General features: G+C 42.7%; 6 protein-coding genes across 6 annotated transcripts in view; 2 read left to right on the top strand and 4 right to left on the bottom strand. All coding sequences in view use genetic code 11, as the record gives it.

The window, feature by feature from the left end:
• The window catches only part of EGR_05057 (Ras and EF-hand domain-containing protein), a gene marked incomplete at both ends in the record, with an annotated part of 10990 nt that extends 10825 nt beyond the window's left edge, over positions 1 to 165 (top strand). The window contains one exon of the mRNA XM_024494306.1: positions 78 to 165. Coding sequence (XP_024351255.1) covers positions 78 to 165 — 88 coding nt within the window. The remainder of the gene's footprint in view (positions 1 to 77) is intronic.
• A 225-nt stretch (positions 166 to 390) lies between these two features.
• Positions 391 to 12166, bottom strand: EGR_05056 (StAR-related lipid transfer protein 3; the record flags this gene model as incomplete). The annotated part of the gene is made up of 12 exons (XM_024494305.1): positions 391 to 573; positions 2951 to 3035; positions 3541 to 3645; positions 4699 to 4781; positions 4868 to 4963; positions 5386 to 5550; positions 5965 to 6044; positions 7461 to 7601; positions 8407 to 8533; positions 9708 to 9785; positions 11115 to 11192; positions 12035 to 12166. 12 exons carry the CDS (start codon positions 12164 to 12166, stop codon positions 391 to 393), a joined length of 1353 nt encoding a protein of 450 aa, XP_024351254.1.
• A 2323-nt stretch (positions 12167 to 14489) lies between these two features.
• EGR_05055 (hypothetical protein) lies at positions 14490 to 27445 on the bottom strand (the record flags this gene model as incomplete). The annotated part of the gene is made up of 8 exons (XM_024494304.1): positions 14490 to 14583; positions 17885 to 17917; positions 19483 to 19549; positions 21948 to 21987; positions 23487 to 23797; positions 25172 to 25343; positions 27226 to 27344; positions 27397 to 27445. The coding sequence occupies 8 exons, from the start codon at positions 27443 to 27445 to the stop codon at positions 14490 to 14492; spliced, it is 885 nt and encodes a 294-aa protein (XP_024351253.1).
• Positions 27446 to 32386: 4941 nt separating this feature from the next.
• EGR_05054 (Leucine-rich repeat transmembrane protein FLRT1) lies at positions 32387 to 34534 on the bottom strand (the record flags this gene model as incomplete). The annotated part of the gene is made up of 1 exon (XM_024494303.1): positions 32387 to 34534. The coding sequence occupies one exon, from the start codon at positions 34532 to 34534 to the stop codon at positions 32387 to 32389; it is 2148 nt and encodes a 715-aa protein (XP_024351252.1).
• Positions 34535 to 40386: 5852 nt separating this feature from the next.
• On the bottom strand, positions 40387 to 48689 carry EGR_05053 (hypothetical protein; the record flags this gene model as incomplete). The annotated part of the gene is made up of 5 exons (XM_024494302.1): positions 40387 to 40471; positions 42015 to 42166; positions 43033 to 43162; positions 44669 to 44909; positions 48527 to 48689. The coding sequence occupies 5 exons, from the start codon at positions 48687 to 48689 to the stop codon at positions 40387 to 40389; spliced, it is 771 nt and encodes a 256-aa protein (XP_024351251.1).
• A 122-nt stretch (positions 48690 to 48811) lies between these two features.
• On the top strand, positions 48812 to 50470 carry EGR_05052 (hypothetical protein; the record flags this gene model as incomplete). The annotated part of the gene is made up of 1 exon (XM_024494301.1): positions 48812 to 50470. The coding sequence occupies one exon, from the start codon at positions 48812 to 48814 to the stop codon at positions 50468 to 50470; it is 1659 nt and encodes a 552-aa protein (XP_024351250.1).
• Positions 50471 to 72089: the final 21619 nt, after the last annotated feature.

Genomic DNA, 72089 nt, shown 5'->3' with positions numbered 1-72089 from the left:
ACTCGCTCCAAACGAGTATACTCAAATAATCACACCAAATACGTAAACCTAATTTTGATTTTTTGCCCTTCTTTCAGAGCAATGAAGTACCGGAACGATTGCCAGAACAGTGGCATTCGCATCTCCAAAAAGAAGAAGATCAAAGTCCCCGAATGCTGCAGCTAAACATAGTCAGAGTCACGCCAGAGAAAAAAAACGCTTCACTATTCCTGCCTCATTGACACCTTCTCCCATTGTGTATAAAAGAATGATTTCATCAAAACCCTCTGAGCCTTTTCTTAAGCGATTTCGCGAAGTTTTAAAAAGCAAAAGATCACGTGTGCAATGTAAGAAAGTTAGAAGATCCAAAAAAGAATAACTATGTACAGAGAGGAGGGAGAGGAAGCGGCATTAGCAGGCCTCATCGAGTATTGGGCGCTGCCGGGGTGGCAAAGGGGATGGCCGGGGGACCAGAGGCTCATCAAAGTCCTCCACACCGGCACTCAACGAGATGGCGCGTTTTTGGAGGGCTTGATAGAGGGAGTTGAGGGAGACTTGTATTCCCCTTGCCACAACTTGGCTTGAAAACCAACCCTGGAAATGCAAAAATAGAAGTAGGGCAATTAGCACTACACTTATTTGATTTTTGATGGTCTAAAGATGGCAAGCCGGTCCTATTCCGAGCAATTGTGGATGGGGCATATCAACGACCAATCCAGGCTGGACGCCATCAATCAAGATGCCTGACAACAGTTGCTATGAATGTGTGTTCATGAGACAAGGTGTCATGATGTAGTTTTTGGTAAATAGGAAACCTCTTCAATCCCCGCGATGTCTAGAAGGTCAAAAGACTTCAAGCATGGCACGATAAAGCGACTCTTCAGATCGACCGCGTCTGTGGATCAGTAACGATCACGGTGGTGGTGCTTTCGTTGTCGGTCCGCAACACAGCAGTCAGCCCTGTTAGACATTCAATTCAGAGCGCGGAGCATCTGACTCCCGACAATCAGCATGGAAGTCTACAATTCTACAAAGTTAGCGCACACTGGACTTCAAGACGCCTTTCTATTTTTGTCCAGTGACGAAAATAAACAAAGCTAGTTGCCCTAGCGTGGTTCAGACGCACTGACAAAGCACTGCGAGTCAAAGTTCTCCAAGTGTTAGTTAAAAACTGGGATAGGTAACATAAGCATAGTCAGGGGTGACTCCACAAAGGAGTGAAGCCTTCACTCCTTCGCTTCGGATCAAATTTTAAGACAAACAAGAAGATGCGGTACAAAGCGTATTTACGATTGCGGAAGCAAGTACCATACCTGAAAAGTGGAAATGTTAAGCCCTGATACCAATTTATTGGTGAGTGGAAGTAGATGGGTTGGTACTACTTGAAGACTGCAAATAATCTGTGTTGAGGGAACTCTCCAGGCTTGTCACCACAGTTAATGTTGACTGTGTTTGTGTCAAATCGTGTTCTAAACAAATTAACAAAGGTTATAACAATAAAGCAGGCGTATAAGGTTCTTGGCTTGAGGATGCTTAATCTTAAGCTTTGTAAGAGCAGCTGAACCAGGGCGCCATATTAGATCGGTGTCCCCCTGAGACATTGATGGTGAAAATGATAAGAGTAGTCTGTTGGCACTGACGAGGAGGAAAATACTAAAACTTAATGCTGATCTACGAGCAATTTAGGAGAATACACCCCTAATTATTCCTACTTTTCATCCCACCAGTGAAATAGAGACTGGCTGATAAAAGCTGTTTAAAAAAAGTTTCGCACTTTTCTCAATCAGTGTTCCATGCCTACAAATGAGGAAGTCGCGAAATTGGTAATATCTGGAAACGCTTCCGCCCTTTAGAGTAGCTTAAAAAGACCCAAAGTAATAGGTCACTGTGTATGAAACCACCGACCCTGCTGAAAGGCTTGCATTAAGACATCTGAAACAACAAAATGAAATAAATTGCGCGCATAAGAGCGCGACAGCTAATAACCCCCTGCCAATACTGGTGGCAGAAACGCATTGATAGCCTGAAAACGTATTCGGGTCTGCCTCGCGTTTTATGCATGATCGAGATTAGGCTTGTTGGAATAGAACGCCTTAATCGAGTAGCGAACAAGTTGTAATATTTTAGGTTATATTAGAAGTGAGTGCAGACTCTTCGCTCGTCGGTGCTTTCCAGGAGCAAAGCTGCCTGGAAGACAAAGCAAGAAGTAATCACAAAACAAGGCGTAATAACCACAAAGAGTATAGCATAAATTGTTGGAGACAGTGTTTATGCTTACTTTTTGTAAATGCCAAATAAACAAACACATCTATTGCTCAAAAGAAGTTCCATTTATTTGGCCGGAGATTAGTCCAAACACTCTTTCGACAAAAACAAGTCACAACAAGGAATAATTTTTCTTCAGTAAAAAAAATCTTTATATAACGGGCTTAGAACTTTCCATTTTAATGTATGAAGCCAAACCTTTAGCAGAACACAATTAAAGCATGAAATTCCAGTCAATTTTATCGCCCACTCGTGAAGTATCACCGTGAACATGCATGCTACAAAATCTAGGAAATCGCATAGCTTGCTTTTTAGGAGTTGGGTGTTTTGGTTAGGACAAGAGTTCGACGTGTGCTCCGGTGAAAAGACAATACTTAGACGGAGGAAAAAGGAGTGGCCAAGAGTCAGAATGGAAATTACCACTACATACCCAACATCCAATCCGCTAACCCATTTTTGAAAAAAATTCCAGATTCAAATCGAAAGAAGGCATTACGTACAATGACTTGATTCGTTTAATCCCTTTTACAAGATCTCCAGTTATTTAGGTTGCTTTAGCTTCCATCAGGGATCGGTAAATAAAAATGCCCTGATGCGTGTGTAATGCAACCGAATGCTAAAATACCAATGCATTCAAATATATTACCATGAAACTAGATAAGACAGTGTAGAAAATGAAAGCAAATGAAGTAGGGAAGGCGGTTACCTTCAGATCGCAGCAGGTGATACAAACAAGGTGGCAAACGCTCCCAGTCGGCTGGAGGAACATCGCATTGATGAGCTGTTCAGCCCTGGAAAGCAAACAGGAAGCAGAAATGGGGAGGTCAAAAAGCCACTCCCAAATATGCATTTAAAGATATACACTTGAAAAGAGTGTTCCTAGGTCAAGTAACAAACATTTAATCCATTGCCTCCGACCGAAATCAGACCGCTAACAGTTTGGAGTCATCAAGCATGTAATGCCCCAGTTCCTAATGATCGCTTTGAGTTGAACCGATTGTGACTGCCAAATGATGAAGAACTGTACTTGGAGTGCTTGAGCACCTCCAAAATGTTGTCACCTTTATCCTCAAGGACATATATTTATCCTTTAGACTATAAATAGATTCCTTCATTTGGTTGAAAATAAAAAGGAGTGTAAAGACTAAGAAAACCATATCCTAAACGAATACGATATTGTCAGTGAAATAAAAATGAGCAAGCTAAGTCAACTCAATCCATCCAGGAAAACAGCCGAACCACACCATCACCATTCCAGCTGTATTTTGAAGAGGTGGGGGAAAAGGAGCTACCTACCGGACACACTCGTCAGAGGGCGGACACTTGGGAAAGGTAACGGAAGAGGAGGCGACGTAGCTGATGTCATCCTTGACACCCCACGCTCTCAGCACCACAAAGTCTCTAAAGAAGAGAGCAGCACTGAAGAATCACTATCATACTAAACGGAATCGTACAAGTTAAGTCTATTTGAGGCTTATTGTATAACAGGACAAAATTGGTAGATTTGTTTACGAGTCCAGAAACATTTCCACCTCCACTTTTCCATCATTTACATTCCTGGAAAATTTATAACCCCTCTTTCGCATTAGATCTGCTTTGTTTGAAAAAAACCTGGGGAAGGTGTTCTCATATGTCTGTCTCTGGCCAAATTTCGGTGATGATGTACTACATGTGCTGATACTCTCGTTTGAATCGAGGCTATTCAAAAGTTACTCAGAAAAGGGTTTTGGGAATTCTTCGTGCTCTGACTCGGGACGGTGAAATCCTCTGCACCAGGGTCCATTTTTTGGTGCCCAGTTGGGGTCGCAGCGGCCAAGAATCCGATCGACCTAGCGGAGGTGGCTGGTCAACGTTATACATCACTCTGTCCGTGCTATCATGGCATTTCTCGCGACAATCCACCGGTTCTTCTGTATCCTAAAGTCTCTTTCTAGACTCGTACATTTTAGCGGGGGAATGTCAGACACCACGCTGCCGACAGCGGTTAGCGGATCCAATCCAGAAGAACGCGAAATTTGATACCAGACACCAAATCTAAACATCGCTGAAGACGATTTCTGTCGTGGACGAATAACTATACGGATACTTACAGCAGAAGGGGCATTGAGGTCAAGTCAATTTTCGTGTTCTACGGAAAGTTAATCAGTACTTCCACTATTGGTCTCAAAGGAAAGCAGGCTGCTGCGTTTCAGGTTATTTATTATTCTCATGTAACATTTAATGTATTTTGCTTTGAGCTGTCTATAATCCACTGATTTTGCAACGGGAAGATAACTCGATGAGGAAACCTCTGGGAAGCAGGAAAATGCTTAGACTGTGGGAACGATACCGACATCCAAGCGTAGTACTTCAGAAAAATAAGCAATTCAACTAATAAAGTAAATCCGACGACCAGAATGTTTCAAATGGGTAGAAATTTGTGAAAGATAAGAGGGAAAAAAGGAGAGCACACACCTTGACTTTATGAGGCCTCCCAGAACTTCTTTGGTCACGAGGTGGACAATATCCAGATCCTCATGGGGAAACTTTTGCAGACACTGAGTGGAGATGGGAAAAAGGATAGATAATTCAAAAGGCCAAATGTCAAAAAGGGAGGAGGGTGGAAAATGCCTTAAACATGTACCCTTGCGGAGCAGACTGTTGAGTTCCAGAGCGGCGAAAACTCGATTCCATGAACGAGGTCGTTGAAAATGGTCTTGACCCGTGCATGAAGGATTGCCTTTGGAAAAAATAAGATGAGAAATTTTTAGTAAATGAATACACCTCAACCATTTGTATATATAAGTGGCTAACGCAGGCTAAAAGTTTAATAGACTCGTTTGTTTTTTTTCCTTACTTCTTTTGGCAATTAAGAAGCAGCTTGGTTGTGCAATCGGAACAAAAATCCTTCAAGCATTTTTAAATGAAATTACAGTGACAAAACTGTTACTGCTTAGTAATAAGTATCTAATTAATCATTTGTTAGTAAAAGTGTTCTATGAACTCAGTCACGGCAATCAAGCCGTTTGAGTTGATTGCCATTTGTTGTACATCAGTTATTCGGGGTAAATCCCTCACAATTCTACTGTTTGAGCTACGAAATCCTCAACTACCATTAAACTAATGCCTTAAGGACGTTGCTAAGGGATGTCCATAACTCACGTCCAAGCGGAAGACTCTCTGACTGAAGCCGTGGAGGTTAGCGGAAGTGATAAAATACCCAGATTTGATGAGGGAGGATGAAGAGACTTCGTTCCACGCCACGTCTTCAAAGACATCCCAGGCACTTCGGCGCAAATCCTCTGCCCTGGTCAAAAGAGCTGCTACCTAAAAAGAGGAGTAATAACAAAACCCCAACTCTCTATTGCAATGAGGCAGCAAAAGGAACACCATGCCGGTAACACTGGCACACCTTAGGAGAAGTCCCCTAGGTGGTAACGCCTTCTAACAATCAACCGATGTAATGAAGTACCAAAAACCGAGAGTCAGCAGTTGAATTTGACCATGCGAAGCAGTAACACACCCTTGGAATGCCTACGACAAAAAACCATCATTTCGCTCACAATGAACTGTAGCACTACTGTCTTCAGGGCTACTCGGCGCTGCTTAAACCTAAAGAAAGGATTTTTAGGATAGCGATGATCTCTAACTATAAACCTAGAGGTTTCCATGAATTTCATTAGTCAATTTGCTTATGATGCTGGCAATGAACATTATCCAAGAGGTAGATTACAAACCCACATCTACAGGTGCATCGTTGGTGCCTCCGGAATTGTATTTCGAGACACTAAGCAAGGACTCCACGTCATTAATCAGAGAGCCTACAAGAGGAAAAAACGGTAAATTCACTCAGGCTTTGGTTGATAAGAGCGCTACATTCTCCAATGACCGTGCTACTAATGTTCCATGTGTTTTTGTTTCGTGAACCAAAGAAATTGACGCCTATTGAAAGCATTTGTGAAGGCCAGAAAAGGGTCGAAAAGGAAAAAGTCCCAAATGTCATTTTGAATACGCTACGGTAGTCAACACTAACCACGTTCCCAAGGTCATCGGGATAAAATCTAATGCTATTTTATCTGTTTAGTGATAATTCTGATGAATGCTTCCCTACTAGCATTTTGCTACACACTTTCCCGTACAGTTTTCCCATTGCCGCTGTTATCGATAACTTTGTGCATGCTCCAAATACTACAGCTCCATAGAAACCATATTAATCTGCGTGAACTTCTCATATTTTTGTTTTAAACTAGAGTACCCACATCATGGTGACGAATTGTGGGCAGATAACGTTATGGAAGCGAATCCTAAGAGTGCTGCAGCATAATTTTATTTGCTTTAACTAGTTTCGTGGTGCCCATAACTCAGCCTATGTCACCTACCCTCCTCTTTTCAATCCTGGTAAATATTTGGAACGGCTGGACTTGTACGCGCTTTTTCTGATCAAGATTAACCCGTGTTACATTCCCAAAGATATTTTATGGAAACCATTTTAAAATAGACAAGTTTAATAAAGGCGAAGTGCCATCACCAAGATTAAAGTCCTACTTCCCATAGGAATGAATAAAATCCGCTAACGTGGCAGAGCTTAGCGAAACTAACTCAGCCTCCGTGTTCAAGAAAACAATTCCTACTCCTTTTTTGGTAGATAAGGCTTTGCTTTCAACTTCCAAATTACTAAATTTCTAGGACAAAGCCAAATAATTTGAAATCTGCTCATTTGAAGAAATTTTTGGCTCTTTTAGATCAGAACAATATACCATATGGGGTATCAGTTCCAATTCACAATTGAACTTGTGATACTCATTAAGCCGCTAGTGGAGGGAAGTGATTGCTGACTGCATGTTAAACTACCCAACTCCTGATAACTTTCCATTTACGCTGAAACCGAAGGCGTGAATCACAGTAAGACAGCCCAGTGAAGCTGAACCACCAGTGACACCAAATAAATCAAAGCCCTACGTTTATGTAATCAATTTCTGGTACTTGTCTACCACAACAGAGCCTTATTTCTACACATCAAGATAAAACTGCTTCCAGAAGAGATTGCCAAATTTAAGTGATTCACCATCAAGTTAGTAAACTATATTAGTTAATTGACATGGCGACTCAATCACCGGTGGTAGTAAAGCCGCTAGTTAGAGAGAATACGATTGCTAGTGCCTTTTTGTGCACTAGATAATTGCCAAATTTAAGCTCTCGCATCTCAATGAGTTTAACAGAAACAATTAGGCTCCTACCCTCAGGGGACTCGTAGATGCTGCCAACACCGCGTGAGGTGGCTGCCCTGGTAGCCCAATGACGAATGGAGGCAAAGTGTGCCGATTGCACCTCGATAGCAGAGAGGTAGTCCGGGTTCATCCGCTGGTAAGAGTTGACAACTAAAGTTTCACCAAAAGAGGTTTATTTCAAACGTAAACCTTTTCAATCTCTGGCGACTCGGCCCTCCCGATGGCAGCATGAAGCACTATTAATATCACCCCCCATGCTACCAATCTTCCACATCTTCATAGTTGACCTTCTGGACTTAAAACAACTTAGGTAATGTGACACAATGCCACTTCAGATAACACCAACATGTGTATGAATTGGGTGATCCTGAACATTCATGAAATTTGTGGTAAGGTTTCGCTGAAATGGCTTTCAATTTGTCCTTCTAAAATGAGCGCAATTGTTTATCAATATTACAAAGCATTAATGTGTTTCAGCCTATCAATACAGTAATCCTTACTGCATCCCGAGCTTGTCGCACAAATCGAGCTTAACTCAGTTGTGGAGCTGTAGAAGCTTCTGGCAAAACTCGTTATGCAGCATTTGCAGAAAGTTCGGTGACAAAAATAGTCACTTCATGCAAATGAACAGAATCTAGTTTCGAATTGAAAGAATGGGAAAGATTGGAAAAAAAACCGCCCCATCTAGCCCTAAGAACATGGATTTTCATATCAGGAAATTTTCAGCCTAATTAGTTGCGACCATCACAGAACAGCGTAAGGGTACCAAATTATATGCTACCATACTGCGTGAAAACAAGCAACGCAACAGTCTTCACCCACATTTCCATAGGTTTCACCCCCCCCCCCCCACTCAGGCAGGTGACATCAATTTCCAGGACCAAATGTGCGTGAATGGAAAAGGAAGTGCTGGCAAAGTAAGGTAGACATGACAAGGGAAACAAAGGGCACATACTTCGTTTAGCCATCCTCTCCTGGGGGAGAACACGACATTCCAGAAAAAGGGTGAACAGCCAGACCATAACGATGGGCAGAATGAGCTCCGCATAGCACAAGCCAATGTTATCGTGTTGAGACGAGAACTAGAGGCCGTTAAGGAATGTGTTAAGGCTAACACATGTTAAGAATAAAAAATAAGGAGATGAGAGGCTGCACATTTTCACAAAGAAAATCCAAATGACACAAGGAGACAAAGATTTCAAAAAAGTGAATTATCACTCACCACAAACATTATACACTTCGCAATCATATACGCTGTCGTAACAGCTGTGGATACCTAAAAACGCAAGACCTAACTTCAGGCTCTCAGAGAAAAATCGACCACCACAGTTCAGATGTTTTATTGCTCTAATGTAGAGGCAAGTAGTCCAGTTCCCATTCAGAGTGGGTACAAAATTGTCCAATTTTTTAAACGCTCCCTAACAGGGTCTATGTTAGAGGCCCCGCACAGAAGATGTTTTGTTCCCCTAATATGACGTTAATGCTTTCACTACCGAACCGATCAGTTCAACTGCTGCTCAGAAAAGGATGGTGGCATTACTTTTACACCAAAAACATCCTCCATCTATCCTAAGTAATTATCATAAACTGATAAGAAACCCACATCGTGTATTTGTGACACCGGACTCAAGCAAGATCGGAGCATTGGTTACATGTGACGCTGGCTTAAAATGTATTAAAGTTGAGACCTCGGGACTATGCAAGGATTTCACCATTCCCTTTGATAATCATGGCCATCCAAAAAGATGTTGGCCAAAAGTGCAGAAATAACTGATTTACCAAAAGTCCTAGTGGTGGTAGTGATGAAATTTCATCCATTGTGGTATCGTAAGGCCGGATAAGTCAATGCATTGCAGGGGATGAGGGTGAGTAAGCAGCCGAGATTAAGCCGATCATGACAGATCGGAAAACAAAAATACACTGGAAACACCTACGGTATCCATCCAGGGAAAGTTGTTTAATAATTAATAAGTCTCCCTGACATTGAACGTGCTACTTATTGAATTCACTTACTATCTATGAGAATGTGAAAAGCTCTTTCGTAATTCCGCTGCCGGGCAGTATAGGGAAGCTCCCGTTGTTGACGTGGTCAAATCGTTTCCATAATTTGTACTTAAAAGTGGTAGTGATTGATGAGAGCATATGTCGTAAAATTTCAATGTACCAGAAAATCTCGATTATAATTAAGGATCGTTTAATGAGGACAGACTTAAGATGCCGGTTTGAGAGAAAAAGACGTTGGAGAAAGCAACTCACCGCAGCGGGCCATCGATAGCTGGTCATGTACGCTCCGTAGGCCACTTCGAGAAAGAAGAAGCGGCTGGTACCTATAATCTAGAAGTAGAGAGGAATATCAGAGCGCAAGCTTGCGACCGTAGCGGTGTTAAACGCAGTAGTGAACGGCAAGTGTGTCCCATTGGAGTTAGCCGACGCATGTATCGTAGACTAGTCTAGGCCACACACTCTTAACCAAGAAGCCAGGCAACAGTTGTTATGACTGCACGTTCATAAAACAGTGCGCCATGATGAAGCTTTTAGTGAACGAAGAATTTTTGCAAGCCTTGCGATCTCTACAAGTGCAAAAGACTTCAAGCACGGTACGATAAAGTGATAAAACTCTCAGCTGCCCCATAGGAAGGCATTCAAATTGAGAGGTGTAAGCCCTTCAAACGACTGTCCGTACGCCTGTGAGTCAGTGACGATCACGGAGATGACGCTCTTGTGCCCAGCTCACAACACAACGCTAAGTCCTGTAGACATTCAACTCAGAACGTGGAGCATCTATTTCTCTACAATCAACGCATAACATGGTGCTGACTTACACAAGAAGTGAATCTTTCCGTGACAGCTATAAGCACAACACAGACGCTCGCAAAAACGAACGTTTACAAGATCGAAAATTTAGCGAGATTCAGATGCACTGACAAAGTGCTATGGCATTAGCCAAACGCCGGGACAAGCATATAAATGTTGCTAGAGCCAATGCCGAAAAAGATATGTGGTCTTCACTCTATGAAAATTTTTCCTCTTTTAACCTGAAATTTGCCTTGCGACTTAAACATCCCTCGTGCATCAGGGATTGCAAATACCAATGGGTAATGAGTTGGGCGATTTCGATGAAAAAGCCAATTTGCATGGCAAAACATTAGAACGAGTAATTCAAAAGTAACCCGAACCTGTAAACAAAGCGATGTTTATAAAAACCTTATTTTATAGACTGTACTGCAAATAAATTTGTTGAAAATTTAAATCATGTAAAAGAAGAGGATTTAAAATGGGAAACCCAATTTCTCCATAAACGTCACATTTGGGGAGCAAGGACTTCAAGGGATACAGTGTAATTTGGATTATGCTCTTCTCATGCTAATGCCCATGACATAAGTCATTTCTAATGTAAGCAGAGGTGCGGAATTTGAATGATTCTAATGAACGTTAGTTGGCAAAGTTTTGCAACGTAACGGCAATGACTACATCCATCTCCGGTAAAAAATGGGAGACCGAAACCCGCATTTACGATGGTCAAGTGGTGCAGATTGATATACTCATTAGTCACTTGGTGAGCTAAAGTAAAGATGTAAAGATGAGATGAGTAAAGATGTCCACAAACTGGCCACTCATTTATCCATCGTGATGCAGAGTAATAAGCCCTTTCAATAAACGTACCTGCACATCAAAGAGTGATGTGTTAAATCGCATGTTGACAACTTGATCCTTTATCTGTTCGGTAAAGTTACCGAGGGTCTAGAAGAAGGAGTTAAGCACGTGTTACTTAGGGTTTCAGTGTGTACTTTCGCAACTACTAAGCTACGAAGGCGTGCACGGGTGTCAAGAGGCCGTCCTGATCATGTTAATATGAAAAAACTCGCTTACAATGCTTTCCATAAATCGTGCAAGGAAGGTCTGGATCCCAAACTTTGGATCATTCCCAAACAGGCTGAATAAATTAAGCCCTGTAAACATGTAACCAAGAATGTGCGATTCTATAAATCTCCGAGTGATGTTTTAATAGCAATGGCGCATTTTCAAAGACCGTGAATCGAGTATGGGCGCGGTTTCAACCACACCATTTAGTCTAAACTATATCAATAGGAAGCCCTCAAGGCTCAAAAATGCACAGCTTAAACAATTTCCAACTATATAACTGCTCTTATGCTTGATCTAATAACCTCCGAGGATGCACCTCAAAACAGATCGAACGATTTCACAGAACATTTGAATCAGGAAAGCAGCTGCCACACTCCAGACGTTTCATTTTTCTGATATGACAAATCGTGATACGTTTAAACAACCCGACTACCGCCTAAAAGCCAAAGACCGGAAGTAATTTACACCTCGGTTGGTGTTTTAAAGCTAACCGATCTGCGATACGACTCACGTGAACCAGTCATCATAAATCACAAAGGAGCATTTCACGTAGAGGTGACGACGGAGACAAATGTGATTGGAGACAGTGTTATAAGAAAACATGACTGGTCTTCTTTGACAAATTGTAACAAGATTAAAACTCAAAAAAGACTTTTCGTCAGAATTATAGGGAACAAAAGCAGTTGAAGTAGACGAATAGATGCACCGAATTAGCGTACCCGAACGTAGACCAGCCACAGGGCCCAGCTGAGAACGAACTCGAAGAATATAAGAAGGAGAAAAGTTCTTCGGACGGGTGATGTATGTTGTTCATCGGGAAGACCCTCGATGGCAGGGGCTGCCACATTCATGCTGAAATGCGGCATGATGAACACAGCACTTTGAGCAAATAATGAGCAAACTCGAAGGGGGGACTTGGATACCGATAAGCGTTCACAAGTAGCGCCGTATTTACAAAAAGGAGGTGAAACATGGCACGTGCTTAAGCCCTCAAAGACTGAATAAAGAGCTACTTTTGATATACAAATAACATGTGGTTATTTGACAAACATTTACGCATATTAGCATAGGGGCGTATGAGTCCATAATTGCACGGCGATGAATAAACAACAGTTAACAAGAAATTAACTCCAGTTTCCAATGCAAGCGTTGAGCATATAAACAAAAACTTTTGCAAAAGCAGTTAAACGAGCATACTCAGATGTTCCAAATAGCCGACCTCCATAGTCAATTCTTGCCGGCCGATCTGTAAAAATTAATGGAATGATTGTATGACTCCTCATATGGGGAAGCAAAACCAAAAACGCATTTTAAGAGATTCACTACTAGTCTAGCCACGGCAGTGCATCTGGCCTGGAAGATCCTGAAGCCCTAGTTATTTATAAAACCCAAGAGCACCAACGGCACAAAAATTCCATTTAGAAAGAGACATGCAAAATTACTCAAATCGAATTCGTTGCAAAGCGTATCTAGGCGTTAGGAAATTAAAGCAGATTCTAGCTAGCAAATAGCTGCACCTTCGCTCATTCCTCAAAAACCCAACTATCCTCACTGGTCAAGGAGATACTCAAAAGAGGTCCATTGTCTTCGACATGAATAAACAAATATATCCGAAATGCAATTGAAACTTTTGAACAGCTTAGCGGTCCCATTTCAAACCAGCTTAAAGCATCTCACAAATAAAAAGGGATCGAATGCTTCATGTGTTTTGGGTAATTTGAACTAGTGAGGTACATTTGAGAGACGTTCGGATTTTAAACAGACTATAATTTCAATCATTAATTTTACCTGATTATAATGCTAGAACAGGAACGCAATTTTTCATTTTTCTAAAGTGGATGGTGAATTTGTTTGTTCTTGTAATCTAACCGAGATTAGGCTTAATGCTTCGATAAATATCAAGAGCACAGCTATGGGTCTTCATGCTCCCCACCTTTAACTCAATTCGCAATGTGCGCACTCTTACCCTCGTGATTAAGTCAACTTGTCTTTTTCTTCTGAATGCCTGTGACCCTCTACTTCAAGAACTAGCTCGTTTACATACACCATCATCCCAAGCGTCGCGAGACTTCCCTGAAGACGGAAGAAGACAACACTCGGACAGGACATGTATTCGATACACAGAAGGCAATTGGACTGCTGACAGCCAGAATACCAGCCCACCCGGCATGCTACAATGGACAAGCTAGAGGAGGCTCTTCACCAGTACCAAGAGTTAAACGATCGTCGAAATACATTGCCCCTCTTCCCTCTTGAGCGTCGTCCCCGGCCCTCCCCTTGGTCAACCTCCCGTGTCAGCTATCACAACATTGTTGGCACCAATCATCAAATTTCTATGCAACTGAGGAGATACTTGACCGCAACGTCACTGATCCCTCTTGGCAATTTAAGTGGAACTGGAGTTTCATTCGGTTTGGGAAATGGATTCAGGAACGGGGAATTATGCTGGCTATTATGTATGTCCATAGATAGACATAGGAACACTGGCCTAAAAGCAGATTTGTGCGAGGAAGGACGGGATTTAACACAGGTCCGTGGGGGAAAAGCTTCGTGTCTGTTCCTTCTTGTCACGTTGTTCCCACTTCGAAGGTGCCCAGTCATATCTATCTGGGCTCTATTCAGCTAGTAGGGAAACGGAGGATGTATTGCAAATTCACTTTATCAACAGCTTTATGCAAGTACGGTGGGGAAAGTCTGTAACGAATCTTCCAGATTGTTCACGGCTAGTGTTGCTTCAGTTGATAATAGCTTTGCTGCAGAACACGGAACTGAGATGAATACCGAAGGTAGGCGTCAATTTCATCGCCATTCTCCCATCCGTAGCTTATGTACTTCTCCCGCTCCGCTGTTTATCACGCAGCATTGAAAATCAGGATAGCTGTCCTCTAGGATCGGGCTCGCTTTCCGCTGCCACCAATGTGGCGTCCCGGGGCTTCCCTGGGACCGAAAGAAGACATAATGCTCGGGCAGGAAGCATGTATACTCAACATACAGAGGGTGTTTTGGCTACCGGCATGGCCCGAGGGCCAGCCCACCCGGTGTGCTGCAATAGCCAAGTCAGAGGTGGCTCTTCACCAGCACAAAGAGTTAAACAACCGTCGTACTACATTTGTACATGAAATCGTACGCTTGTGCCCACATGTTTGTAAATGGGTCACTCCGAAGAGTTGTTCTTTAATAGAAACATTTTTTTTCAGCTAAGTAAATATTATTACAAAAGTAAGCTACTATAATTCCCAGAATGTAATCTGATTTACATAAAAATATTCTTAAGAAATAGGGTTTCAAAAATTAGTAAATATGTGCTATTCCATATGATTATCTGGGACTAATTGCTGGTAAACTCATTTATTGCACTAGGCTTAATGTGCCTGGAAATGATTCACTCTGAATACGAAAGAAGGCACTGTACTCGGGCCTGGGGCTACTGGCTCGGCCTGGATCCAGCCCTCGGGCGAAGGTACAATGGTGGAGACCCAAGGCGACCCTTTATCAAAACCGAGAGTTAAACAACCAACGTACTACACTTTAACGATGCCTTAAATCTCATACATGCATTTATTTTTTTGATTTGTGAGCGTTGGTTTTTTTAGCATCAACTCAAACCCAGTCAATTAAAAGTTCGCGGAATCCTTTATGCCTGTCAAGGCGGCGATAATTGCTCTGGGATTTTAGTTGGTTCCACGTCATCCTTGGCTAGTATAGTCTTTTCATGATACACTGTATTTGTTGTTTTTGTTCACTTGAGTATTGCAGTCTCCTTGAAAAGTTGGGCGTTTAAGTCAGGGATCCCGTATTAGTTGTGATTACCGTGATTCTATTCAAATGGACACTTTACAGATGGAGTAATTTAATTAGCATTAGTGGGCGAATGGATTATTAAAATGACTCTACCTTACCTAACTTTTCATTTAAGGATAGGTAAAATCACATTTAGATGCAGCTTTGTTCCAAATCATGAATTGCACTTAGTCGTATGCCTCTAGTGTACGAGTCTCCAACGTTCATCCATTCCCATTAAATTAAATGACTAAAAGTCGATGAAACTGGTCATTCCTTACTCTCGCTTATGGAAACGGGCCACTTGGAGGCTCCGACATTGTACCTCAGCTGGGCGATCGGGCCTTCATGCTATGCCAGTAGCCCCCTACAAGCTCTTTCGTACTTTAAAAATGCATCTTCCACCCGAGTGTTATGCTCTCCCCCCCCCCTCGAATCTAAGGAAGCCTCGGAGTGCTACAATTCATTTTCTCGGGCTTTTAAAGCATAACTTTTATTGCATCTGATTTCATAAAATGTGCCCATGTGGATCCTATGAGATGGAATTTCTGTAAAGGCATCATACCTTCCAGTTTGAGTTTAGTGGTACATTCTGCAGCTAGGCTACATTTCAAAAGGCAAAAGAAAACAAATTTCAAGTTGGGTTAACGGGTGGGGGTTGGAATGGGTGGGTGCGGAGGAATGAGGTGTTAATGAGATGTAAATCAATGAATCTTCCGGTTCTCTCAATTAAAAGTGACCCTCTTAATCCGGTTCCATCAAAGCAAGTTGCACAGCTTGGATGGGAGCAAAAGTGGTCATTGGCAGACCACCGCCGACGGCATAAATAATGTTTGTATGCGAAACAGACACATTCAGAGGCTTCAGAAGTGCTGCTATCCTCTAACAAGGGTGGATGTGAGCCTCAGACACTAAATTATCAACATGCGGCGCTCCTTACTCCGCCTCCTCCCTTCAAGGTGCTGTGACGTCGGGAGGAGAAGCAGATGAGTTCTTCATCCCCCTACCTGTCTACTTGACTGTATGTGTCATCTCGAGAGACAGAAATCTGCTCCACTGCTTACTGGAAAAAGACAACCGTACTGATAGTCCGAACTGCTGATTTTTATCCACAGGTCTCTAGTCTTCTGCCTGAAGAGACTGTATCAGGAGACCCAAACGACATGCACTCTCTGCTTTAGATGAAAAATTTCTCTTTTTCGTAAAAATTAAAGGCAGCTCCTCCTGCGCTATCAATCACTACTAGTCAATTCAAAAGATCCACTGTCAATTTGCAAGATAGATATGAGGCACTTTGTTCTCTGATCTGGAAAGAAAAAGAGACTCCTCTAATTTAATACTGAGTCACCTTTAGAGATTTCTTCGGCAGCACAAGTTATTTGGCATTTAGTAGTTTGTTGACCATCAAAGTGTCGCGGTTATTCAGCTCCTCGGAACCGCCTATTCGCTTCTTGGTGATTGCAGCCTCATTTGTGCAGTGTTCTACACGAACAATTCGACAGTTTGGACTCAATTTAACGAGTGAATGAATTGTAATAATTTTAAGCAGTACTTAACATCCTGGTGACATGTATCAGTGAATTACCCTCCTGTCGGTTGACCTATGATCACAACAAAGGTGCTAGATTTGATGCTATGGTGGCCAGTTTTTGGATTAACATGTGCGTGCCATGCCAGACCTGGCTAGAATAATAAAAATGGGAATTACCAGTCGTCAAGCCGTTAATTTCATAATTCCCAAACTGTCACGTGTGGTGTTCCTTCAGTGATACGGACATTTTATACTTCGTGAGGGCTGTTAATAGCACACTTTCAAAATCGGCAGGTTGTGCCCTCTCCAGTACACAAACCACAATTACCCACACAATCCTCAACTTAAAGTTCACGCGGGCTCAACACTAGCACCTACAGTCGGTGGCGGTGGCAGTTGTGGTACTAGTTAGTCACGCTGCCGACATTCATGTGATGAGGACGCCTCTCTGTTGCCTACCGTTTAGCGACGCTCTCGTCACTGCATTTCGCACAAGCCGCACCAACAGCAGTAGCATGGAGACCTCCACTGACACCAAAAATCTCACCAGCCGTCTGCACTATGCCTTTGTAGGGCTAATCTTTTTAATTCTCGCCTCCCTCCTCTGTATCTTTGAAGTTACCACCCCAACGCCCTACTCCCTTGGCTATTGGAATGGAGCCCTCGCGTTTCTTTCGGGTGCCACTATCCTTAGTTTGGCAGTATTCACCAACCAATGGACTCTGGTACTCCTCCTCGGTGTCAACGCCTTCACCATCCTCGCATGCATCATAGCTGCTCTCACCTCCATGAAGGCTCGAGAGGAGCGCCACCTGCCTTCTTACTGGGTGTGTCTGGCGACACTTATGTGCTCCGTCTACTCCATGATCTTTGTCCTCGTTAAATATGGACTGGATGCTGAGGATGTGAGTAGGCAGAGCTCTGCTTTCATTCTGGCCCCGCAGGAAATGTCGTCGAGGCAGCAAACTATACAACCGCCCGAGGGATTCATACTGCCGAGTGAGGTACCCTACTTGCCGGATTATGACAATCTCTCGGATCCACCATCCTATCGTGAGGCTATCGGTGATAATGCTGAGAAAAGTACCCCAGAAAGAGGCTAGAGTTAGACATATACTTTTGGCTTTGTAAATAGGTTACTTTTGAACAATATCAGTCCCCCTCCTACCCCTTCATTAAAAGACTAGGGCTTATCATTACTTTTGATGAGGCTAACCCCTACAATAATCAGATTGTCCTCCCCTCTTGCCTGTCATACCTTTGAGCAGTTAATATTACATGATAATTATGCCTTTGCAAGATGAGTTGTTAAGATGGTGATTTTACGTGAGCATGAAACAGGGGTGGAGAAAAGGTCACACTTGCCTCAAGCGGGCCCAAACGATGGCCTCATTTTACGGCCCCTTGATAAGGCTGAATGCCGATTCCCAGCTCTTTTCATTAAGAATTCTGCAACGCAATTTTCCAGTTCTACAGAGCCTTTTTAGCAGAACCCCTGTGATTTCATCCTTTATTTAATGAAAACCTCGATCTCTCATCCCTGGACTGATGTCGTCGATTTACAATTCGAATCAATTGTAGACATGGAATTCGAAGTCCACTTCGATCAAACTAGTTTTTCTACAGTAAAATCACTTCGTTTAGCGGTTTTGGGTAAATTTCGGTAAAACAAAGGACTTGATTCTGGAGGGACTAAGATGGAGCTAGCCTATTGTAGGGTTGCACAATATAGAGGTGTGTTTAAAGCCCATAGATGTTCAATTTTTTGACTCATTCTTCTCCTTCGCAATCGCCTTCTACGTTTTAGTCCTTTTAAATCTGTGCCAGTGACCAGAATCAGGCTCTTTTGGGGGCATAGGTGATTAACTCGTCTCCTGCCTTGAGATGGCAGTAGCTATGAGCGTTTTGCTTGCCTGAAAGAATGCACATCCATTTATGGTGACTTTTCAAATTAATTTTCAAACACCATCTTAAAGTTGGCTTTTTTTGCCTCCCGATTGAGGTCCTCGATGTTTAGTGCCAGTCAAGAGTTGATTCTAGCATTCGTTGGTAATTTTGGCAGGGTGGACTGAGATAGTAACCAGATTCTCAACCTTAATCTCTTCATTTTTTAAACATGAAGATTGCCTCTTAAAAGTAATAGCTTTAATTGAAAACAAAATTGAGCCATAAAATGACAAGCCTAATTCTAATATTTTGGCATTTCAGTGAGGCAAGGTACGATGAAGAGTGGACTTACACCTCTTAGGAAAAAAACCACTGAATCTTTGATTTATAACAACAAAAAACGATGAAAATGACACTTTATATTTGCCTCATCCAGAAGGGCTGGTTTGACTATAACCTGTCAACGATTAATACGCTTGTGACCTAGTTCACAGATCCAGATGATGCAATATTCTCTTAAAGTTACATTGCACATGAGTCCGGAATCGCGACTATCTTAAGGTCGAGAGGATTGCAAATCCGCTTTATTGTCTTAAACTCAGCCAATCTGCTTGATGGGTGATTTTAGTATTAGCTTTATTCCAAACAGGGGATGGTAGCCTACACTGTATGAGGAGATCATCATACCCCTGTACTGGAGGCTTGGGCTTGGTCTTTGTGCATCAGTTTCGGCAGACGGATTCTGCATTATTTGAATGGAGAATACATGGGAGCCACCAGGGTAAGCAGTCATTGAGTAATTCAAAAGATGTTATAAGCCAAACAATCGAATTTTATGTGGCCTTCCTACCTCGTTTCTAGTTTAACTTCTTGTGATGACATTGCTACAACCAAAACTTACTTGAAGGCGTGCAACCAAAGCTGTTCATGTCATTAATTTAGGGAAAAAAGAGAGATTTCAAATCTTACCATCTTGATCTTATTTCATCCTTCGGATTACACTGATGGGTGTGATTTGACTTCGTTGACTCATCACCTATCAAAGAAACCAATTCAGACAGTTATTTTGCAAGTTTCTAGGTTAAAGAGCTGAAGGAGAAAGCAGTAGTGGGAAAATAACTTCGGGAACAGCAGCATATGATAATGATGTTTTTGACAGCTAACTTAAAAACGTGTTCAGTGACCTTGAACTAAACAGTAACTAACATGTGGATTCTCCTCAGAATTCGCAAATTGCTCAGCCATGCGAGCTCAGCGTTTTATTTATCGATTGGTTCGGATCTCTCCTTAATTTCTTTTTTATAATAGATCACTTTCCAAAATTCATCGGGTTAAGAAAGAAAGTTGCTGTTATGACTCAGTGTACTAAGCTGGGGCCTGGATAACGTCAAGGTTTTAATAGGACTGCAGTATAATATTTAGAATCAAGGGCTTTGTACATCTCTTAGCCGATTGAGTAATGTGTGGGGTTGCCTTTTGCGAGTGACCTTGACTCATTTGCTTAGGCAACGTAGCCTTAAAGGCCTACATCGGAGTGCTTACGTTGAAAACCCATTGCACATCCTTTGAGGACACGCACTAATAGGTGTTACTAGACAAAATTACTGGCATTTTGCACTGCAATCAAAGTAAAGTGGTGACTTTCTAAAATATACTGGCGTTTCAAAGGGGCGTGCACAGAAGTCTTGCAAAGCGTAACCGGTGAGGAGGCAAGGTCATCGAGTGTTGACAGCCGGGTACCGCCGTGATCTGAATTTAATATTTGCAGAGCTTCCAAAATCCCTTCCATTGACGGCAATTCTGCGCCCAGTTAAAGTCTTTACGGTAATCGATAAATCAATTCCTCACACTGTCATCAGCTCCACCAAGTAATCGAAAATCGATAAGGCACTGTGTAAATGAAACAGAAAAGGCGGCCAGTTGATGCAAGGCAATATACTTCCGTCTTCCTGATCGACGGGTAACCGTTATTTGCCCTTTGGTCCGCTTTGCCGTCTTGCAACAGCTGCATCAGAAAAACGGTGAAGTGCTGCCACGAAGTCTGAGGAAAGAAAGTCAATCTACATTAGCCTTAAGCAGGGCGGAGAGAGGGACTTCGTCTGCATCAACTCAGATCTTGACTGTATATCAAAGTGGACAGGTGTCAAGAGGTTAGGCTCCATTTGATTGATATACATGGCTCTCGGCTCGTGGACTACGGTTTGCACGCTAGAATTGCGCCAAAATGTGGTTGTCGCTTCAGTTGAGAAAACAATGATGCGGGCGGGCATTAACCGTAATTCTCCTCTGTTTATTAATGAAGAGCGCAGGGAGGATAATAGAGTAAGGCTTATAAACAAAGGAAGTTATTGCACTTTTATTGGTCACAAACACTATCCGAGCTATTATCATATGACGTGGAAGCCATATACCAAATAACAAATAGTAGTATGTTAAAAAATTATTATTGCGGGAACAGAGGGTGACATGCTTCTTTTTTTCTAGTGACGAGTAAATGAATAAGACTGGAGCTAAACTAAATTCTGGCAGGCTGATTATTAGAAAGATGTGTCAATTTTTGTTTCAAAAACCGGTAAAACTTAGGTTAGCTTCCATAAAACAATTAAAGGAAATAAATTAAGAGGCACTTAAATCAAATCAAACTTAAGAAGGGTTCTGCAATTGCGGTTTTGCACGGTTTCACAGTTATGCCATTACTACAGCGGTAAGCGACGATTGTGGCCTACTATGCGAGTACTGGCATCTGACACACAGGCCTGGCAACCGTGGTCCTGCGCAAGCCTGACAGCAGCAGCAACCCATACCAGCCTGGAACATGCTAATTGTGGTAATCAACGAAGTGTCTTGGGGACGAGGGCGTAAAACTCTTTGAAGTCCACTTCGAGCTCAGTAAGATGCGGCAATGGGACGCTCACCAGTCCACTGGTTTGACATTTGAATGTGCATGCCTCAAGGCTCGCCCTTCGTTCGATTGTCAGTGGTGGTTCCCAGTCCACCACTAGAGATGTCATGCCTTTGAATGTTTATTGTGAAGATCGCCTGATCTGGGACCCCCGGCCGATGCGTGACCTGTGCCAAGATCTTTCTGCAGGAATGGCGAACGAGCATTAAGCATCTACCAGCACCAATGATGAGGTGAAGTAGACTCTCCTGGTTTATCACAACAGTGCTACCTATTTTTACCTATTTTTTCTCCCCCAAATGTGATTTTCAGGCATAAACTTCAGTGATAAGATGCAGTAGGTACTGCGTGTAAAGTAAAAAAAAAACAGTTTCCGTAGTATGACGAGCTTAAAATTCCCGGTTTACCTTGAACACACCTAAAAATAGCGAATCTTAAAGCAAATCAAGGTATTATAAATTATTTCATTATAAAAATAGATGCTTTAGTACACAGACCGTAATGTATAGGTATTTCAAAAATGTTCAATTACCATCACGATTGCTCCATCCAAAGTGAACCTTTTGAAGTTCCTAATAAGACTTTGAGGAAATGACATAAAATCAGGTTGCTTTAAAAGTAAACGCTGCATCAGAATATCAACAGAGTTGACGGCTGGAGTGTGGCCAGCCAATCAAAGCCTTGACAGGTCATTCTAGCCTCTCAGAGGAACTACCCACTTGGGAGCTCAGAGATGATATTTGAGTGGATGTTTAGTAGTTGGGAGACACGATTATAAAGGAAATGTATAATAGCGGGCCTTATGTTCTTGAAAACTACAATTTGGAGGGATCCACTATACATTGCACCAAGTGAAAACTTTATTAGCTCCTAAACACAAAACTGAGAGGCCTGATTTGCTCTTTAAGATGTTGTGGGAGCTACTAGCCCATACAAGGGGTTAGCGGCTTGTAGCAGAGGTAACTTTGTGCCAGCAATCAGTACTCTTCACTACCAGCCAGGACGGAACAACAGCCGAAATTCTTCAAAAGGTCTTCTGCTGTGAGTGATCAAACCTCCACAGAAGTTTCCATTTTTTGATTACTTTTACATAATATTCAGCCGATGAAATCGTAACTAACTTTCTTTTTATCCGATGTTGCGTCTTGCTTTCATCCATTCATTGCGCAGACTCATACCATTGGGCCACCATCATTGAGTTCGAGGAGCATGAAAGTGGATTATTAAGAGGAAGCATTATGCTGCCAAAAAATAAACAACTGAAACATTTTTATTTTAAAATCAGTCACTTCTCCCATCCTTTCCAGGATTTTGACACAGTAAACCTGAGTAGGTTAGACCGGTAGCTACACCGTGTCTTGACAGCGAATGTGCCATTTGATCCAGGCTTGAGCATGTCAAACTTGGTGTCAGCAGCTCACAAGACTGATGAAAGACGGCATTATTGTTCAACTTTATTAGCAAGTGGCGTGACTGATGGGAGTGTTGCTGCCAGCGGGAGGAGGAGGTGAGGTGAAAGAAGAGGAAATAGGGGCATTTTCGTGTTTAAAAGTAAAAATTAACTGGAGTCTTTAAGTTTGCGTGCTAGTAGCGGCATCTTCTTCACCCGCTTGTCGCAGCTTTAATATCGCTAATTTAATCGCCCAAGCGCCGCATGTCGGTGAAATCGGTCGGCTTGATAATCCCACTTCTTCTCGACTGCTAGTTTAGTGATTATTGGCCACAGTAAGGCAAATGTTTTTCTTCTATAACGTGAATCAAATCCCCTTTAGGTATCCAGTAAAGTTATTCTAGTCTGAAAAAAAGTGGAGGATACTGCTTGTTAGCGCGTTTGCGACTGACATTCCGGGGGCAAAATACCACCTTCTTCAGCGTCACATTCCTCATCTTTGTCCTATGACTGGTTTTGGTATGGTACTCCGTTTCATCCACTCCAGCACTTTTACTCATCAGAGATTGTCATAAGGGTCCAAATAGCTAGAGAAGGCTAATCATGTTTTCTGCTCCTTGTACTGTCTTCTAACCCGTTTGTCGCCAAGGTCACATGCATTTGACCTCCAGCCCATTTTACCTGATCCAACACATCATAGATATGTTGAACTAGACCGTTTCGAGGGCGGATTGATTGAGAGTAAAACATGAATGTTGGAGGGCTGTTATCTGAGGAACGAAATGTACCTTCTGTTGACTGTGGTGGGAGATTTTCCACTGAGGCATTAAGGTTCTTTCTACCACGTTTCATTGCATTTCCTGTCATTGTATACATTTGCCAGTGTGTGCGGTTGAAAGTTTCATATTTTTCAGTACACTTTTCAAATTTTTTCGTGCAAATACAAAGGTCATGCCAATTGTTTGGGAAAAACTTGTACAAAACATGATCGCCTCATAACTAAATATAAACCCATTGCCAAAAGCTAGGGCATACCACAAAAGGTGATAATGCATGTCACTGACACCCCCTCGGTCACACACCGCTGCTGGAAATATCTTCCTTTTCGTCTGTGGCCCTCTCAATGGGTATACATTAAATGGAACCGCAAAACTGCAGAGCAAGTCCGAGGAAATATGGACGAAAATGAAAGGGAGTAAGTTTTTGTCTATTCGAATCAAGTGAATATCTTTAGTCCTATAGGAACTGCCTTGTCAAAATCGACTTGATGCTTTTTAAGCATGTAGAAGGGATGAGTGGGAGGAGTGCCGAATGGCTCTGCTCCAACTCCATTGAAGCGCTGACAGTCGTGCATAACAAAAGAGCATCACCTGTGACAGTTTGTAAGTCATGAACATCACATTAGTTTTCAATGTTACCACCTATAATCGGATACTGGGAAAGGGAAATATCCTATGCCCTCCAGTAGGACTGTTCTTTCTCACCAAACCTGCATTACCCAGGAGCGAGTTCCTGGAAATGCTACCGACCAAAGTATTTTGAACACTCGATTCCATAGCTCATTTTCTTTGGCTCTCTCAGAGCAGCATTTTTAGATCACTGTTGAGGTAGCCAGAACCAAATATACCACAGCATGGGCTTACCACTGTCCACTAATAGAGTAATTATCGTTGCAATGAATAAAGAAGGTATTTCTTGAAATCAGACTGATTTGAATGTGGCCCTTTCATTATTTTGGACTAAAATGTACGCTATCAGCGTTAAATATATGACACTTTGATTTTATTTCCTGGGCCAGGCGTCACAAATATGTGACGCGCATTTCTTTTTTAGATTAACATAGCTTGTCACAAAAAAGCTGGTTAAGCATAAAGTAGTGGAATAGATGTGGGGTAATACAGGTCTATGAGTAAGTGCATTCTTTGCTGTTAGGTAGCAGACGACATCGTGAAGAAAATTTAATGGCCCTCAGTGCCATATTCGAACAATGCAACACCGGGATGGCGGCGGGCAATTTGCCCTTGAAGCCAAGGTGGCGAATGTGGTTAAAAAACGCTTTCCAAGTGGTGATTTTATGACGAGGCCATGCCAGTAGCCCTCAGCCCTTTCCTATGCCGGTAATATTTGTTCGGCTCAAGCATTAGTCCTTCCTTTGACGTCGGGGAAGCCTCGGGACCCCACAGATGCGTACTCAAACTTCAAAGCACTGGCTGAGACCCATATACGGCTAATTTCTCCGAGTCCCACCTATCTAGGAGCAGAATGACATAAATTCCATTTTTATTAGTAGCAAATTTAATTACCGCCACAGTTCATCTAAGAGCAGGAGTTGTACCCAAAGTGTTACGGAATGGCGAGCCACAGACTCGCGCCACAGGTTCCACCACTGGCATTAATGAGATCTTCTTCACTTTTCTGGCCATCCAAATCAACAGAAATAATGATGCCTCGACTTGGCCCTTCAACCCTCCAAAGCTCAGCGACGACTCGTTTGAAACTGCTTTTATCCATGGTTTTACTAGTTAAGCTCAATTTAACCTGCAATAAAGGATATCAAATAAGTTTATTTTCCATTCACTTTTACGGTAAGTTTATTACTAAAAAGTTCTTCAAATAACCTGGTTTTAAGACGAGTTTGCCGAAATTTTCTAACCGCACAATATAAACTAAATTGCAGTATCCTTAGGCTTCCCCTTAAAAATAGTTTTCGTCGGCGTACAGAAGGATTAAGTGGGGGCTACTGGCGTGGTCTGGGAGCGCAATCGCTGAGCTCTGAGTGTCCACGTAACCAAAACGAAGAGCTAAACAGAAAATTAGAGGATAACGTAGCCCCCTATTCTCTTTTAAGCGTTTTCTTCGATGCTCCCCTTCGTCAACCTCCTGCGTCGGCCATCACAACGTAGTCGGCGCTTTAGGAAAGGTACCGAAGAACCAACAGCGCCACTCATCGAATTCGCATGCAACTGAGAAGATGCTTAAAAGCAACTTCAATGATCACACTCAACACTTCTACCTGAATATGTTTGAAAGCTGTATTGGGGAGAAAGGACTGTGCTGGTCATCTCGTAAATCCATCGCTAGTGCGGTCATTTAATGGAGGCCGAGGTTTAGAATAGCAGATAAGGGTAAAGTCTTCAGTCTGTTCCTCCTCGTTACTTTGTTTTCACTTCGGTGCCGCCCAGTCGTATCTATCTAAGTTCTATCTAGCTAGTAGAGAGGTAGGGATATCATGTGTGTGTCCTTTATTGACATCTTCATACGGGTACCGTATACAGCTCCACAACAAGCCTTTCCAAACAGTTTTACAGCCATGGGTAGCGTCGGTTCAGTAGTAAATAACACTCCTGCAGAACACGGGACTGGAACAGCTGCTGAAGATAGACGTCATTCCCAACCATTCTGTTGGGGATCATATTGAATTCTTCCATTCACAGCAGACGTCCCTCTTCAATCATGTTAAAGTTTAGGGTTTAGGAATGAGAATCAAGTTAGTTGTCCTTTAGGATCGGATTTTGCCTTCCGCTGCCACTAATGCAGCGTCTCGGGTCTTTGCTGTTGACAAAAGGAGGCACAATGCCAGGGCAGAACATGTATTGCCGACGCAGAGGAGGGCTGAGGGGAGGTGTCTACTTGCATGGCCCAGAGACCATACCGCCCAGAGAAAATACATAGACGGAGCCTTAAGTGCTTGCGAAGCCAAGTCAGAGAGTTAAACAAATAATCAAAGTACTGTAATAGGTCTCCCATAGCATTTAATTGAGATTTAAACTATAGATTTTAATCCCGCATCTAAGCATAAGTGGTTACAGCTTGCCTTCAAAGGGATTTTCGTCATTAAATTTACAAATGTCAGTTATTTACTATGTGGTTCCCAGTCTGGAGAGAGCAAGCAATTTGCGGGGCAAAATCGTGCTCAGAAGGTTACGATATGTTCGATTTCCAAGCCTTTAGTTAATGGCAGCTTAAATTTTCGCAAATTCTTTCCCTTGTCTACCCACTTGATGGTATTAGATGTCTTCAAAGTGAGGTACCGATAAGCACATTTTCTTTAAAAATTATTGCAATTTTATTGTCGAAGGTGACAGATGACAGATCCTAGCCTGAAATGGTTTAATGTAGTTACAAAAGCATACAAATATGTCCTAAAGCGCTCTCAAGACCTATTTAGACCACTTGTGAAAGTTTCTTTCATCCTCATGCTAGAACAGGCCTCAAACCTTGAAATTTCAAAGTGAAACTATTTACAAATGTCGAGGGGGCTTTAGTACGAAACATTTCTTTTATGAGTATCACGTTGGATGGAAGCATTACTTAAACAAATTTTACTAAAAGGAAATGGGAGAAGACATCTGATTCCCGGATTTCCCTTAGGCTCACTTTAATGACGGAAGCCTGGGGCAGAAATGCCGCTCACTCTGACAGTTGAATTTCCCCACCAAATCATTTCGCATTCCAGCAGAAACGAAGACAGACCAGCATTCTCTTCTTCTTCCTCTCCCCCCTCTCTATCTCTACCTCTTTTTCTCCATTTTGACATTTCTCGAAAAGGTGAATATATGCAATTTCTCCCATAGATATAAAAGCAAATTACCTAAAAGTGACATGAACGCAGGATCGTCTAATGGTCTAAAATAAGGCATCTTCCCTTCTCAATCCTCTGGCAATAAATTTGGACGTAAATAACCCCTTTCTGTGTTTTTGCCACATTCATAACTGTCAGAGGCTCCTCATAAGGTGGTTCACGATGACTTTACAATGTCAACAGGTAAGCTAAAGAATTCACATGTTTCCCTCAGTCTTTTTGAGGCCTTAGTAAAAAAATGACCTCACACCAAAAAATATCAAATTTTGCAATGTTCAAGGTATGCAATGTTGATGTGACTTCAAATTTGTTAAGCCACGGATTCACGGTGTCCTTGACGCTGAAATTTGCCGACTTTTCGAATGTTAATTGGTTTCCAAACTAGTTAACTTGGATGAAATTTGGGACCATCGTTAAGGTTGATCCAAGCTTGAAATATCAAAAATGAGTTCGATTGCATAAATAACAAATAATTACACCCATATGAGTCAAATGAGCCCCGAGTTATACACATCAGATTTCTTATCCCTGAAGAATTCAGTATCAAATAAGATATTTAAATCGTAGAATAGAAGGGTAAGCAATTCCTAATCTAAATCCTCCTTGGTACTCCGTCTGCAACCGTTGCATTGTTTACCATAAAATAGTGGGGAAAAGGCTTTTTGTGATCGGTTGGCAAAATGGGCCCTCATTATGCTTAGCTCTTCAGTGTACAAGTCGATAATAATCCCATAGTTTCACGGCTGAAATAAAAGGCTTCTTAGAAGTGTAAAACGGTTGCTGCCGAAGAAACGAGCGGTGAAGGCCAATATTTTGATTGGTTATTGGGGTGGACTCTTCGTGGCTTCCCTTCCGGTGCCACTGGTAGTGGCGGTGGAGACTTGGCAACCCTGGAGCTCAAAGAGATACTTTAAGTTTCCGCTCTCCAAAATCCATCTGGACATTGCCATTCCGTCCATGCTAGTAGCCAACCGCAGCCCTTCCGTACATTAATACGCCCGTTACCAGAGTCACGTTCGCATGATGCTTAGATCCAAGAGTCAAAAATGTTTGACATGCAATTAGAACAGCTAATTTCACAATTTGGTGCCGCAGAACGGTCGATTATGTTCAAGCCAATAAAAATGCTCGTAAAATGTTCTTTGCCCGAAGATGAACGCATTTTTTTCGAGCAGCAGCTGATCTAGTCAGACGCATCTGCCACAATTGGCTTCATCTAGACTGTGACGGCCAACTTCCCTTTGTGGCTCTTTTCTCTACGTCTTCAGTGATAACTGAAGGAACAACAATAAATGATATTACTGGAGATAAATTCAGGTTTTTTAAAAATCACAGACAAGGTGAAGGGGAAGCTCCTCATTGGTAGGAAGAGACTGAAATGGATTTCGCCATAGCTGCTGATTTGGCCAAGACTTTTCCCAGAACTTTGTCGTTTTAATGTCTACGGCAAAGCAAACCAAGTTAAAGAGGTTATAATGTCTAAAATAGTCATGAAAACTGAATAAAATCGGAAGATACTTTGCATACTTAAGTACACGAAACCCTCTCACTTATTTGCATAGAGAAGTTGAGATAAGTGAATAGACAATCTCTGTGCCCTGTCTCGCGGCGCAATTGCATCCCGTAGTTAAGTAGCAAGTGCAAGCAAGAGAAGAGAGACAGAGAAAGGCAGAAAGGCATTAGTCTTTGCTGAAAAATCCGCCTGAAATGCCGTGTCTCTGGAGGAGGATAGAGAAGGAAAACTAACCCCCCTACTTTAGACAACGACCAGAAAGATGTGTGGAATTTTAAGACGGTGAATAAAAATGCAGCGTGTACACCTATTGGGAGCTAAAATGCTCATGATTAATTGCAAGCCTGCTTGGACATGTTGCGTACGGCCCACTAGGCGCCGGTCAGAGAATCTGACAAAGAATCGGCTCCTAAACGAATTTTCGATTACGTAAGCCCGACTGGACATTATTCTACCTATTATGAAACCAAAATGCTAGCCTAAGAGCAATAATTTTATCGCTGGGATGATGTTAGCAGGGCAGTGAAACTCAAACTAAACCCGTGCAAGGGAATAAAGAGGATGAAAGTAAAATTATCTATCCAATTACCGCGCTGTTTATCTACCAAACCTCACTTTCCGTTTATTCTTCAATTTATAGCCCCCCGAGACTTCTCTAAAGACAAAAAAGACATAATTCTATTGCAGAATGTGCATTGTCAGCGTACAGAAGGGCTGGGAGGCCGCTGGCTTGGCCTGGAGGTCATGTTGCCCAGCGAAAGCATAAATTCGGAACCTTAATCGCCTTCGTTATCAAAACGAAGAGGTAAACAGATAATCAAAGTTCTACAAAGCGACAACAAATATTATGGTAAACTAGAATTTGGAAAGACGTAACGTACCCTTCTCTTAGCCTAACAGATCGTTTTCATCATCAATTAATTATCAACCTGAAGTGGAAAAAATAAACCAGACTGTCCCTCATTTGCTCGGCCACCCGAAACAAATTTAACCAAGAACTTCGTCCCAGAGGAATAAACAAAACAACTGGTTATCTCTACTGAGTATGCATTCGGCAAGACAAACCGCCTGTTAGACATTAGCTCTGAGCTCGACATTAAGCAGTCTTTTAGAAACAAAAACGTAGGATTGTTCTCTTCCATCACAGCCGGAAATAGCTTTTAACGACTCAGCTCTTGATGTGGCACTTAGAGCCTCAAAAACTAAAATTCCTATTCAATCTCCAGATGTTAATGCAATGATTGTTAGATTACTCAGTTGGAGGTAGCCTCACTACGAAAATCTGTGCACAGCAAAGCACCAGTATGCATGTACTAGCTTTCAATTCCACAAAAGGCACAATTTTCTTCATTTGTTTCAAAATAAATCACTTTTACTTGAACGGAAGAAAAACTTTGGAGGTAGAGTCATAGCTCTGTCAACTGGTGGAGTAAGATATAACAAAACTGAATGCAAATTGATGGACATTATCTCGGCTACTTGGTTTTCATGTCAAAAGCTATACAGACGTAAATCGGATAAATCTTCCTAACTAGAAAAATACGGTAGATTTGAGTTGTTTGTTAAACTTGTTAGCGGTGCTAGGCGTGGCGGCCGAGATCTCGCAAACCAGGTTAAAACAGCATTTCCGATTGCAAAAAATGAAAGGCTCCATCGTCACTATTTAGTTATCAGCACATTGTTAGGTTTATGTGACATTCTGATTAGTGAAGTAATAGTCTTGCCAATTACGACTTTTGAAAATGCGTTCTAGAGACCATTGAGTCAAGATTTAATCTGAGAATATAAACAAACCCGCTAGAACAAGGTTGACATTTGGGTGATCGTTTGGATTAGTGAGGCGTGTGTCTAGTGAATTTCACAGTTTGTATACAGCGTATTTTGATCCAGCATCTCAAAAAAGCAAAGAATAATCTACTTCAACCAATGAGTTTTGTTTATGTCGGATAATTCGTCCTGCTGGGATGAAAAGAAGGAATCACAGCCCTGTCATGTGATTAGCCTGACAAAAAATAATAGAATTGAATTGACGCTTTTTAATGCCTCTTTCACAAGAAAATGCCGACAGAGGCGTGTTTTACGCCAACTAAATGGAAAAGTTAGATTTTCTTAATTAAGAAAATTCCTTATTAAACGGTGTTTTTATGTGAAAGGCATTTTGGCAAATGGGTGCAGATTAATTTGAGATTTTGTATTTCAGACCTCGGAGTCGTGAATACTTTTAATCACTTTTGATCACAAAGACAAAATTCGACGCTGGGCTTCCCTGCAAGGACAATAGACCTGACCTGTAAATTGCCCTTCACCACCCCTAAATTCCACAATATGATCGTTCAGATGATTAAACACCCTCATCTACGTTTGTTACTAAATCCAACGAAGTAGAATTGAGGTTAGCTAGCTTTTTTTACTAGCCCCGTATTTACTTACCTTTACTAATTCTTCCTTGATAACAGAGACAAACAATGTTTTAGAGGTGGTACGAAAAGTTGGCATGGCGACTTATTCTCGTAACTTAATGTTTGATGGAGGTGTCACTCGTGGTAAAAGCATAGTGGAAATAGATGACCTCAATGGACCAATCAAATGTGACAACAAAAGTTTAGCGGTTTCACAATTAATCATATCCCTAACGAAGCCTTAGGTATTCTCAGTAGAGCCTCCAAGTCGGCTCCAAAATGCATCATCGATCGCGGAACTAAGACACTAAATGACGGCCTTGTAAAACTCCACTTGGCCTATTCAAAGACTTCCAGTCGTCAAAACAGAATCATCATAAAGTTAGCGGATCAGCCAGATTAATTTGATGTATTTTCTAAGCCAATTTCTCTGAATAGATTTTTGCCCAAAGAAAAAGACAGTGCGAGAATAAAGAAATGGCCTCAGACTAGGCAACCCAAAAAGGTGGGAAAGGAGGTTGGTTTTTTCAAGTGGAAACGAAATAAGTAATACATAATCTAATTCAAGTAAACTTGGGAAGGAAAAATAATTAGAATATGTCTTTTAATCACATATACGTAACTAATTTCACTCTTTAGTCCTTTTCAATGAAGTCAGTAATTGGATATCATTGAAAAAAGCCAAAAAACAGTAAAGTATGTATATAACTGCTAAAGAGTTTTCTTTGTTTGATAGTCAAATTTTGTATTTTGTAGTCCAAGATGCGTTTTGCACCATTTCATCAAAAACAAAACCAGCTTTTAATCCATCACCTCAAGTTGACTCAAATAATTTTAATAAAAGCAACCACTTTGCGATTTCTTATTCTAATTTTACTTTCTGGACTTATCCTTTAACTAGAAAAGTTCTTTTCCCCTTCCATATTACCTTCAGGGCTTCTTTAAACTGCCTTTAAAATCATGATTTTTATTGACAAACTATAGCTGCATTCAAGCGTAATCAAAAAATATTATTTACTTCAAAACTATACAGAGATGGTGTAAGAGGTGGAAGAGGAGGCAGAAGCGATGCAGTGATTTACCATGTTTAGAGGGTTGTAATGAATCCTGAGGACTTGTCTCCGTTGCTCACCGCCGTTGTTGTCATTGGTACAACTTCTGGGTGCGTCTCTCCCACAGTCGTCGCATTCGGGGTATCAGCAAACTCCACATGCTTTGTTTTGAGTGTCGTCGAGTTCCGCGATGGAGGAGGAAAGGGGTTTAGCTTGATGGTCTTTGTAGTCCGAACTACTGGACTGAGTTGGGAATCCACTCTGCTTCCATTTCCCTGCGGAGATCCCAGAGAAGCCAACACGTTCCCATGCCTGGGACAGAGCACGTAGTCCGCTGCCTGCACATTGGTCCCAGACTCTAGCTCCCCCATTAGCACTACTGAAGACGAAGTTATCGGTGTTGCCAACATTTGGGGGATATGTGATACTGGAACTGTGGTAAGGCCACCATAAGCATTCATGCCTTTGTCCAAAGTGTTAAACATTGGACTGCCTGAATCGAAGGATTTTTCGCTAGATATGAAAGAGGAAGAGGACTTAGGCATTCCATGAACTGGGCAGCTACCTGCAAGGTCCGCAGCTCCATGCTCAGCCATGGAGTAAAGAGGATGACTGTCTTGAAACGAGAGGATGTAGGGCTGTTGATGCTGAGTGAAGGTGAGGTCATGCGACGGTGAATATCGTGGAGGTTGTAACCGTCGGCAGTTGATAGTTCCATCTGTGGTCACCGAATGGAGTCCATTCAACGGTGCCAACTCAGTGAAGGACGTCTTAGAATGCGGTTTATTGGCTAACGCTTTAGCAACATTTTTGGGTGACCTTCGACAGAAACAGTAGAGGATTGTTCCCACAGCAATGAGAAGGATCACTATAACAACTGCTGCAATGCTAGAGTACTTGAGCACCGTGTTTGAGCTGAACTGATCCAGCCAGCCGATGAATCCTGCTTCAGTGTTTGCTCTCTGCAACCATTTTGAATCAGCAAGGCTCAGTGTGATAGTTGTATTCGCCTTTCCAAAGTCATTTTTTAGTAGACAGATATAAGTACCAACATCAGAATCGTGGATCCCCGAGAGAAATAATTCCACAGCAACTTGACCATGATAAACCTGTCTTACTCGTACTCGTGAAGTAGAGACAATGGGATTCCCATTCTTATACCACAGCACCTCATCCACAGAAGAAGCATCAAAATCACACGTGAGGGTGATATTCTCACCCACCTTTCCACGAACAATAAAAGAGGTTCGTTTTGGTCGAGGAGGACAAGCCATTTCAGAGGAAACGATTGGGTTGTTTTGTACAGTCAGAACGGGGAATAACGCACGTCCAGCTAGGCGGGGTGGAAATGCACACTTGGGATAGGCAGCGTTCTCCATGGACCCTGGTTCCATCGGCAGCAGTGGGTCGATCACATAGCCACTTGCATCAACCCCTCTGGGGTCGATGTAATACTGGGTGGTGTTGTGTCGATCCATCCACTCTCGTAACCATCGCAACGTGCAGTCGCAGCGCCATGGATTGCCAAATAGGAAAAGCTGTTTCAACTGCATTGTAGTAAATAGCCCATTAAAGGTGCTGGGGAGGGTTTCAAGATTGTTGTATGAAAGATCCAGAACCTCCAGTTTGAATAGACCTTCCAAGGCCTCGGTAGAGATATGGAAGTCCAGGCTGGCTCCAGCTAGAACCAGAGAACGCAATTTATTTCGCATGGGGTAGAAGTAGTGTGCTGGCACTCTGCCAATGGGATTTCGCATGAGGTTTAGCGCCTCTAGGGTGTTGGCACTGGTCAGCGCATTAGGATGAAAGGAATCAACGGCAAGGGTAAGGTTATTAAATCGAAGACTGAGTTCCCGAAGATTTGGGACTGGAAGGAAAGCGTCTCGCCTTATAACTGATAGTCCGTTCGAATCCAAATCTAGGTAGGTCAGATTAGGTAGGTGTTCTAGATGGCGCTTATCGAGAACCTCTATGCTCTGATGGTTGATTGTGAGTCGAACAACCTCTCTAGGCAGGGTCGGAGGGATACGAGTGAAATGGGTATCAAATCTATCACAAATGCTGGCCTTTTCGTTGTAGTCATCACCCGTCACGTAAGTGACACAGCCCTTCACCGAGTGGACTTGGTTGACGCACACAAGAAGCATGAGCAGCAGGGACAGGAGGACTAACCGGAGGAGCATTCCAAGGTCGTGTTAACACCAAGAGGCCATAGTGAAGAGCTTCGAAGACTTATCCCATCCACGGCACTGGCTACTCGAATAAGGTATGACGCGCCTCTTCATATTGTGAGCCCGTAGACCACCAATCATCAACGCCCTATAGCTCCATCCCTCCCTGATTGGTACATCCGGGCAACCAATCAAACTAGTTATGCCTACATCTCCATTGCTTTAAGGACTGGATGACCTCTACAAAGAATTCCCTTCTTTAGCAAGTCCAAATAAGTCATTTTTTACTAAAGCATGCTTCAATGCTTTTCGATAGGAAAGTATCTTAAAATTAATTTTGCCTCCTTTGGGAAAAACAGGACGAAGAAAGTTATGTAAGTCGACTTTCCTGTGTGCGAACCGTTTGCCTAGCCATTGTAAGTTGACAATTTCTCCGAGTTTGATTGATCCAACATCACAAAACGTCAAAAACCACTTTTTAATGCTTAAAGTGATTGAAGTCTTGATCAGTACCGCCGTGACCACCGGCAAGAGCAAATGGAAACACGATTGGATAAAACTTGGAGGCATTTGGGCTGTAGCCTAACTACTTTACTCCAGTTTACTATTTCTGGAAATTACTAAGTGACTAGCATCACTAGTATATAAAATGCAATGCCAGTCTGTTTCTAAGATCCTTGCCATCAGTGTAATCTTTTATTCGGTGTTAAAACTAGTGTTTCTGCATAGGACGAGTGAGAGTACAAAGGAAAATCGCATTTCTAATGAGCGAGTACATTCTTTTCTGCATCTAGATAAGCTGAACACCAATGATTGTAGTAAGTATGCAAACGACTTGACATGCCCAAATGGCCTCATCACCGCTTGGCTGTTGTTCCACTCCTTTGCTGGGACAAAGATTAACTCCTCCTTTCTGGTTAATCCGCATTTGGAGACTCTAATTGCTCAACTGTGCAGGCGCTCTGAAAAAAACATTTACACATTTTGGCGGGGTAATTACCCCTTTTAATTAGCTCGTCAAAGGAAAAAGCCCGGTCCCCGATCTTTGTGTGTGGAAAAACCCACGAAATTTCCCTGGGTTTCCCATTGATTCCACAGATTCTCAGAATCACATTTTTATAGGCCTTTCTTATCTCTTTGTAATCATGTAGTGCAGTTCGTTTTATCCCCTCTACGGCGCCAGATTTAATAAGATGTAGGCCTCCTAATATCTCCCCTACATTCATATTCATGAGACGGGGAGGGAAGATCCCATGCTCCCGCCCAAACCTCCGTAACCCTTCAACTTTTACCTGTTTGAATTAGATCTGTATTCTTATTTGCTTCAGTACACGTCCCACTAAGACGTTGAACCCTGTGAACCATTGAAAGGCATGTCTGGAGTTGTGTGGATGCCGTACCGTAGGGTCCGACGGAATTCCATTTTTCTAACAACAAAGGCTTGAATAAGACGACTGCATACACGTCAACTGTTAGAGTCGTGTATTTAAGACATAAAACATCTTCAACATTTGCCACTTTCTACCGGCACATCTGTTCATCAGGCATGGGGAGCAGACTGCGAAACTTTTACCGTCTAGTCAGTACCACCAAAAATTCGCATGCCCTTGTTCATAAATTTATCTTCCACTTAGCTTAAATTTGCATGTGGGAGTGCCATAAGTTGAGGCTATACGAGCAAGAAATTGCATCCAACATCAAAACTACTACAAATCCCCCCGAAAATAAAATTTAGTCTATTTAATTTTATTTATGCTCTAACCTGCCCGAAAAATCGTGGCGTTTATGGTCCAGCCGCGTAGTTGAGGCTTGGCGGACAGTCTGGCTACCACTCGCCAAAATAAGGCGGCTTTCGGAGGGTGGTGGGCAGAGTGCATTGCTTTGATTAGTCAAATTAGTCTCGTGGGGATCGGGCCAAAATCGGCATCGCCGTTGCATGGCCCAGACCGTGGCAGCGCCTGTCACCCCTGCCGACTACTTCCAGTAGAATGGTCAAGTGTCATGGCCCGACTTCTGTCTTGATGATTGTGAGTTGTTGTTACTGCGACAGTGGTTGTCTGAACTGTCGCGTCCATTAGTTGACGCTGAAAGGTTGTGTCTGGTTTCCCGAGATAGCATGCTTTCCAAGCCATTAAAATGAGCCATTTAGAAGTGCGTCCACGTAAACGTTATTTGCCGTTCCAGCAATCATGGGGCAGAACGAAAAGCTTCACGTATTTTATCCTTTCAAGTAAATCAGCCGGAGGAGAGAGGTGGGACATTTCCGCGCTGATAAAATACCTCCATTTCCAGGTTCAAAATAAAAAAAGGAGGATGAATGCTTTAATTTGATAATTAAATTCACTCCGCTAAAACAGAGACGCCATTTATCAATGTAACCACGGTTTCGCTCAAACCCTTTGCCCATAACCATCCTCTCTTTTTTTCTAGGCAAAATTAAGCATTAAGAATGCATAAATTGGGTATGAGAATCGTCTATTTTTATCTACTCAGGGTATTTTTACAGGAGGTAACCATTCACCTAACTAGCCGCCATACACATCACCCGGGTAGTGACATTTGACAAGTCAGGCTCCCACCAAATGACGGAGATCTTTACTGAGCAGTTGATGGGCAGATACCCAGCAGACTTTGCTCAAATAAGAATGAGTATTTTTCGTCACAATCGTCAGGTTTTGTAGTTGCCTTATGGCGGTTACATCGTTTCAATATGTCCTGCACGATGACATAAAGATATGACCCAGGCTTGGTCTAGCTGCGTTATAAAACTTAAGCGAGTCTACAGTTTGCCAAACACCAATATCTGAGTGTTCGATGGAGTACGTTGATATAGCGAGCTGTTAGAGAACTCGGTCAAGGTATACAAACGGCCATTTAAAACCCATTGTACGTATTTTGGCAGAGTTTTGTAGTTACAAGTCACCAAACCTTACTAATTCCTACCTACTGTGAGAATGAGCTTTCAAAAACGCCTGAACACAGCACTTCAAGAAGTTCAGGTTATAGGAACCGGAGGGCAGACTGTTAGGCCCATTGAGACTAGGGCATTTCAAACGTTATCGTTCTTCAGATATCCTCTTCTGGATGTAGACCTTGAGATCCCGTGGAAAGACCAGGGATACATGACATTTTCCTATGGCTTTGCGAACTCGTAAGGACTACAATTAGCAAACCCTTGGACTTGCTGCATTCGACGCGAAAATTCAACATACACTAGCAACATTTGAGAAAGTTACAATCTCAAAATCATTTTGATAGTTTATCTAATTATCTACTCAGTTTAGAAACACATCACCCATCGTTCGTGTTGGATTTTGGGCTTCTGGGATGGGACAGAAAACTCGTATACAATTTGCTCCAAGCTGGGATCTGTGTTGCGTAGAGGAGTCCTTTTCTTTGGCAAGTGACGCAGCCTCTGCTATTTGTGCAGTAAGGCAAATGAAAGCGCCCGCTCTGTGTAAGGCGTTTGATTAGCTGTGACAAAATCTCGGGCGTGCTTAGGCACCGCCTTGCGTGACCTCAGGCTTCACGCCAAACAAATTCTGAATTCCCGCTCCTCCAACCCTTTTAGTAAGGGTTGAAAAGGAGTGGACTTTTGAACTTTTCGTCTTAGCAAACATCGGTGCTAATTGAATAAATAGTCACTTTTTACAGGAAGAGTTGGGACAGTTCCCATGTAAATCGTCGCAGGAATGCATAAAAAGGAGCGTTGTTTAGCAGGAATTGTAGACAAGCCGCACAGTCTAATTAGGGGTTTGGATGAGAGTATGTTAGCAGTCAAAAAATTGTAGACACAACTAAAGGAGAGAGATAAGGATTTACTTTTTCTTTCGTGTGATAGGCTGGCAAAAAACTGGGAGACCAGGCCTGCTAATTACAGCGAAGGTGAAGGGAAGCAACTTCACTCCGAAGGGGAAGTGCCTGTGGGATACCGTTAGAAGGTTGTAAATAATTGTCACTGATTTTGGCTTGATTAAATGACTGTTCGTTATGACACTTTGGAATTGGTAGCATCATGGCTAGACCAAGGAAATGTTGATAGACCCGAACATGACCCGAAGGCCATACCATCTGGCGGAAGTAGGATAGCTGAGGTGTGGGTACGTGCGTAACCAAAACGCAGGGCTAAACAAACAAAGTAAAACATAGACCCTCTCGCCTTTTGGGCGTCGTGCTGGACACTCCTCAAGGTCAACCTCCAGAGTCGGCTATCACAACGTATTCTGTGCTCTAACAACCGCGCCGGTCGTAAAATTTGAGTGTAGCTGAGAGGATACTCGACGACAACGTCAATGATCCCTCTTGTCAATTCCAGTGGATCTGGAGTTTCGTCCTGTTTGCTAAACGTCTTTGAGGAAGGAGGAAAGTGCATACCGTCTCCTATGCCCGTCGCTAGTCGTAGTGACCACTGACCTAAAAGCCGAGTCTTGCATTAAGAGACGGGTGTAACTGCTTTAGTTTCAACAAGTCACCTAGATCTTTTCATGTGTTAAATTTCTGTTGAATTTATTTGTTTCATTTTAAGGATCTCTAAGACCGATCCGTGACATAGCATTAAATAAAGTAAACTTCTTGATCAGTTTTTCCAGGCGGGAGTGCTTCATGGTAGGGATAAATGTATTTTAAATTGCATAAAGGTATTTACTGATGTTTTATCAAAGCTTTATTTCCAAAAGTGTGGAAGAACCCAAAAATCGTGCCACCACATTCTCCGATTTTACTGGTGAGCAATTAAGGATACTCATGGTTTTGCAAGCGAATTCGACAAATCCGTGAAAGGGAACTGACATAATTGTTGGAAAAAATTTTGTAACCAAAAGAAGTTTATGGGATGAGCATCTGCAGTGACTACTGGAGGACACGACCTCTTCCTCTGATTGGCTGATTTTCAGCTTCCGCTTCGATGTTGTCAGAGTTCAAGAAAGACCAATTAAAGATTTTGAGTAAAAAACACATATTTTCTTAAAATTACCAAAAATAGCTGCTTTACGACATGAAGTGAATGAAAAAGTTTAGTTTCCTCTCTATCCCAAAATTTTGAATTGGGTTGCCACTTTGTCAAGACCCGTTGATCAGTGCTAAGTGGATGAGCGGGAGAGAAGGGGCCTGACACCACCACCTTAATTACCTCACAAAAGTGTTCGCACACAGATAAATCGGCAGTTACGATAATGTCAGCCCAGTAGGCCGAGAGGAGGAAGAAAAGGCTAGTGAGGAGTTGTGTGCCAGGTTTAATTACCGCCTTGACTGTAACCAGTGCGCTCTGGCGTAGTAATTAGTCTGGTCATGCCGGGTATGTGTACACCTCGCCTTAGCTTATTTTTCATTTAAGGCCGCCTAACAAACCCCTTCCCCTCCTCCCTTTCGCCTGCATTTCCCAAGGCCACACACAAGTAGGCCCATCGGTACACAAGTGGGTGACCTGAAGCCATCAAAGTGCCGATCGACCTGACCCTCTCCTCGCCGTATAAACAGGCTGGCTTATGCCTACGCCGCTCTAGTATCGCGTCGGGAAGACCTGGCAATCCGCCACAGTAAGCACTTAAATTGCTTCTGGATTTATTAATAGTCACAGGACCATTTTCTCCATCGTCTTCCTACTAAAAACTCCTTTTAAAAGTGAGTCAGGGAAATAACTCGATGCCAAAGGAAAGCAATGTGGAAGTGTAGAGGAACCATTAGCAGTAGAGGAGACGATTTCTTTGGCTGCGCTAATTATGGATGGATTCAATTTTGAAACAAACAAACAAAAACAAACGCTAAACTAGAGCTGCAACTTTATCCTTAAAGAATGGCAGTTTTTTCCTTCTAGAGCTCGCACAATGGCATTCAAGTAAGTCCGTGTGATCCTTAGGACCCCTATGTCATGGAAAAAGGTAAAAAGCTGTCTGCTTTTTAAAACGGAATTCAAAAACTCCACCGACAGTTTTTAGAGGCTTAAATGTTATACTGGAATAAAATTGTAAAACAGTTGGACGTTTTTACTACCGTTACGGATGGGAGGGCTTATTTACCATCAATAGTACAGCTTCTAAGATAAATGTTTAAAAACTTTACATTCATTAACATTTTCCTCGCCATTTTGTACACAAAGTGATGCTCCGATTTCCCTATCCAAATCCGCTAGTTACTATTGGACAAATCCTTGATGGGCGGTTCCACAAACCCGTGTTACGCCGACGGGTTGGTCAAGACTAGGATAAAGGGTAAGTGTAAGGTGTTCAAAGTATGAGGACGAGTGCATATTTTAGTGACTGAATTGGTCAAATCGGTAGCTGGAGTTGTGGAACAATGAAAACCTCCCGAGTGTAGTGGTCGTGGCCTCCTTTGGGAGCCCAGTGGCAACCCAGTCAATGGCATCAACGTACAGTCGGATACGCACTCGGCGTTGAATGTAAATGATGACATAATGTTTCGACAAGTAGGCTAAATCGAAAGCCCTGCCCGAGACCAAATTGAGAGCTCTGTCGAGTTCCTTTTACATTTGTTATACCTACCGTTTTTTCTCGTGACGATATCTGTGAATGGTCACATATAGCCTTCGAGTGAAATGACTCGTTTTAATTACTAAAATCGCCCAGTTTTCACTCCATCGGTGTCATGTTGTTTTTCCACTTTTTAGTATCGAAAACCAGAGTAGAGGTCTCTTGTGTCAATGAGGGATGAAGGATCTCCACTCTGTGTGAGTGTGTGTGCGGTGGGAAGGAATGTGAGGGGGAATGTCATTTGTCTTGCCATGGAGAGAAGAGGGAGGGGGGAGGGGGGAAGGGACACATTTAGCATTAATTTCTCCTTTAGAAGGAGGGGGGACTGAAGGGTAGTTAGACTGGCACCGCGATGCGTGGCATCGGACGAGGTGGCCACTGCGAGGAGGCGAGCTAAGGCGACAACTGACGCGAGAAGACGCGTTGCACTCGTTTAACAAGCACGCCTTCGTCCGAATGGGAGATATTTTTGGAGGTGGAGGAGGAGGAGGAAGAGGAAGATTGCTTTTTTCCCTGCATTTCTGCTGCTGCTGCTTCTGAAAAAAGAGCAGCTGTTGTGTGCGTGTGTGTGTCGGTTGCTATTGCGGACCCCACAACTGAATGACTTGCACGCAGCTAATGATCTAAATTCTGGAAACACGAAACCACCATTTTACCTTCACCTCCACCTCTGTCTTCCGTCTTTGTATTGCATTCTTGCCAAACTCCTAATTATTTTCACACTTGGTGCAATTACATCATACACCTAAAAGGCTTCACCGAGGTAACCAATTGCTGTGCTGTGGACCTTACCAGCCCCTCTTTAAAACTTTGTTTAAGCCCTACAGAACTACCTAGAAACGAACATGCTGTCACTTCAAGTCTCCAGTCACCTTTGAAAACATCTGCCCAAACAAAGAGGCGCTTCCAAGGCACTTTGATTTCCCGTCAAGCGTGCTGCTCTAACCAGGGACCTCTTCATACAGGAGATGGGCAAAACTTGCGGCCACAAATGAGCGCTAACGTACGTGGATTTCATAGACCCCAGAATAGCCAGATAGCCATAAAGTAAAGCTGATTTTCCTTCCTGATTGTTTCCTTTTTGCTTTCTGAAAGTGGTGGAGCAGGAAAGAAGTTGTGTACCAGCGCGCAATTGTGCTTGTGCATTTTGCCTCGGACACTTCGTTCATTTAAACAAAGAAATTCTCTCCCCCAATTCATAATTATTCCGATACCTATTGAAAGAGCTAACCTGATGATGGTATTTCTCTAAAACGAACGAGCATGTTTGTGTGCAGCAGGCTGCAAAAATCAGCTAATTTCATCGGTGTTTTGGAAGAAAACATGGTTTTTTCTCGAAGGGAAACATGGGAACTGCTGAATTGTGCTAAAGCCAACTGTTTTACCACTTCATCCCATTCATCAATTTAACGCAGAATGCAATTTTCGGCCTAAGTTTGTATAATAATGTCCAAAGTAAGGTAACTTTTTGATGTGAAGGCAAATTGTGGAGGTACTTAAAGAGTTTCAAATGATGCATTGCAAAGTCAACAGATCTTGTCAGATTGTTAAGAACGTTAAAACATGTCAGATCTAAGTGATCCAGATCTTCGACGATCGCGGAATGGGATTCCGGTGCATCTTTTCTCAAGTGGAGCGGTGACAAGGGTGAGGTTTGCTGACCTAAGCACCACGGTCAGTTGTTAAAAAAGGCTTCATTTTAGATTAATTGCATTCATTGTCCCAACAATCAAATTGGGGAAGCCTTAGAGGGAATCAATTTTGTTGCATGAGATCAGGAAGGTGCGTCTGATCAAATGCTACTTATACGACTGATAAGTAAACTGCTTTTGCAGTCAGGAAATTGAACAATAAAATGAGGACTTGGGGGAATTATAACCTACCGCAAAACATTGAAGAACAGGAAAATCTAAAAGAATTCTCCACAAAGAACCGTCTTCGAGGAAGGGTCTGTTGACTGTAGAGCAAGGCTTTGAAATAAATATTTGTCCAATTAAATTGCAAACAATTTTGGTCCACTCTTACTCTTAGGCTAAATTTTGTGATGCTTTCAGGCCAAATAAAAGGAAGCATTATTCTAAAATAAGATAACCATTTCCCCATTTTACTGTTATAAATAAAAGTGTGCAAAATCACGGAGTCATTTAAATTGTGACTGCTAAGCAACAGTAAAAAATGAATCTGTCAGTGATTTAGCAGGTTAATAAATCATTGTTTGAACCCCCTGATCACCTCCAAACTGGAAACAAAGGGGTGAACAAAAGTGTTATCCTTTTTCTTCAAGCGAAAGAAAACGAAATTTATATCAAATGCGAATTTGAAAGATACCACATTGTGTATATTGTCAATGCACCCGACAGGAAGCGCACCTCACTACTCCACGTCTTCTGTCAACACCCTGGGAACACCAGGACTTTCTCCTCTCTTTTATCTGTAATATTCGGATTATTTGTTTAGCGGGAACTGAAAGTTCCGCCTTTTTACTTCCGCTAGTCGGCATGGCCTTTAAGCCATGCTGTTAGTCCCTAGCCCTACTATACGTCGACAATACAGAACGCCCTGGTATTAAGCCTTCTTTCGCCCTCAGGAAAGTCTTGACGCGCCACATTGGCGGCAGTGAATAGCAAACCCGATCCTAAAGGACAAATACTTTAAGCTTCGTTACTGAATGCTAAACCTCAAATTGACGGAAGAAGGGCATCTATTCCTAATGGGACAAAATGTAACTACCCCTAAAGGAAGGGTTGAAATTGACGTCTACCTTCACAACCACCCCAGTCCTGTGTTCTGCAGAAATGCTACTAGCGACTAAAGTGACACTAAACGTGGCCGTGAACCATCTGAAAAAAGTCGTTACGTAGTTGCCTACAGTACATGCACATGAGGATGTCAATGAAGTGAATACGCGATACCTCCTTCACCTCTTTGCTGGCTGGATCGAGCCTGGATAAACACAGAGCTGGGCAGCAGTGAAGTGAGAACAAAGTGGCAGGAAAAGTAGGCACAAAACTTTATTTCTATGAAACAATGTCAAACACCGTCCCTCGTGAAATGGCTCTGCCTTGAGGTCAGTGTTCTTATAATTACCGATGATCTGCACATTCCGACCTTCCCCAATACAGATCCACTTAAGCTGTCACGGGGTATCGGTGAGGTTACGCTCAAACATCACCTCAGTTGGATGCAAAGTAGATGACTCTTGTGGTATGCTTGTTAACGTATTTCTTATAGCACCGACTACGTTTTGATAGATGACGTGGTGGGTTGACCAAGAGCAGTGCCGGGGACGACGCTTCAAAGAGGAGAGGCGGGCCATGCAATGCATTGATTGTTTAACTCTACGCTTTTGCTGCGCAGGCACTGAAGGCTCCACCATTGTACCTCAGCTGGATGGAATGGGATAAGAGCCACGGCAGTAGCTTCTTTGGCCCTTCTTTACACAGTTAATGCATATTTGACCCTACTATTATTAATTCTTTTTACTTCGGGGAAGACATGGGAAACTACAAATCAATTTTGTGCTTTTTTAACCCTTTTTTAGTCTAAAACGCTAGTTGAGCACTTCATTTACACCTAGCATAAACTTAAAAGTCTACATTTTCTGCTTCTGCATCAGTAATTTCGGATCCCCTCGGAAGAGACTTCCAAAAGCCATAATAACAGCTCCACGCCCTTCATTTTATAATCAAAGTGATTACATTCCCGTGAAGATGTAAGTTCCTTAGGGAAATTGTATACATTACTGTCTTTGATATTTTCTCTTTTATCGCTGTGCGAATCTCCCTGTAGGTTTGGCGATTGTAGATTTGCAGTAGCCATTGAAAAGGCATGTTTTAGTGGCGAATTTTTCTTTACTTTTGACCAATGATTCGACAGAGTTGTGACCAAAATAAAAACTCCACCTAAATTCAAAGGCTTTAGAATTTAACCAAACCGCACTCCACGCTACACTCCACCTTTTCTCAAATTGCATAACATTTAACTTCGAATTTGAGCAGAGAAAGGAGACATTAAGTAGAGTTTATTAGGAATTTTATTCATTTTCCCAACTCATTTCGGCACGAGGTCCTTTGATATTTATCAGCCCAGGTGGGCTCATGTAAACGCCTTCACGCAATTTGAAAATTTTTTATGCGAAGTTATACACCACTAAATTAATCGCGTAGAGTTGCCTTTTAACTCTCAACAGCATAACACAAAAGTACAAAATCTCCAACTTTATTGTGTGACAATTTACGTATGGAAGTGCGTAGAATTCACGATACATGCGGGTATGCAATGCACCCGTCCATAAATCTCCTCAAACTCCCAAAAGTTTAAACTTAACAGCGTCCTCGCAGTGATCATTCGAGAAAGAAGAGTGCAAATGGAAAAAAGTGTGCCTGCGATGCTTGAGTTAATGGAAAAGGCTAGGTATGGTGGCAATTAATAGGTGCTGGGGTAGTTGCCGCAGGTAAAAGTCATTTTTTCCGGCCTTTTGTTAAGAGACGCTATAGATTTTCCAATTCGTAGCCTATGCCCTTCTTCCGGCACGTTAAGATTCAGCTTTCAGGATGGGAAATCAAGGCGGTCATCCTTCAAGATGGGGCTCACTTTCGCTGTCACTAATGTAGCTCTGGTGACAAAAGGAGACATGATACTGGGCTGCCACCTGAACAGCTGCTTTGGGATTTTCTAACTGCCATGGTACTTTGGCAACAGCTTCTTCGAGAATAGGTAAAGTAATAAGTCGGTGATGCCGCGTAGTTTGCATGCTTGACATCCTGTCGAAGGGGAGGGAAAGAGAGATGGAGATACCGACTTCTCCCTATGGCCCGTACTCGCCAAGCTATGACTACCATCTAACCCATAACAGTGAAATAAAGGAAAATGACAGGACGGAGGATAACTCTAGGAATATCCCTTACTTACTTCACCGGCATCTCCTTATCATCTTCGTATTTTAGGACCAATTCTGTGTTTCAGTTTCCGCATCATCACGTCCTGAAGCATTTGGTCAAAGCCCACATGAATGAGCTTCAACTGCCTTGCAATTTGACTTCCATGAAGCGTTTTTCCAGTTCCTGGTGGTCCCAGCAACGCAATTCTTAATGAAGGTGGTTGAAACGAATACCAGCGCTATACAAGATCCCTTCTAAAATTCCACACTCTCATTGCGGTGAAAAACTGCCAAACTCACCTTTAAGAGAGGCTGATAACCACGGCTTACATATTTTCCAGGATTGGCTATAAATTCTGCCATATCCTTTTTACTGCCGAGGTAGTAAGAGACCTTTGTAGGTGGCCACAAGCTCGAAGTCACCGGATTTTTAAGCCATGATAATCGCGGTAGGCAACCGGGCAAAGTAGCTCGTCTGACCAAGTTTTCTATTCGGGCTCCTATTCTGATTTTCTCGGCTTCAATTTCCTATTCCTCTTCGCTTTCCTGGAGGGAGAAAAATGTAGAGGAAGGCTGGTGGTTGTCTAACTAGTTATTCTGAATCGTGGTTGCTACAAACTAACAACAAAGCGGTCATTATCGAGAACATTAAGTCCGCTTACAATCAAGCGCCTACACGTACATCTTCAGCTCCTTCCACTTCCTCCTCTCCCTCTCCTCCCTCCCCCTCTTTTTCTTCTTTTTACTCCTCCAATTCCGCCTCATCAGCTTCTTCGAGAGCTGGGTTGCACTCCAGATCACCAGTTTCCTCAAATCCTTCGATTTCAGCTTCGACCTCCTCATCCAGCATCTCCTGGGAGGATTCTTTTGCTGTGAACGCAAATAGCTCTAAGAATAGTGTGCGAGAATGGGGTAGGAATGAGATTCAGCCCGGCACGGCTCAGAAGGTATGCAGTCCAGCGGAAGTACGATAGCGGAACCTCAAGCTTTTTGTTACAAAAATAGAGGGCAATACAAACAGCCCCAAAACTTTTAGTTTAAAAGTCTCCCTAATGTGATCCTACAAAAATGAAGAGTGCAAATTTAAAAAATTAGCCCTTGCTGTTTGAGGTGATGGGAATGGCCATCAAAAAGTGACACTACAAACCGAAATGCAATGCAAACGGAAAGCGCACTGCATAGTGCATCGTAAGTCCAGCTTAATGGCATGGTTTATGAGGCTAATCACCTCCACCATCTAGCCAAAACGGAAATTTGTCAGTTTTACCGGGGGGATCCTACAGCACAACATGACCGTACTGACGTTTGTGAGGTGGAACAAGCCCGCTCTTTCAGACTAGAGATAAAAAAATCGACGACGAGGATGTAGTAGAGCCACAGGACAAAAAAAGTTGTGTAAATACTCAATTTTTTAGGTAAATTTGTGCACAGTCCCCAAGACTTCCCCAAAGATAAAAGAAGACAAAATACTCTGGTTGGTTATTTATTGTCGACCTACAGAAGGGTTAGGTGGGTCAGCTAACATGACCCAGAAGCCATCTCACCCAGTGGAGGTATAATAGCGGAGCAATCAGTAGCCTGTTAACAGTAGGGAGAGCTTCCGCCTCTCGACTTCAACAGAAGAGGGTCCTAACTTGATTTCGAATTTATCGGTAAATGTATTGCCCCTAGCCTTTACCGAAATCGAAAGAAGTCATAATACTATGGCAGAATACGTTTGCCCACGTAGGAGAAAGGCTAGTAGGCTACTGGTCTGGCCCGCAGGTCATGCCGCCCAGCAGAAGTACAATGCTTTCGCCCTTAAAGGCCCCGTGAAACCAAAACAAAGAGCTAACCCAATTATCCAAGCATTACATAGTCCCTCTTCTTTTAAGCGTCATCCCCAGCTATTCCCTTGGCCAACTTTTCGCATAGGCCTCCAAACGTAGTCGATGCTGTAAGAGAAACACCCGCGAACCACAGCGTCACTCATTAAAATTGCTTGCAACGTAGGAGATATCTGACTGCCAAATTACTGATCCCTTTCGACAGCCCTACTGCATCTAAAGCTTCCTCCTGTTGTGAGTACAGTGGTGGGGGAAGGGGAATGCGTTAGCTATCTCCTATGTCCATGTCTAGTCATAAGAACACAGGCCTAAAAGCAGAGTTGACCCTTCAAGTGCGAAGTATAAACAAGTTCAAAGGTAATATCCCAAGAGATCATATCATTTTGACTTGTTTACAATCATCCCCACACGCCTCAGAGAGGTGAATAATCTTTCCGGCATGTAGTTTAAGGTCAAATTTACATGTTACCTAAAACAATGAGAAAAATTACTTTCCTGCTATGATGTATCACACCACAACGACAATGTTAGGTATTTCAAATAAGTTTAATCGCTCGAATGTCCAATTCAGTGGCCGAAATTGCCTAAAATACCTAACCGAATTGTAAATTGCGTGTTCAAGCTTAACTTTGAGCTCTGTGCAGCTATTTATAAGTCCGACCAAAAACACGGTTTTATGGATCTGCAACATCGAAGTAATTTGTTCGCCAACTCCGGCAGAATTCTAATCAAACTAAATTCTTTCCCCTTTACGTTTGCCGTATTTTCCGCCAGAGGAGGAGATGATGACACCGATGCGACCGCAGTAAAAAACCTCTCTCCCCATTCAATTGAATGCCATCTGGTGGAGAGAAGAGACACAAACCATCTGGATACACAATTTTCCGACTCCTCCGCGGTGGTTTTGTTTCTCTTTGCCATCGATAATGTACAGGAAAAAAAACTTGTAGGGAATAACTTTTCTTTTTTGACTCCATCTTCCTATAAGGCACTTATCAGCTGCCTCTGCGAAAATTCAAAATCCAGTGATTATCGATTTTTGTCATATTGATTTTTATGCCATAAGGCAGTTGACACGCCATTCTTTGCATCTTTTCAAATGGGCAATACGCAAGGCTCTGATCTACACCATGATCAGGTCCCAGGGCAGCGCAGATCAGTAAAGTCAAAACGCAGGAAAGAAGCGCTCCGTCAGAGGGAGGAGAAGGCCATTCAATGTGGAATTTTGCTTCCTCCCAGTCCGCAAGACTTGGCTCGTCAAACTGTACGCCACTCAACAAAAATAATTCAGGTTGGGACAAGACCACACTTCCGAAACCGATCAACTATAACGGAGATCGAACTCAAACCTATCACTTCCCCTATGCGAGGTGCTTTGAGCCCCAAGTCGCACCACCAGCACCATCACCATCACATTAGGCATTCTGAAGATAGGCATCGTCGCCTATCCAACCCCTTCATGCATTTACAGGATTCTTACCGATCCCCCACAATGCCTTACCTAGAAGTTATGCCTGGAACATGTATTTTCACAACAAAACAACCACTATACTTTGACTTGCCCAAAATGGGGCAAATGCCACCCAGATGGATGTATGGAGCTCCACAAATGAACGATTTTGCTTCTTTTCAACAAAGTATACCTCAACCGAAGCTGGAATCAGGCGATGATATGTGGCAAGCCCCGCCACCTGTGGATGTATTCGAGCCATTTATGCAACCACAACCAACTAATAGAACACAACATGTACAGATTGTTGAAAAACCCGAAATTATACCACCATCGGTGATGGAAGGGTCCCTGCCTTGTGTTCTTCGCAAAGCACGATCATGGCACGGTTCCCTTGATCATCAAAGTGACGAGAGATTTGGAGAGAAAAGAAACCCATTGGCTATGTCAATGGACACCATTTTGCTTCCAGCGCGGTCGCGTCGAAGTTCATCGCTCAATCCACCACTGAAGTCACAAGTTTTTCCCAAATTTTACTCGGATACTTGTAACCCATCGCCGTATTTCCCAATGCCACGTTGTCCTGACAACTTTTTAATCCCTGACACAAACCAATCCAATCAATCCTATGCGCCCATGAACGTCGGCAGAATGTGCACTAGCACCGAGTACATACCATCCTACAAGTTGCAGTGTCAATGCTATTCAGTACCACAATTCACCAGCCCAGTGCTCTATGGACCGCGTTCGGGTCCCATGATTCCAGCATTCAGTATGGCGAATTTGAATGATCGGTCTATGCGAGGAATGTCGCACTTCTCCAGAGCCAACTCAATGCGGGCTTTCAAGACAGGAATGATGGAGGGTGAAAGACGACGTCTGATGGGTTTTGGGGTGGTAAATAACAGCAACGGTTGGTCCAATCCTACTTCTCCGGCTCGTGGAGGTCTGACAAAACAGATCGGCCCTCTTAGTGACACCTTGGAGAAGGTGGCCAAGAATCCACCGCGTTTCAAGTCCGTTTCCTTCGGACAGCCCAGTCGTTTTCGCTTCTACTTGAAGGAGTCGCCACAGGTGACCAAGATCCTTTTAGACACCGAGGATCGTCGGATTCGTACCATCTGTGATCGTTTTCAGTGCGATTTGGAAGTGTACTCAAAAGTGCCCAAGTCGGGTTTTTTGCAGTATGCCATAGACATAACCGCACCGGACAGCACCAGTCTCTACGCCTGTTCGAGGAACCTGGACTCCGCACTCGGCTGGTTCCTCACTGCGCAACTCACCGCTGCCCGGTATCTCAAGTATTAAATCAAGCCCGATTGAAAGGAGTTGATACCTTTCCCTTTTCACTATTTGAAATTTGCTAAAAGATATAATAAATTTTACATTCACTAGCGATAGAGATACTTTGGCCTTATATCTACAAATCCTGTTATCTGTTTAAGCGCGGTTAGCTGCGATAAAAGGGTGAGGAATCAGGAAAAAACTAACACCTTGATAGCCCTATTCAAATTATTATCGTATCCCAAACAAAGTTGCGACCAGGAGGACAAAATGGTAAACTTGTCATTTCCTGAACAAGTGGTTTTAATATATACATAGGGTTTAAATAAACTGTGGTGATTTATAAGTTTCTGGACTTTTAACTTCTTAGTTTCAAATGGAAATACCTTTTGATCTAAACACACTTGCTGCCAGTATCAAAATTAGATGTAGGATGTTGTAGCGCCAGAAACTTCCCTGATGATGAAAAAAGGCACAATTCTGGGGGTAGAATATGTGTATTCGACACGCAGTAGGGCTCGGGGCTACAGGCATGGGTTGGAGGCCAGTCCAGCCGGCGAAGGTACAATGGCGGAGCACCTAAGCGGCCCCTTAACCAAAACCGGTCTAAGCGAGCTGGCGTTTATTCCATGCCACTTCGGTTAGGGGTATTGGAATATTCTAGACCAGTACTATCCGTGGACCGTGGTGGTCGTTGTTCCTTCTAGGCACACTGGTAATAAGTTGACAGACGGAAGATTGGATAAGTCCTTTTTTTTCGTCTACACCGCGGATGAAGAATTGCAAAGCACAGAATCTAGTTGAGAAAAGCGTTAAAGCTTCGTATGCCGTTCTTCTCGTCTCCAGCTCCAATCATAGGGGTCCTGGGATTGCATTTTTCGCAAATAGCACTGGACATTTCGTGTCCGAGGATACTCACTCATTAAGTGGTAATTAAATTAGCCTTAGATAAACTAACAAGAAGGAACTGGTGACATATAAGATGAATAAGACTTCGAAATCATTGTGACAGCTAAACACAGGAATGTTGTTCACTCTCGTGGTGTGCGTTAGGCTTAAAGCATTTGTGTAGAGTATACGGAAGAGGCAAGTTAAATCAAAGCTTAGATCGTTTCTTTCGTAACAGTCCAGTCCTCAAATAGACGACGCCTTTTGTACGTGGGATACTATAGTCTGAGACTTTGATGTGGGCTGGAGAGCAGGAATTGAATAGTGGACACCAGGTTGGTAGAGGCGAATCAAGTTGAGGGTGCTTCTCTCACTTCAAGAGATCTGATTAGGAAGTGAGGAGTTCACAATATCCGAATTGGCTCTGAGAATCCTAGCATAGGAAGTAAATGATGGTTAGCAGTCCTTTGCTCAATTCTGGTTCCACTCAAAAAAAGACCACCGTCAGTTAACCAATTCTCCATTTGGAAATCACTCATTACCGTCGAGTTGAATGTATTCATTTGGTGGACCGGTGACGTCGAACCTACAGCAAGATGCCCTTACGCCAAAGTTCGACGTGCTCGCTATTCAATGAAATGGTATTCCTTGTATTTCTTCCTGGAGAGCAGTTACAACGCATCTGCAATGATATCCAGAATTACAGTGATATGACAAAAAATAACGGTGAAGGAGGCTGCCTATTTATAATATCATTCTAAAAAAGGGGTTAACCTTGTTCCTTACCCATAGGCCTTACCTTCTGGTTTAAGTACCTAGTTTTCCCTGAGCACCTAGGGTGGGCGAGATTTTGCCTCCCCATCTGTGGCAGTAAGCTAGACTAATAATTCGTGCTTACTTCAAAACGGTATAAAATCAGAGAGTTTTTTGGCAATATTATAAGGTGGCGTCGAGTGGACACTCCCGATATTGCTTGGCAATGGTTGAGTTTGTGTGATCTTCAAAACTTTGCGCTATGAATTATTTGCTGGGGCAAGTTTGTTTGGTCTCACGACCACCTATGGCTACTCAATTCTACTTACTTCGGAGGCCATGGCCTCCGGGCTATTCCAGTAGCCTTCGGCCCTTCTATACGTCGACAATACGTAATCCTCCCTAGTGTTATGTCCTCCGTCATCTCGGACGCCACATGGATGATAACAGAGGTGATTCCAAACACCAAGGACAATTATCTTGATTACTGTTACTGAATGCCAACCCGTAATGTGACGGAAGAAAAGCACGTGGTGCGAATGGGAGAATTTCTGGTAACACCCCAGTCCTGTGTTCTGCAGGGGTGCTACTAACAGCTGAAGCGACGCTATTTGTGGCCATGAACCGTCTGGAAAACTTGGTTACGGACCTAGCTACGGCACTTGCAAAAAGAGGTCAATAAGACTAATACGTGATGCCTCTCTACCAGCCGGGCAGAACCAAGATGGATGCATGGATGGGCAGCAATGAAGCGAGAACTGAGTGGCAAGGAGTAAGTGACAAGAAACTCTGTCTTTACGAAACTTTATGAAACCTCGCCCTTTATTGAATGACTTTGCTTTTAGATAACTGTTCTTTAGGCTGGACATGGACATACGCGATTGCCAGCACATTCCTCTTCACCCAATACAGTTTCTAGACAGGGTGTAACTCCACATTCAGTAGAAATGGGAAGAGAGATCAGTACCGTTGCGGTCAGATATCTTCCCTACTGCATGACAACCCGATGCTTGGCGAGGGTGGTTTGTTAGTGTTGTTCTTACAGTAATGTTCAATGCAAAAGGTTGAGGATTGTGAGCTTTGGAGACAATGCTTAAAAGGAGGGAGGAACTATGCAATAATTTAATTCCTTGTTCAATTCTTTGTTTTGGTTTTGTGGGCTTTTAAGGCTCTGCCACCACAACCATCATCATCATCATCATCCCTGCCAGACTATTATGCCTTCCTTATACTTCAACAAAGACTTCGTCACCACAAAGGGATTCTGAACCTCATCAAGGAGTATTGAGTAAAGGCACTGTATCTGTAATTACTTTGATATGAAAAATTCTTCCACAGAATTTGTAATCTTGTGGTGGAGCATGGGAGAGGTATGACACCCAACAATTATCTTGAGGTGGTGCATGACAACGCTCCTTAGCCCTCCACACAACCTAACGGCCTCATTTCGCTCTCTGAGCTTTCACACTGCCTTCTTTTGACACGATGTACCATCGCAATCTTCATATTCGGTAGTCAATATTGTTGCTGCTTGTTTTTTATTCCATACTTTGCTAAGCTCTACCCATTTTGTAGACAGATTTTTTCGAAATAAATTACGCTAGTAGACGCGGCTATTTCAAATCTCCTCGGGGGAACATTGTAACTGTAGTAAATCTGAGAGGCGGTTAAATTTCAACCATTTTCACCCTTTATTTTACAAGAAAATTATTCCTGGGGAGTAAAAAGGGTGAAAAACGTATTTTGACTTAATTTTGTTGATAAATCCGCTGCGATAACAAAATTAATCCTCCATGTTGTGCCTACGCCCACCTCTTGGCTTGATGCTGAAGGCAACAAGAAACTACGTGCTGTTTGTTCGATAAAATTACAAGTAAAGAAACGCATCCCTAGTTATTCCTTTGGGTGGAAAACTACTTTTGTAGTGGATTCACTGAAAACTGAAAATTTTTCCCTCCTACCAACAATTCCCAACAAAAATATCACCTGACACTGACAAGAGACTTCCTCTAAAGGTGGCTGATGACATTGATGCTGCCATAGATCCAAACTGAGAATCTAGATGACTTGATTTACCTTCAAACCGGTTTGGAATCAGTTTTGTTGTCAACATACAGAAACTCTGGAAGACTGATGGTGTCAGTGACATGAGCAGAGCCTCATGGAAGCTAAATTGTAGGGAACAATTCACAGGCTAATTTTATTCTAAAACCACAGCTTTACGGTATATGAATTATGCAGCTTTTCCACCCTCGGATTCTGTCTCCTGGCAGTGTGGCAGACATTACTGGCACCATTGGAAGCGCCAATCTGGCGGGGTGGGGGCTTTGATTGGGGCCACATGTGACCACCCTCCAGATGTTCCACCAAATGTCCGTCCACAATCTGCTTGTGTGCATGGCAAAACTCTGGAAATCTCGCGCTTGGTAAAAATATGACTCGAATTTGATTATGCAAGAGCACAGCCTGTTGGAAGTGTTCTTTCTTCATCGCTTTATGGACCGGGCAGTCAATACAAATCCATGGTTTTCGGTCTTATCTGGTCACATCTAAAGGGACTTTACTACACCTTTTAGCTTTGAACCTAGTCAATTTAAACGCCACATGTTCATTTTTTTGGCAACGTCATCACAAATGTGTCATTTGTGTGAATTCTATTTCAAATAACGGAGACTTCTGCGCTTTAGCTATTAACCCATTGTCTTGGCAACTTTTAGCTGATCGAGGTATAGGGGACCTGCTAATTAGAGATTGAAGACCTACATGAACAATGGATGTTATTCATTTGGGGTAATGCTCACCAAATACGATGAATTTTAAATTTCCTGTTTAGACTTTTTACTTCAAGACCCCTTGCTTTTAAGATATGCTTGAGTACTGCCCTACAATAGACATGAGTACCTGCTGAATCAACTCTAGCACTTTCCTTTCGATTTATCCTATCATGGTTCCACTCCTAAACGCGGGATTCTTTGGTTTAAAATGTAGAACTGTTTATGGTATGCTTTAGACTGCAAGATTAAGCACATTCAGACATCCATTGCGAAGGTCCTAGAGCGATCTTACTGCCTTGTCGGAGTGGGTGGGTAGCCAGCGCCACCAATGTAGTTCCCGAGTGTTCGCTAAAATCCTTATAGGACGTATAGATCAGGATTGAAATTTATTTATTGGGCTTATGGACTGTAAAGAGAATGCTGGAATGCTAGGATAGTTTTTCCAACTCTGTGGTTGGTTACGCTGGTACTCACTCTCTCACGATTGTACTCCCGCTGGGGGCATGACCTCAGGGCCATGTCAGTAGCCTCTCAAGTTGGCTCTCTCATTTTCCACTGCAGCACCGTACAAAGACGAGTTTTAGGAGCTGCAAAAGCCGATCGAGGGCCTGATTTACGGGTTGTTCGCCGTGAAGGTGTTAACCGGAATTGTGGGTGCTGAATGCTTCGCATGGACAAAGATACCCCTTAACCAAGTCGCTCCATTTCAAAACCCTATTAGTTGATCTGAAAGTCCAATCATCTTTGAGCAATGAAATAGTTTCAACAAATAAAATGTGAATAGAAGTGAGTCGTTGAGGCGGAGCATCCATTGTTCATCCCGACAAAGCATATGCATATGTTGATAGAAGTTGGGAGGGTTGTCAAATTTTACAAAAGAAAAAACGGATAATTTATTAAAGTGTTCCGCATTTATTTTTGCAAATTTATATTCTCTCCGGAAGTTGGTCCAGGTCTACTCATTTGGACTTCTAAGGGAAAATTAAGTGCATCCAATTTCATATTAGGCGTATTACTTATTCGCTGATAAAGCACGTCCAAACCTGAAATAGGCCCCATGATAACTTTCTTTGACCTAAATTATTTTTCCGCCTTCGGGCAAGGGGGGAGGGGTGTCCAATCTGTCCAGAGAGATTCGGCCACCCGCCTTAGCTGCAATCGCTTTTTGACTGTATACAGAGGAATAAACTGACTCAGCTCTTCTCTGTTGTTGAAGGTGGGTAATATGAAATAATCCATCCTCTTTTTCCCCCACCCCTTCTCTCCCATCTGCAGCTACAGCATTGGCAACGTTCTGTTTCCGTTGGAGTTTCACGTCTTTTCGTGTCAAGACGCAAAAGGTAACTTGGCATGCTCACCCGAACACACACAGACGCACGCACACCTGACTATCCACTAATGTAAAATATTTAACAGTTTCTCTTGGCCTAAATTTACAGCTTGTTTGTGGAAAAGTCACAAATTGAATGAGGAAATGGAAGAATATCTTTTTTGTATTGTGGTTGGAGGGGGAATAGTATGTCAGGCGAAGGGGCAATACACATGGTATAATGACAATAGATGGTCAACAATTTGTTTTAGCTTAAGTGTGACATTTAAATCAAATGAATGACCCTGTCACTCCATTAGCTACCATTTCTCTATCAGCAGTGTGGCTTCTCTTCAAATGAGCTTCAGAAGTGAAGGATATTTGTTTCATCTGTGCATTTAACATTCTACACTCTGTTCAGAATATCTGCAAATGCAGATCTCCATCTTTTCCTTTGGGAGTCTACTACTTTAACAGCTTGTTTAACTCTTCGCTTTCATCTTGTGGGGCACTGGAGGTCGCGGTCAGTGTACTTCCGCCCAACTGCATCGCCTTCAGGCCAGGCCGGTAGCTACTTCAGCTCTTCTAAACGTCTGCAATGCATATTCTGCCCACGTTTTCGGCCTTCTCTTGTCTTCAGTAAAGACTAAGGGCGCTACATTTACTGAGAAATCCGAAATCTAGAGAGCGCCCTCAGTTATTTAGTTCGTAAGACGGAAGTTACATTAAAAAATAAGATTTCTTTGTTTATATGAACCACAGATCGAAAGGAATTATTCTTATCTGCTCGGGGTATTAATAGGCTGCTCGACGTTACTTTGAATACACCAATCAAACTGAAAAAAGGGATTTCAAGTGTCTGCAACGATTCCCGGGTCAAGTGTTATCTCGTTCTGCCCCCAGTAACACTAAGTTACAACTGAAAGCCACGAGTTCGACTTAGTCGAGAGTTATGCCAAGTCTACCACCTTAGCACAGGTCTGTGAAGCGAGGGCAAATTGCGATCTTCCACTTCCTGATTTTCCGTCTCCGCTCCTCTCCCCAGATTCGTAGGCGCGCTAAAAAGTGCCCCGATTTTTCTGCCTACCCGCGTTTTTGTTTGCTCTACTTAGTTAGGAGGGTCAGATTCGAGTATGTAGTGTGCATCTATCTGCCCACCCACTCCCGCCCCATTCTCCTCCTCCCCACTTCTCCCTTCATTTACTGGCTCCCTTGTATGCACATAAACTGGACCACACACACAAATCTCGCTCTCTCCACCATTAAGCTCTTTCGTTTGCACGCAGCCTCGGTCGGTTTTACTGCAAAGGGAGCGCGTAGCAGGGGATGGGAAAGATATGTCGGAGCTAGTTGATCGGCACTTAAGTGCCCCCGCAACCACCTCACCCCGCTCCCGTGTGTGTGTGTGTTCGTATAAAAGACAGCATTATTCGATTAAAAGGTAACCGAAGTAGTAAAGTTAGTGTCAAACTTCAGTCTGCACAGTTCCGATTACTACCTAGGAGGAAGGGCGCTGTGTAGCCAGCATTTCTGTTAACAGATGAGCAGTTCTTCTGTTTTTTTCTTATAAAAGAATACCATCTCGGCTCATGCATCTCGTGGTGTCCTCAGAATGTCAGCCTCATTCAATTTAAAGGCAGTGGAAAAGTTTGTTCACTCCTTTTCTGTGACTGAAGTCAAACCTTGGATGGGTGTCCCAGAGGCCTTCAAAGATCCATACAGCCCAATGATGCAATATTGTAAAACGAATATGTTTGGCTTTCACTGTGTGTCTAACAATAGCGGCTTTTTGTTCTCCACTGCTTCGGATATCATCTTGGTGGCATGTGGCTCTGCCTCCACTCACTCTATTAGACCAGTTGTGTCCAGGCCTGCATACGCCGTAGGCTTCTGGGAAAGCTTAATTGCTAGGATGGTGACAGGTGTTGACGATCCAAACTAAAAGACCGATAGTTTCGATTTCAGTGAACTCGTACCACACCTAAACGTTACGGAAAGAAAGCGTCTTTGGTGAAAAGCTGAACCTGTGGGAACTCTTAAAAGAGGGGTTATTGGAACCGTGTATGCCTTTAGCAGTCATGCCAATGGATGGTGGAATACGGGATGCATGGACGAGGGATGGGTGGATGCGAGAAGTTGGATAGATGGATACGAATGAATGGATGGATGGCAACACTGAACTTGGTGCCGAAAACTAGCACCATAAAGCTCCCTTGCATTTCTCATTTAAAATATTCAGGCAAGTTTTCCTCCATAGGGCGATTTGTCATGGAGCAATGGCCAATTTTGAACAACACAGGGCCAAAAAATACTTATAATTCGATTAATGAAGAAAACAAAATTGTAAATTCATCAAATTTTGGATGCTGGGATCAAAAGTCGTTTTGCTCTGAGGTAAAACTAATGCATAACTCCCATTCCCGCTCTCATAGACTAAGCTACCATAAGCAATGCCGAAAAGTGACTGCGGCAAGTGCTAAAAGCGAAGACCAAAAGGAGGGAGATTTATCTCCGAAAGCGGGATTCATTTCTGTTTTTTGTCTAGCTACGCAGCCTCTCCAGTCACCAAACTGGTAGCATGGTGTTTTGTATCTAAGATTTCCGCTACCACTCCACTAGTCCGTCTGTGTATTCCTTAAAGTTCAAATCCATGCATATTATAACATCATAAGAAGGGAAATTGCACAAATATTATTTGATCATGGCAATATCATTTAAAAGTACATGTATACTGCTCTCCAGAAGCCATGAAGCAATTTCTTGTTATACTACTTAAGAACTTATGCCGTTTTAAGTAGTATTCGCAAATAAAGGCTCTGCTGTTCGAAAAAATCCTTAGAGGCTTGCTAATATCACTTCAGAACCTTGTAAGTAACACAATAGAGAAATTTCGGTCATGCAAATCAATGAAATGAATGGTTTGTTCTCCTTCGCCATTGGGGTGTTGATGCTGGTCGAAGTGGCACGTTATCAGGCTGTTTATGCCCTGGCCCAGACCCAGCGTCAGGTAATTCGTGTTATTTCCGTGGAATAATGCTTGCAGGGAGGAGACCATTTTAGGTGATATAGTCTTTTGGATTCCGCTCAGTCACACTAGTTTAAATCCCCTTTAAAAGGTATAAATTTTGATTCCACTTTATGACTGTTTACTCAGCAAAAAAAGAGGACCTTGACTCAGCTTTTGCAAAAAAAGGAAAGAGTGAGAGCTTCTGCCTCTCTTTAAGCCCAACGTAAGGCAGACTCATTGTCCCAAAACGACCATGCTATTTTCTGTGCCTGAAATAAATAGCAAGGACATTATGAATGCGCTGGCCTAGGACAACTCTAATGGATACCCTACAAATTTCCACCGCCTCAGTTGTCTAGACATAAAATAATATGCGTTTCTTTACTGAAAACTAAGTGTACCAACGTTGAGTTAAATTGTAGTGGGGTGAATCACTACGCAGGCTATAATTGTAGCGCTAATTTGGAACTTTAGAGTCTTTTTTTATCATCCAAAACTGATAGGAATAAGAATTTCCTGGCATTTGAAATATACTTTATTGAATGAGACCAAGCTTTATGGCAAACCATCTCAAGTACACCCTCTCATAGATTGGAGAGTTTCAAAGAGTTGGATCAAAAAACCCGAATGATGGGGGGAAGCTGATTGAGGTGGGTTACGACATTCCACCTTTCATAAGCGGCTCCATTGACGGGCACGGATGCTGCGTAGTGATTGTGAGACATTTAAGAAGGGTGCATAACTTTTAATGATCACTTCAACTTTGCTGACCCTGTGAGTCTCCATACATCCAGTCTTCTGAATCCTCCATGAAGATGTCATAAAGCCAATGTGAGAATGGGGCCTACAGCTATCCAAGAATCCAGGCCTGGACGACTGTTTATGTCACCAAGATTTTCATAAAATTCACAGATCCCGGAAAGGCATTTGCGTTCCCACTACTTGCTATCGCTTCCAGCTTTACGCAGCCTCAACGACTTCAGGGATAAAATAAGCCATGTAGATGCAACCCCAGAGAAGCTATAGCAGATGGGTAAGATGACCAGAACGATATACCTCTCCATCGCGTCTGTGGTGTTTGCCAGATTAAAACTGGCAGAGCAGAACTAAATCTCATTTGCTAGAAAGAAATTTCTGCTAGTCACTTAAATTATACGCTGGATTTGCGTTTTTTATCTGTAGAATTAACATGCAATTGGATGTTGTTAAAGACAGGATTTGATAAATACCCACAAAAGGATGCTTATGGCATTCTTCAGCTTCATTCGGAGGTTTGGAAGTCTCTAAGGGAAGTCTGCACCTCCGCGCTTTGAATGTTTTGCCACCAAACAGGACTGGCGAAGTTGCTCGACATGAATTGTGAATCCGTTGAACAGCTGTGACGAAAGGCACCAGAGAGCTCACAACTTTATGACAAATTAGTTCACTAGTTTTCGCATCAACGCAAGCACGTTTCCGATCCGCTAATCCCTGTCCATGCAAGCTTAGCATAGTTCTACAACCTGACGAATGGGCAGCCTCCTTGCCAGCTACAGCAAATATTAGCATTTGGACGCACTTTCACTGGGAAATCAACTCCTCCTCGAATCCAGTTATCCTCCCCTTATCGTGCCAATCCACAAAAACTGGTGGTCAACACATGGTCTTTAATGGGACAAAGTTATGCTTTAATTTGTGCAGGTTTAAATGCAATTATTGCTTTGGTGTGGGATTCAGCCACCTAATTGTTCACCTATAATTCACATGCGTCCTAACATAAACAATGCCCACACCCAACCAGGAATTTGGTACACTGCCTCCTAAAACCAAATGGAGAAAAGATCCTCTATACTTTACGATGGGTGGCACTCCTTTAATTGTTCGGGACGATATCAATACCTATGAATGAATAAATTAAATTGTCTTACATTCTTCTAGGTTTATATAGCGACTAAACTAAACTAGACTGAATCTTCTTCTTTATCTTGTACTTCTACATCTTTAAAGAGAAGGCTAAAGATGGAACAAAGTGCTGTTTGCGTTGAAAGGCGAGATTGCGCTAGTTTCCATGTATTAACGTAGCAAACGCCACTCCAAACTCCCTACTAAAGGGTCTCACTTAATTAACAAAAGGGGCGATCTAAGCACTGACAGCCAATTGTCAGGTATCTATTTAAATAAAAAAACAGGAGCAATTTCTTGAGAGGACTGTCTCCTTCTTTTTGAGAAAAAAAGCGGGACATCATTCAAGACGATGAGCTTTGAAATGAAGCTCTCGGGTGTAATTAAAAAGCCCGAAAATGCCAGGCAGATTGAAGAGGGCGTTTTCTCCCCTGCCTCAAATTACCTCGTGTACGGTGTTTTGATAAATCCACTGGGGTTGCAATTCCGCTGGCACCAGGAGTAGATTAGGGTGCGCCAAATTTATGCGGAGTTGGCAAACAAATGGTATGTGGTTGCACGGTGTAATTATAACATCGTAGCATACGTTCTTTTAAAAAGAAACCTGACAGCCTTAAGCATTGAGTGGTTGAAGAGGTAGGATAGCGCTGAGGAGCCCGTGAAAATTTTACTGATGGATTTTAAAACCTCAAAGTTCAAAGGTCAAGTACATTAATGAAAGTCCACCAAAGCATAATCTTTGAAAAGGATAAATTTGCAAACATGGTGTATCATAGAAAGAGAGCAATAAAAATTGATATTACAAATTAATACATAAAATAAGGGCTGAAAAATGCAGAGATTGAGACAAAGCTTCCTTTTCCGGAATAAAATATGAGGTCTTGCACCCCCTTCTTGGCTTTGCATTGACGAGCAGGCATGGCTGCTTCTGAGGCGAGTTTTCTTAACCACTTTTAGGTTCTATCATATTAAGGAGGCAGACCTCAGGTGTAACTGCTGGTTGGCCCTCAGTAATAAATTCAGGGCACAGCCCTCTGGAGATAAAATGGTAGATGGCTTGGTGGATCTCGCAGAGATAACTAATGATAGGTTCAGTCGCTTAGCACAAACTACCAATATTCAGTAAGCAAACAATTTAAAGCATACAACGCACTCTACGGGGTTCGCGTAAACGTGAAAAACAAGTTGGAGGTCTTCAAAGCCTACTGACATCCCTTAATGCATGGCAAATGGGTCGGCGCCTTCCATGATGGCGTCTGTATAAACGAAGTCGGTATGGCAATAATGACACACAAAATTAACTCGTAACCATGGCGCTTGAGGAGCATGTGCAATTAAAAATGAGGCTTTAACAAGTAACACCTCTTTGCATCGCATCGCTCACCAAGGAAACCGGACGATTTTGAAGCACACTGGCCCTTTGTAACAAGTCCAATTTACAGGGAATCAAAGCGTGCTCTTTGGACACAACTCCCTTTGGGCTGCGGCAGGGCGACAGAAAGTTCACAGTCAAATTCTTTGATAGGGAAATAAAGGCCCCGTTATTGGAGTAGCGTATATTTTCTCACGCAATGGGAATTCGTGTGAATTGTAATTGCTGAGCAATTTCGGTGGGCAATCTGATTCGAAGCTATCGAAATCTAAAACGACTTTGCGAACATCCAACGTCGGATGGGTTTCACGCCCAGCTCACATAATAGATTATTTTATTTGAAAGTAGTCAATAATTGTGGCTCACATTCGGTTATGGTTTCGAAGAACTTGTTTCTTGTAAAATCTGCTTTTTGGTTTTATATTGCCTTCAACTAGTGATAAAGATACTACTTAATTGCTCAATAAGTGGTATTCATTTCACTACAGTGTATGAAAATCTTGTGCAATGTTAAATAACAAATGAGTGATTATTTTGGCTTATATTTAAGAGAGTTTGCGTCAAATAAAAGCTGCAAAGAGATCAAAATTGAGGTACCTCAAGTACTGACTCGATGTGATCATCCAAGTTCTTCAATAATTCCTCCCACTAACACCTTGACGATGGGATGGAAATCAAGCAAACCACACGCTGGTAACAGTTGGAGACAGTGGAATTTGTTTGTGAGCAAAAAGGTGTTGGCATTACCACATTTGCTATGAAAGATTTAGTCTACTTTTTCACAAAAAAAGAGCCCTAGCCCCAAGTAGTGTTGCCGGCGGCTCTCACGACTCTCCTAGAGGAGAAGAAAGGTGAGCAAAAACAGCAACAATAACATTGTAACAGCAGCAACACCCAGGGCGATAAAACTATCCACGAATTGCACTGATTTGGTGCTACAATTTACAATTAGCGAGTTACAAACCATAGTGAAGTCGTGAGTACATTAAATCTTACATGAAATTAGGCTATCTTTTCGAATATTTACTGAAATTGCATTTCTCGATGCTACGTTTGCATTTTCCACCAGACTTACAAATTTCAATCATCAGGCGAAATTGTTTTTCGTTCAATTTCACTTTGAACCAGCCACTCGGTAGGGCACCCGTCGAGAAGGAAACCAGACAGACGCGTGGATTTAAATTATCAAAGCGATCGCTCCGTTTTTTTGGCAGTACCCACTCCCCAAATCTTCACTACGAAGTGGATCTTTTGTGGCAGAGGGCGCAGGGGTGGGGCGGAGGGGCCAAGTACACAAAGGAAGTTCCAGAACCCCAACAAGAACGAAAAGCATTAATTTGTGACAGCATTTACAAGAGCCTCCTAAACACGAAATTCCATCCCCCTCTCTGGGTGTTAATTTTGATGTATCGAGGACATGTGCTAGTGATTAGCTTTTGAAGTCATCGCATATCCCCAACCATCTTACATTCGTAAGGCATTGTGGGTGTCTTGATTAGGTGGAGATGAAAAACATTTGACGCCCTTTCTTTCCCATGATTGTTAGACCATGGTTTAGGGAAAATAAGGTTTTAATTGCTATCGAACAAGGCAGGGTCTTTAGGTACCTCAGGTATTACCACCAGCGGCATCCCAACCTTGAGTGTGTCTTTAGGGGTCAATCCGATCTCTAAAGTGGACGAAAATCCACATTTTACTGGCTACAGAAGGAAATTACCTGCTTTGGCTGGTTAAATCTATAGAGATTCTCTAAAAAAGGATTTTAATGTTGAGTCAATTTTTGTGGATCGTCCCAATTTCGGGCTCTGTAGAATGACCACTACTGAAGAGACAAGGTTTTGGTGAATTGCGGTAAACCTTAAATATCCGTTAACTTTCCAAAACCGGATATCCTCTTTCTCAAGTCGTCCTCAAGGGGACGCTATGAAAATCCCCGTTAGCCCTCTAGCAATACCACCTCGATCCAGTTCACCCCACAAATGGGGTAGTACTCGAAGAAGCTTGAAGAAAACGGCTAAATTTGGTTTGCAACGGCAAACAAAAGTATCACTTGCATTTTTGACTTGCAATTGATTGCATTCCACAGAAAGAATAGTTATGACTGCAGCCGAAATATACCCATGGAAGTACCTTTCCAGGCGTTTCCATGGGTATGAGATTGTGGGGTAACCGCTGTTTATTGTAACTACATATTTTATTGCATGGACTTCAACCTCCTGGGTTCTTCTACCACTTTGGTGACGCAGATCCATTCCTGCCTACAACCTCCCAGTGCTCCTTTACCACATTGCCCAGTGGAGCCAAATTATCACACCTAGGCATACAGAGGGGCTAATAGCATAAGGTTAGCATATGTTGAGCAGAAACCCAAAGGAGTGGATGGTCTCACCCAGTGAATTATGCATTTAGCAGAGGCATTACTCCAAAACAGCCTTCTATTTCAATACCTGTTCTCAGGACTTCTTGTGACCATTCTTGTGCCTTAAATATTACAGATACTACTGTGTTGTAATCGTCTATAGAAAGGGAACAATGATGCAGTAGAATTGAATCAAAGCTAGAAAGCCTTGTAGTTGGGTTTGGAGATGATGCCTAAATGTCGCATCGCCAGCAAGCTGAACTCGATTGGGGAAGGAGTCATTAGGAAGTCGGAGCCAAGAGCTGGCAAATGCATCCCACCAAGCGTAAATCATGTACCGATTGCCTTTTGAGGGAGAAACATTTGTCTAAAAGGAACATTTGGGGGGATATCGTGTCCTCGGATTATTATCATAAATCACTCGGTTCAATGCAATGTGGTAAGGAAACCCCTAAAAACTACTTCATTTCGTTTCATTTTAATTGCTGAATATTATTAAAAAATGGTGAGTTGAGTAACTGCTGGACGTCGATGACCTTTTTACAGGTCTTCTGCCTTCTACAACAGATGACCGTCTCCTTGGAAGCATCAAGTCAGTGAAGTGAAGAAAATTGTCGTTTTGAAGTAGATTTGCCACCGTGGTAGTCGAACTGCTCCCGTGGCTATAAGGAACGCGGGTCTCGAGGTAGCTTTGCAGTAAACCTGAAGAAAGGTCACAGTAGCGTGTGCAGGTCTCCAGGTCAACGGTGTGGAGGCTTGTGCAAATAAAACTCAAATCAGTCGAACAGATATTTGCTTCCAAACAACTTCACACCTCTAAAGCTTTGTGCAGAAATAACAGGCATTTAATTGAGGAGGGTTTGTATACGGGGAAATAGTCACTTTTCTACACAAGAACCCGTCCACGAAAAGGAGTGATTGAGAAAAACGATGAATTTTGTCAGACACTTTCACCACTGTCAAGACCTCACACAAAGAATGGGAAGAAGAAGAACCGGTTAATCAGATGCGATGGATGTGACTAGAGGCGAGCATTATCAGTGGGAAAAAGTCGAGCATTTGCAACTTTTTTCAACCAAACTACCATTGACTAGTGAACTCTTATTTTCATCCTCCACTTCGGCTAAGCTGAAGTGGGCAAAGTTGATGAAGAGATAATATTTTAACACCTCCAAACCGCCAAAGGTAAGATCTAAATGTAAGAAATTGTCACTTTAGCAATGAATGCTCACATCAAGAATGGTGTCGTGGTAACCAGTCTAATTACCTCCTTAAAAAATAATGGATCATGTTGCATATCTTGCAAAAAGGAATGCTTAACAGCCTTGTAATCGGTGGTGTTTTGATATCCACTACCCACAGAGAAGAGTACGGCCGGTTCGTAACGGAAGATGCAGGCAAAATGAAATCAGCATATTCGCCACAATGGCTGTGATGGGACCCCTCTAGTAACTACTTGATTTTGTACCACACCAACTGCTGCCTTAAGGCCACATTAAATGCAGCTACCATGTTTGTGACCTGACTTGGCTCAAACAATTACCATGAGCTAATGGAGAGCCTATGTCAACCTTATGCGATGTCGAGATTAGGTAAAAACCTGGTCGTCACACATACGTGACGCTGGTAGCAAACGATAACTGTCAAAAACTAACTACTCTACCGTAAGGCGATACCGATTTCCCGTCTAAGCACCCTTTCTCTTGTTGTTCTACGGGTCGTAAAGGTGTTTCGGTCCTCCAAAAATGTTGACTTAATAGCTCCTGTGTGAACAAAATAGCCCATCCAATCTGGGTGAAATTGTCTCAAGCTCTAGCTACAAAAATTAATCGCGGCTATTAGTAAGTACGAAAGAAATAAAACTCCAATTACAGTCTGGTGTGACTAACACATCCCCTCTGGCATTTATCACTTGAATCAAAAGATAAAAATTTTTGTGAACCTGTCAAAGAAAAGTGGAGTGGGAGAGTGTGGAATGGAGCTCCCTAGAGGTGTAAAATCAGCAGAGAGTCGACTTTTTATAACTTATTAATCAGTTCATGAAACGATTACTGCTACACGCTCTTACCAGAATGAATAAAAGGCTTTTTTCTGGCTTCTGTTCGAATGGCGTGATATGCTGAAAGCAACCAAGAAGTGAAACACTGGAAATTTTAACAAACGATTATGAAGAGGAAAACACTATTAACCTGAGAAGAAACTCCGGTTAGAGGATTTTGCCTTGGAATCCGAACGGGCACCAAAGCAGGGGTTAGCATTTCGTCACTAATGACGATGCAAAGCGAGTTGCCCTGAAGGCACTCAGCTGAAATGACAGATCTTACTAGATTGAGAGGTCGCCTTTCAAGTACAGAGGGTCAAGTTAACGTTGAAATGTAGTTCTCACGCCTTAGATTGCCATTTTGGAAAAAAATTAAAAGCCCCCCGTTTAGCTTAAATGTCCCTCGCACTTCTCTTCAATGGATTAAAGATATCTAGAAACCCGAATAAATGAATTAGGTCAATGGCAAAGTGGATTTATCCACCTGAAATTATGCAGACATTGGCCAACTTGATCGACCGGCTTCAACCAGGTGCAGCCACTTGAACGAGCTGCCTGGCTTTATGACGGGACACACCGGCCTTCCTACAGGGCAGCGTTCATTCATCCACTACATCCACCAAACTCCTGCCAAATTCCTTTGTAAGCGGTTCTCAACATAAAAAAATCGTGCATACTTAAATTACATCCCACGCTCTGGTGTGGGGTATAATAAAACAAACTTTTAATTCTATCTTCAATGACCAGATACAATTAAAACAATAATAAATGAGGCCGTAACCCCCCTTCCGCCGCTACAGAAAAAAGTGGTAATCAAGAGACATTGATCATAGCGTTTGTAGTGTGTATTGCGTAAAATGAACTAAGTACATATTCTTCACTATCACCTACATCATGCACAAGGAGGCACAATCGAAGTGGGATAATCCTCAGCTAATGGGAAACTGTTAACGGCATCCTTGAGCACACTTACTTCTATTGGACAGGCCTCGAAGCTGTCGTTGTCAATCCAGAAGTACTCACCCTGAAAGGCAAAATGCAACGCAGTTAGAAGATCCGGTCCCCATACTCCTCAGCAGGGGGAAGGAGAATGTGCTTTGTACTATCAAAAAAGCTTATTTTGTATCGAAATTCGAGGGTACGGAAACAGGGAAGAGGCCAAATGAGCTAAGCTTACGCATCTATTCTAAAGTCACAACCGCAAAAGGAATGAACTATGCCTCCATGGAAAAAAAGTGCATTCGACACAGTCAAAACTAATTGTTTTTCTACCTTTGGTCAAAAAACTACTTCTCTTTGAGGCGTAAGAGCTGGAAATCGCAAGTATAGGATGAGCACATTCATAAAACTCCTGAAAGAAATCGAAAAAGGAGTGCCCATTGAATGCAGCACGGCTAGGCCCGTACATAGCCTCAACCCGAACTTGCTTGTCGGTGCTCAAGGACAAAAAGCGTCATTTGGTTCACGTTCATTGATGTAATTCCTCAACAAGCTACCCATTCTCCTTTCAAAAAAGTGGTTTTGAGAAAGCCAAGGTCAAAAGGGAGAATCTAGGAGCATTTTTCGTAATCTTCATAACTTCATTTTTCCTCATTTTATCAGCAAAAAATGGGGATTTCAGAACGTATTGCTGCGATGATTCACAGACATCATTATTTCCCGAGAAGATAGCCACAATTGGAGCCTGCGAGTTTCGAGCCTTATGCAAGAAGGCAATACAATTATCAGCCTACTCTAAAGCAGGAGAGCAAATTCATGTTTAACCACCGTGACCTACTACGGGGTAGTTCCTCAAATGCGGGAAGTAAGCAACCACTGCTTGAAATGAAACCTCAACAACATGTTATTTGTTATTTTTCCGAAGGACATCCGATTTAGTTAATCACAGCTGCAGAGAAGAGGCTAAAAGTACACCTTGGCATTCAAACATGATGTTACACGACAGGGAAAAAAACCTGCAAGTTGTGCATCAGCGTTCTAAGCAATCACAAAACCTCGTAAGAAATGGGGTACATCATCACCCACACTACCGGTACCACATGCATGTGGCGCCCAATTTTCCCACCTGAGCCCACGTCCCACACACACACAATGCGTTTTCCACGACCTCCCAAAAAAGCGGTTCGCACCCAGGCGTGTCGCGAGTAGCTTGATTGCGCTCAAGACCATAAAATGCATAGGCGGGATAGCTGTGAGCTGAGAATAATGTTTTTTTCTCATCTTTGTGTCGGCCAAACAATTACTGACGAAGGGTGTCATATTGGGGCAAAAAAGGGCTGAACTCTTGTGTTTGGCTTAGCCTTGGGACCCTGGTGGCGAGTGCTTTGAGAGCAAAACGCGTGGGACAAGGAGCAATCAGCCGAGCATTTGATTAGCGAAAGGGGGCTTGTGTACAACAAAACCGACTTTTCCTTTTATTGAAAGTTAGACACACTAAAACCACTTGCAATAAATGATAAAAAATACTTTAAATTGTTCTGATGGGTGACTATAAAACAAAAAAATAGTAAAAAATGAAAAAGCGTAATACTTTTTTATTATTCTCATACGGAACGGGAATGTATGCATTATAATACTTTGATTAGTTTTGTAAGCACTTAAGCCTCCGCGATTGTACTTCCACTGGGCGAAGTGGCCCTTGGGCTATAGCCGTCCCCCCAGCCCTTCTGTGCGTTGGCAGTACATATTCTGTCCTGGTATTATGTCTTCTTTCAACTTCAGGGAGACTTGGGGCGAAAAAGCGAAACTGATCATAAAGGACAACCACCCCAAGTCCCATTCCTAAACCCTAAACCTTAAGATGATGGAAGAAGGACACATACTGCGGATGAGTGAATCTGTGACAACTCATAACAGAATGATTGAAAAGGACTTCTACCACCACCAACCACCCCAGTCCTGTGTTCCACAGGAATGCTATTTACAACTGAGGCGACACTAGTCGTGCCCATGAACCATCTGGAAGGGTTCGGTACGGCGCTGCCTACCGTACCCGCATGAAGATGTCAAAGCAGTGAACATGCGATACCTCCTCCACCTCTCTACTGACCGGATACAACCCAATAGGTACGACTGGACGGGCAGTACTGAAGTGAAAACAAGGTGGCAGGGAGGAACAGACAGAAAACTATCCTTGCGTACTACTTAAAACCCCGCCTTCATTAAATGACTACTTTTAGGCCAGTGTTCCTACCACTAGCGATGAAAATACGAGATGGCCAGCACATTCCCCCTCCCCCAGCACAATTTCCAAACAGGAAGGAACTCCAGATTTAGTGGAAGTGTTAGGGGGGATCAGTGAAGTTGTAGTTAGACATCTCAGTTGCACGCGAATTCGATAGCAAGAGCAGTTAGTTATTAGGTGCCTTCCTTAATGCGCCGACTACGTTGTGATGGCCAACGCAGGAAGTTGATCAGGGGAGCGCCGCGGACGACGCTTAAAAGGGGAGAGAGGCTGTGTAATACAGCAGTTATCCGTTTAACTCTTTTTTTCGGCTCCGTAGGCACTTAAGGCTTCACCTTTGTACTTCCGCTGGTGTGCATGGTCTGCGGATAATGCCACTATTCCCCTTTCGCCCCTCTGTAAGCTGGCAGTACATATTCTCCCCAAATAGAATGTCTTCTTTCGTCTTCAATGGGGTTTCGGGACAGGACGCATGCATTTAAAGAGGCCTAAATCCCTTCCCTAGGAATCCAAAAACAATTTAACGTCAAAGGCAAAGATGATAAATTTCAAATTGGTGTTTTAAAGAGTCAGAAAACCCCAAAAATTTATATTTACAAAATGAGACGTACAAAAGCGAAAATGTGAGATTATTACGTATGCTAGATTTTTTAAGAGCAAGAAAAAAATTGACAAGCCGAAACAACCTACTATAATCGGTCACCGATGCTACGAATTTAATAAAACAGCTTCATCCCATGATTTGGGAAAAATTTGTAAGATCATACTTATGCATTTTAAACATCGTAGCAAAAAGACGCAACTCGACTTGTTTATTCTAATCGCACAAAGCGAAAATGAACCTACATTTGATCGTAGTAATTGTTCGTTCTTGAAAAAAAACAGTTCCGCTAAACTCACAAGTTACACGCTCCATTAAAATAAAGCGAGAATTTTCGACCCTGGTAATTGAAAAGTAATTTTGCATTCCAGACAACGATTACGAATGGCAAATTTGAAGCATTTCAATCACCAGCAAAACCAACGCAAAATTTTCTTAAGTGTCAAAAAGTAGAAGTGTGAAAATCGCTTTGACAATTGGCCAAAAGTAAGTAGTTAGCAAACCACACCATCTGTATTTTTACCTCTCATTATCAAAATTAGGCGTACTAAAAACCACTCGTAAGAATGTAGATAATTTGGCTTTACGTCGAGGCTCAGCGCCGCACGGAAACAGAGGCGAATCATCCAAGAAAATGGGAGTAGAGAGGCGACGAGAGGACACGAGCGTCTGGAGCGTTTGCTTGGATCCGATGCGACAAAACGTGGGCATGGATGCACGCACACACGCACACATTTGTTGGTTAGTTCAGCCTTTGGAAAATCGGAAGGAAGTGTGTATTTACGCATACGTGTTTACGACAGGACGGGCTGAACGAGAGGAAATCAGAGAACACATCAATTATGCAGACAATAGCAACGTTCTGCGGGTTAGGCTAGGCCGGGGGCGGGGGGAGACGGAGACCAGCCAACGGCAAAGTAGTAGCCCGATCTCGCTATCTGCCCAACTCCGTGATCTAACTAGTATTTAGGATTTCGAGAAAAAAAGACGCAGCTACTGATTGAAAGTGCCTACGGGGAGGCTGCATACACTAATTAGAAGAACCATGAAAACCGAAGAAATTCGTGTGGATGGCCGAGGACATAGGCATCTGCAGTTAAATCCAAAGCCTGCTTCCTTCCAAACAGGAACTGATGCAATTTGCAAAAAAGGCCTTATAACATCAACACCGATTCACTGTCATAATAACCAAGAGGGTTATATAAACCAGAGTTTAATGCAAAAGAACTCGCTGTCAGCATCATCATCGCGCAGGCAACACGACTACATGCGGCTGTTCAGTCTCTCGAGAGTCAGCTTCCATGACGGTGGCATGATCCTTTGTTTATGCTACTCCTGTACTATCAACCTGGCGGCCTTCTATGCGTTGGTGATAAAGCTGCTGCTTATATGCCCGTATGTACCTTATGAAGTCCTCACAGGGTAACTCGGTCACTGTAGTAGATGCCTTCTATAAGCAATAAAAACAAGTACA

This window comes from Echinococcus granulosus, assembly GCF_000524195.1.
Source record: "Echinococcus granulosus chromosome Unknown EG_S00035, whole genome shotgun sequence".
NCBI classification, from domain to species: domain Eukaryota; kingdom Metazoa; phylum Platyhelminthes; class Cestoda; order Cyclophyllidea; family Taeniidae; genus Echinococcus; species Echinococcus granulosus.
Note: the sequence above shows the minus strand (reverse complement) of the source record. Positions and strands in the feature narration are given on the sequence as shown.